Consider the following 72,089-nt stretch of genomic DNA (forward strand, 5'->3'; position numbering starts at 1 on the left):
AGGCTAGAGGTGGAGGAGGGGCAGAGAGGAAAATTGGAAACATTTACAATAGTGTTGACATTAAAAAACATATGCAATACTTTCATATGGTTTTTTTTTTAAATACCAATTGCCCTCCCCTCCTAGGTAGAGAGGCATGGTGTTTTATTATCATTTGTACAAGTAATGAACAGTCTTTTGTGAAAATTCCCACTTTTCTTTAAATTTGTAATTCTGCTGTTATCCCATTTTGTGGTAGACCTACCTTGAGTGTCCCAGTAAACTTTCCTTTTGTTCAAACTGCTAGCCCCCTTCCTTTCAGTGCTCTCATTGTTGCTTTTTAAAAAGTGTACCAATATATTCCCTCTCATAAAATACAGTTGCTATTTATATCTCTAGAACTAAAAAGAGATGATTCTGAAAACACAACAGAAAATTTATTTGAATTCTTAGAAACATTAAATCTCTGAAAGAAAGAGTTAGTAAGATAAAAGGCCAAGGATCCATAAGTGGGAAAAGAGAAATAGAAAGAGGGAACGTGAAATGAGGTATTAGCTGCAAGAGAATAAAATGATAACCCTGTGTTGATTGATAAGAGGTAAAAAGTGTGGGGGCGGGGAGGGTGGACAGACAATAAAGCCTTGTGGGCATTGAGAAATGTAGAAAAGAAGGCTTGAAAATGACAGTGAACAAAACAGTCTCATCCTATTTAGAAAGAAAAAAAAGAATTTTTTGTAAAAGGGTAAATAAGAAAGTCAAATTGTAGGGAGTCTGAACAAATATTTAACCTATTATCTCAAAGTTGATCTTTACCTACTCTTCCCAATTAAGTCTATTCCTATGTAAAATAAACTAATAGTCTAATATTTCGTTTTCTGTTCTGAAAATAACTAAAAGAAAAAATTCTGTGGTCCTCTAATGAGTCTCATACTTATTTCTGTAACTCTCTGTTCTCAGGAGGTCACAATAAATATTGAATGGGAAACTAAGAAATTAAAAGGAGAGATTTTATTATTATAGTTTTAATTCATATCAAACAATCCAATCCTTTATCCAAAGTATAGATCCCTCTATTAGTCAGGGTTTTCCCAGAGAAACAAAATCAACTATATATTGTATATAATGGATATGTTTGTGTGTATAGAGATTTATTTTAAGGAACTGGCTCACACATATGGGAGCTGGCAAATTCTAAACCTATAGTGAAGGCTGGAAGTCTTAATTAAAATCATGGCAGGACTTCAATGACTCAGTGTTGAGGCAGAGTTCCTTCACCAGGGAACCTCAGTTTTGGCTCTTAAGGCCTTCAATTGATTGGATGAGGTCCATCCATACTCTCAAGAATAACTCCTTTATTTAAAGTCAACAATTATAGATGTCAGTCACATCCACCAAACACATTCAGTGCAACATGTAGACCAGTGTTTGAATAAATAAATGGGTACCATAGCTTAGCCAAGTTTACATAAAATTAACCATCAGAAGCCCTAACCAAAAATATTCTAAAAAATACAAACAGAAGAAAGGAAGTAAGAATGAAAAAAATGTGGTCTTATAAATAAGATGAAATTAAAACTTACAGAATATAGCCTGTTAGATTTGCCAAATAGAAAATAAGAGAGCTACAAAAAGATATTCATTAAGAACTAGCATTTTTCTTCATAGTTATCTGTGTGAGATTACTTTTCTGGAGTACCTCATGCTCCTCTAATGATGACAACTGGCTTGGGGTGCTGGCTACCTCTTCTCAACTCAGCCTTAGAGGTATTGCAGACCAAAAATAAGTTGAAGGATCTATCACATTAACATAAAAGCTACGAGAAAACTCTGTAAGACAATTTTTGGGTAACAGATGGAAAGGGAAATAGTTTCCTAAATTAAATAGTCTGGGCATGAAAACAAGAGTATTTTTTAAAATATGTCATTACCTCGCCTTCACATTGCCCTGGAAACCCAATAAACACAACAATACAGAAAAGTAGTGGCCAACCCAGCCAGGACCCCCAGATTAGTATAGAGGCAGTGTCCAAACTAATCTACATAAATCTCCCAACCTCTCAGATTATTGTCCTCCCCCATTTGTATCCTGTAACTAAGTGATTTTAATTAAGAATAATAACAAAGGTAGAGAATGAAATCCCATGGACTGTCATCTAATTTAGGGGGTTATCCCTACCTCAAAATCATCACACAAGGCACAACAAGCATCTGGCTTTAGGTGCTCCTCCATGCTGCACACAATCAATTGCTATGAATATAGCTCCAAAAGAATAAAAACTCATAGGAAAATAAAATAAATATAGGGTGTCCCCCAAAATGTACACAATACACTTTGATAATTATAAAGACTGTGTTTATTAAAATACATTTCATTTTAAAAACTGAGCTATCAGCTGTTAAAGTGTGTATACATTTTTGGGGGACACCCTGTATTTGGTGTGCTGATGATAAAGAAAAACAGAAGCTAGAGCAGATGAGGCTGAATTAACATAAACAATAAAAAATAATTTAAAATAAGCATATTCAATATCTACAGAGAGATAAGGAAAGATATTGGAGCAGGAAGAAGACAAATGAATTCATAAAAAAAGAAAAAACAAGCACATGGTATTATTAATGAAGAGCAACAGTTGAGATAAAAACTCAACAGATGGGCTGAGTTCTAGAATAAACACAAGAGAGGGATGAATTATTGACCTGCAAAATTAGGCAGAGTAACTTTGAAAAATGGAACCTAAAAATTCAAAATTTCCATCTAAATAAGAGAGAGAAAAAACTAAAACTCTAAACAGCTATATTATAAAATGAGCTAGTTGAAGGCAATGACTCTAAGGCATACTGTGATGAAAATGGAAATCTTCCAGTCTCTCCCTGCTTTTATCAGAGAAAACTCATGGTTAGTTGCCTTCTCTATCCCTTTCTCTCCTTGTTCTGCAGAAGAAAAGAAACTCTCAGGTTGATTTTTTGAAGAAAGTCATTGGTGACTGGAATAAATATTAAAATATGCAGAGGAATCTTAATCCCAGAAGATTTAGGGACACATGACCTTCCAGGTGTACCCAAGCTATCCTCCACAGACCTAAATAAAAACAGAGGACAGGAGCAGAAATACTGGTAGTCACATTTTGTTGGCTGCTGAAGGAAGAATTTAAAAGGAAATTGTGAGATCATCAAGAGAAGTTCAAGATCATAATGTTGTATGCAAAGAAATGAATGGGAAAGGAAATATATAAGAAAATGTGTGAGTATTAGCCATTGCAATTAGACAAGAAGAAGAAATAAAAGGCATCCAAATTGGAAAAGAACAAGTAAAGCTGTCTTTATATGCAGACGACATGATATTGTACATAAAAAATCCGAAAGACTCCGTCAAAAAACTAATAGACTTAATAAATGAATTTGGCAATGTAGCAGGATACAAAATTAACGCCAAGAAATCTATGGCCTTTCTATACACCAATAGTGAACTTACAGACAGAGAGACTAAAAAGGCAATTCCATTTACCATCGCACCAAAAAAATTAAGATACCTAGGAATAAACTTAACTAAGGAGGTAAAAGACCTATACACGGAAAACTACAGGACACTGAAAAAAGAGATAGAGGAAGACGTAAACAGATGGAAGAACATACCATGTTCATGGATTGGTAGAATCAACATCATTAAAATGTCCATACTACCCAAAGCAATCTATAGATTCAATGCACTCCCCATTAAAATACCAATGGCATATTTCACCGACCTTGAAAGAACTCTCCAAAAATTCATCTGGAATAAAAAAAGACCCCGAATAGCCACAGCAATCCTGCGAAAGAAGAATAAAGTAGGAGGGATCTCAATACCAGATTTCAAGCTGTATTACAAAGCCACTGTTCTCAAAACAGCCTGGTACTGGCACAAGAACAGACATATAGATCAGTGGAACAGAATAGAGAATCCAGATATTGACCCAAACCACTATGCTCAATTAATATTTGACAAAGGAGGCATGAACATACAATGGAGTCAAGACAGTCTCTTCAATAAATGGTGTTGGGAAAATTGGACAGATACATGCAAAAAAATGAAGCTTGATCACCAACTTACGCCATACACAAAAATAAACTCAAAATGGATACAGGACTTAAACATAAGACGGGAAACCATAAAAATACTAGAGCAATCCACAGGCAGCAAAATCTCAGACATGTGCCAAAAGAAATTCTTCACTGACACTGCCCCTAGGGCAATGGAAGCTAAAGAGAAAATTAACAAATGGGACTACATCAAAATAAAAAGCTTTTTCACAGCAAAAGAAACCATTAACAAAACAACAAGAAGGCCTACTGCATGGGAGAACATATTTGCAAATGGCATCACTGATAAAGGTTTGATCTCCAACATCTACATGCAGCTTATACAACTTAATAAAAGGAAGATAAATGATCCAATAAAGAAATGGGCAACAGACCTAAATAGAAGCTTTTCAAAAGAAGACAGAAGGAAGGCCAAGAGACACATGAAAACATGCTCAACGTCACTAATTATCCAAGAGATGCAAATCAAAACAACAATGCGGTACCATCTCACACCTGTCAGAATGGCTATCATCAACAAATCAACAAACGACAAGTGTTGGCGAGGATGCGGAGAAAAAGGAACCCTCGTGCACTGCTGGTGGGAATGCAGACTGGTGCAGCCACTGTGGAGAACAGTATGGAGCTTCCTCAAAAAACTGAAAATGGAACTCCCATTTGACCCAGTAATCCCACTCCTGGGAATATATCCGAAGAAACTAGAAACACCAATCAGAAAGGATATATGCACCCCTATGTTCATAGCAGCACAATTCACCATAGCTAAGATTTGGAAACAGCCTAGGTGCCCGTCAGCAGATGACTGGATCAGAAAACTGTGGTACATCTACACAATGGAATACTATGCTGCCATAAAAAAGAAGGAATTCTCATCATTTGCAGCAACCTGGATGGAATTGGAAAACATTATGTTAAGTGAAATAAGTCAGTCAATGAAAGAAAAATACCACATGATCTCACTCATGTATGGGTAATAAAGAACATTATAAACTTGAACAAAAAGATAGATACAGAGACAGTAAAGCATCAAACAGACTGTCAAATTACAGGGGGAAAGTTAGGGAGAGGTGGGGGAGATATGAGATCAATCAAAGGACTTGTATGCATGCATATAAGCATAACCAATGGATGCAAAACTCTGGGGGGTGAGGGCATATATGGGAGTGGGGTGGGGGGTGGCAATGGTAAAATATGTACACATATAATACCTTAATAAAAAAAATTGGAAAAAAAGAAAATGTGTGTCATGGGAAAGGGGAGCTATGTGCCATCAGAGAGGGGCATATATATATACTTTCACTTTACTGCTTAAGGAAAACCTCTTTTCCAAATTATTTCATCAATGTATACCCTCAATGGCAGTATAAGAGAGACCACATTGTTTTACACTGTCACCAGTAAATTTATTTTCTAATAAATAATAAATAAATAAATAATTTAATAGTTTAATAAAATTCAATTTTTAAAATCAAGTGGTTTTTAATTGGTATACATTGTGATTTTATTTGTGTATTTATGATTATTTATTTGATTAGGCATATTTTCATAGGTTGATTTGCTATTTATAATCCCTCTCCTAGAGAAAGAATATTCATGTCATTTGACTACTTTTATGCAGTAGTATTTGTCTTTTTCTTATTAATGCATAAATTATATATTCAAGATGCTACTTTCTTATAGATTAAACCTGTTACAAATTTTGTCTCCATGTGTCTTAAGTTTCCATTCTTTATGGAGTCCTCTAATAAAAACAATTATTTAATTTTAATGTGGATTAATTTATTAATCTTCCACATTATGGTTTGCGGATTTGTGTGTGTTTGCCATGTTTAAGAGTATTTCTCTATTCAAGTTCATTAGACATTACTTTTATATTTCCTTCTAAATTGATGAATTTTTTTGTATATGGCTTAAAGGAATTCATTTATGATGCATAATTAATATCCATGAAACACCATTTTTCCTCTGATCTACAATACCACATCAAATTTCTATATATGTATGGGTCTCTTTATAAAATTTCTACGTGCTCAATTAATCTACTTATCTTCTCCAGTCTGTGGGGTAGATAAGTAGGTTAATACCTTAATTACTGTTTTTACAATGCAACTAGAAGTCCATTAAGGTAGTGTTACTCACTCTTGCTCTTTTTTCATAAAAGTACGTTATCTATTTATCAATCCTTATATTTCTATATTAATTGCATAATCAGCTCTATAAATTTTATGGAAATAAAACTGGGATTTAAATGAAATTACAGTGAGTCTATGTAATAATTTAAAGATAGCTCCTATATTTTCATATTGTCTTGCTAACCATAAAAATTGAAGTTCTGACAGGTTTTTTAAAAATTAATCTGGCTTCTGCTGTGGAGAATAGAGAAAAGGATGGAGTCAGTGGGGGACCAGCTTGGAACACTTGAAGGATTACAGATCAAAGTGTGTGGTGATAGAATAATGCCCTTCCCCCAAGATATCAATGCCCTAATCCCTAAAACCTATGTATATTTTACCTTACAAGGCTAAAGGACTTAGCAAAAGAGGTTAAGTATTTTGACATGGGTATATTCTACTGGATTATCCAAGTGGGCTCAATGTAATTAGAAGTGTCTTTATAAGATGAAGGCAAGAGTATCAGGGTGAGAGGAGATGTGTCAATCAAAGCAGAGGTCAAAGAGAAAGAGACTTGCAAATGATAAGATGCTGACTTTGAAGATGGAAGAAGGACCCGTAAGCCAAAGAGTACAGTAGCCTAGAAACTGGAAAGGGCAAGGAGGGGGATTTCTCCCTAAGAGCGTCTATAATGATGCAGCTCTCCTGGCACTGTGATTTTAGGTCTTTTGAACTGTAAGATGGTAAATGATTACTGTTTCAAGCTGAAAGATTTATGGTATTTGCAGAGCACAATAGGAAACTAATTCAAAGTGGGAGGCTGGGTTAGGAATTCAGCAGTGGTTTAAGAGTTGGGTGAATTAATCATAAAACTTGAATGAGAATCCAGCATTTGTTGATTGATTCCTGTGAATTATGAGAGTCAAAGACAACTCTAAAGTTTAGGACCCAAGCAACTAAAAATATAAAAGTACTGTTTTCTGATATATAATTGATCTGGAAAGAAAGACTAGGAACGAGGAAATGGCATTTAGTCACTTTAAAGTTGAAGTTCCTATTAGACATTGAAATGGAAAAGTTGCACTGGTAGATGGATTCAGGAAAGAAGGCTGTAATCAAGATATATACTGGAGATCACCAGTACCTAAAGACTCTAAGAATGAATTAGATTATCTACTGAGTGAATAAAAGTAACAGAATGAACCATGGACTGGGCACTGGATAGTTCAAAGGTGAGGAATATGAAAAGTAATCACTGTTGTAGAGAAAAGTAATCCCTGTAAAAGCAGGAGAAAAACAGTGTTGGATCCTGAAAGTAAGTGAAGAAAATGAAGGGAGTGATCCACTGTATCCAATTGTGCTAATCAGTCCAGAATGATGCAAACATTAATTAGACCAGAGCTATTTAAGCAAAGTGAATGGAGTAAAAACCTAAATAGACTGAAATTAGAAAATTTATGAGTACAGACGTCTTTGTTAAGTTTTCTGAAAGACGAAACAACGAAACGGTAGCTGAACAGAAAGGAAGTTTTTCTTTTTTTGAGACCTATTACATAATTTCATGCTGATGATTTAATAGAAAATTGTTGGAGTGATAAGCTTGGATAGTAGAAGCAGTAGGACTTCATTAGAATATCAAGAAGTCTGGCTTATTTAAAAGGAAGGAAAGAAATACGTGCTCAGATATGGTGCTAAGAGCCTGTGGATTTCCTCTACTGACAAATTTTTTTTCCAGTTTTCTTGAAACATAATTGACATACATATAACATTTTATTAGTTTAAGATGTATAGCATAATGATTTGATATATGTATATATTGCAACAAAATTACCACAATAAGTTTGGTTAACATTCATCACCTCACATAATTACAATTTTTCCCTGCTATGAGAGCTTTTAAGATTTACTCTTATGGACTTCCCAATACACAATACAACACTGTTAACTACCGTCATCATGTTGTACATTACATCCTCAGCACTTACCTTATAACTGAAAGTTTGTATTTTTTGACCACCTTCATCCAATTTCCCCACTCCCCACTCCTTACTTCTGGCAACCACCAATCTGTTCTGTTTCTATAGGTTATTTTAGTTTGATTTGATTTATTTTATTGTATGAGTGAAACAGGCAGCAAGATCAACATTTGAATCAGAATCAAATACCGAATGCCTGAGAAAAAGAGAAGGATCATAACAGTCACATATGAGAACATTATGATTACAAAACGTGGTAAGATTGTGTGGCAGGCCTGGCCTGGGTAGATCTGGATGGAAACACGGCTGGGATCCTGCCAGGTTAATATGACACAGAGAGAAAAAGCCAACAGTACTATGGGTTCATAATCTATATAGCCAACAGAACCTGATCTCAAAAATGAGGGAAATTGAGGACATGAGGAAGTGGAGATATCGTAGAACAGTTGTAGGATCAATCAATTAGAGCTTCTAGTTGAGTTAATAATTATTGGAGTTTGGTTAATAGAAGTTATGACTTAGAAAAATAGAAGGCTATTGGTAGATGCAGTTATTTAGTTATAATAATATTTAGTATGATCATGGCTAAGGTAGTGGAAGGATGCCATTTAAGGAGAAGGACTGAACAACCAATATATTAGATCATTTTGTGGATATTAAAATCCTCAATAATAATGACAGCTAAGATCTGAGGCCCAAACTTCAAAGCCTGGGATTTTTCCCAGAGGAGAATTGAAAACAGCCTGGAGTTATGAAAATGAAGTCAGAGGAGACCTACACACTTCCGGGTCTAAGGATGTGTGAGTGGGCAGAGCTTTCCAGGGAGATATGAGTGATGAAGGAAGTGTGCTGAGGAAGGGCTTGATTCAGAGTGTACAGTAAAAGCATTAGTGAGAGGTACAAAATGGTGTTCGGTTGGGGGATACACAGAACTGCAAAGTGATCAGTGTTCAATGAAATGAGGCCTGAGAGTCTTGAGCTTATTGTGCTGACTTGATACAATGGGGTAAAAGGCATAGTGGGAATCGCCTAAGCAAATGATGGTGTTAATGGTTCCCTGTGGGGTTTATTTTTCAAATTGATGCTGTAATCACATAAAAATTAAATTGTTATTATGGAGAATAAGAAAATATGTCAGTGTTGGGAGATAATTTAATTGCATTGATATTACAAATTATATTCACATGCTCGTGAATCACTAATTAATTTATCAATGAATTACCAACTGAAAAGTGGCAACCACCTAAAGGTTTCCAACTAAGAAATGAAATTTACTACATTCAATTTATCGAAGATTCAGATTAGAGCAATAACCTTAATAAAACTTTAATATGCAATCCTTAAACTCATTTAAAACCTGATTATGTTAAATCTAAGTAATCCTGCTATTAAGTGACTTCATTAATAAGCTCAATTGAATTATTCATTAACTGATATATTTCAAGCTTTGGTGATAATTTTTATTTCTTTTTAGAATCAAAGATTTTTAAATGGCCCAGCAAGTGTAGCTCAGTTGATTGAGTATCGTCCCATGCACCAAGACCAGTTCCATTCCTGGTCAGGACACATACTCAGATTACAGGCTCGATCCCCCATAATGGGGCATGCAGGAGGCAGCTGATAGATGTTTCTCTCTTATCAATGTTTCTATCTCTCTCTCTCTCTCCCTCTCCCTTCCTCTCTCTCTTTCTCAAATATCAATTAAAAACATATTTTAAAAGATTTTTAAATGTATGGGCTTTTTTTATCCAGTTACAATAATCCCAAAAAGAGGGCTCATAATGTGAACTGAGTCATCTCATACAAAAGACGGCTTAGCAGTAACAGTGAAAAATGTTAATATCTCAAAGAATGTGTTCCCTTTGGCAATCTCTCTGGAATTAACATGAAAGGAATGACATCTAATTCTTAGCATATGGTAGAAATAAGCTACTTGTGTCTTCACATCCCCAGCTATGAGCCCATTGCTTGCTCACTAATTACTAGTTCACTTTATAGTGGATTTCTAAATACACCCACCCCCCAAAAAAAAAACAATGACACCTACCACCTCCAAACTTCCAAAATGCAAGGGAATAAACCTTTAAATATAGAATTTCAAAATTGTGATGAGAACAACCTAATATGCCACTTACTAATATAATACCAAGTAAGGTCTCAACTTTCTGACCCTTTATGTCTATTTTATTATGATGAATGTGTCTAAAACATCAACTCTCACTTACGTATCACTTAAGCGATAATTGCTTTCTTTAATTCTAGGAATTTGAATCCAATATGTAGAATTGTTTATATATGTTAATTTAGCTTAGGGAATTTTCTCACCTAAAGCTCTCACTAGATGACACTGTTTTACCACCTGGAATACTTCCAATTGCATGTACAATAGAATGCCAGTGCCTTTCCTTCCTTTCTCATAAAGGAGCTGCATTTTTAAGAATTTCATTTTCATAAATTTCACATTGTGTCAACCTTAAATGAAAATTATTAGTCTTGTGTAGGGGAGGGTATAGGTATAGCGGGGGCATCTATAACACTTTCCACAATAAAGATTTAAAAATAGTAATAATAAAAGAAGAAAAATGTTAGACTTTCACAACCTTAGAGAAAGAATCTCTTTGAACTATAAAGTCTAGTGTATGTTTTTGCTTGTGAGGTATAAAGTCATGTGCCTATTCTCACATTCTTAAAATTAATATTCTAAGCAATATGCAGAAATAACAGCTGACACATGTCCATTTATTATTCACCAAGTACTGCCCTAAGTGCTTTACATGTATTAAACAATGTAATCCTCACAAGAAACGTTGAAAAAAGTAATCCAACATCATACATCTATTAAGTAACAAAGTAGTCTAATTGAGGAGCCTACATGCTGGACCAATAGTGTCTGCTATCTACTCAATAACTATTATAGATCAAGACAACTCTGATCTGACTCCAAATTGATTTTCTCCCAACACAGAGATTAAAGTTCAATAATCCATTTATCTCCTTCTTTGGTTTTAGCATAAGAAACAAATTTAAAATCAAGTTTCACATCAGTGGCCTATATGTGTTAAGGGAAGAACAGATTGCCTAGATTCAAATTCCAGCTCTGTCATTTACTAGGTGTGTGGTCTTGAATAAGTTATTTAACCTCCTAAAGCTTTAAAATTTGGGTTTTTTTATAGTACTGAAATTAAGTAGTTATTATGAGTTTTAAATGAAATAATTGATTAAGTCATGTAGCACAATTCATGGGGTATGATTATTATGATTTGAAATACAGTTCAAGCATAAAATAATTCTTTCTAGGTCCACCCCCAAGACCAACTGCAAAAGATATGAGTACAGATAGAACCAATTTGATGATAATGGTGAAATATTTAAACACCACTTAAATGTTTCTGGACATCTATCCATAATGATAAATATATCTTTAAAGGAGTTGAGTTGTGTTTCTTTATTCATTAACTAGAGACCCGGTGCATGAAATGCATGCACGGGTAGGGTCCCTAGGCCTGGCCAGCTATCAGGGCCAATCAGGGCCTTCCAGCTGCTGGCCAGGGCCTTCCTTCCCCGGCTGCCGGCTGGGGCCTTCCTTTGTTCTGCGCCACCCTCTGGAGGTCAGCACATGTCATAGCAAGTGACTGAACTTCCGGTCTCCCGGTTGAACTCTCGCAGGGACAATTTCCATATTAGCCTTTTATACATATAGACTGAACAGATTTATTGAGGTTTATTGTAAGGAAAATTAAATAACTTTATCTGTTTATAATCATTGAAGAAATAGGTACTCTTCTTCCTCCAAGACAGGGTAAGGACAACAATGTATCCATAGACTGCCAAGTTCTATAGATGTTAACTTTTTCTCTAATGCAATCCCTTACCCCTCACCTCTCCCAACAATCTCTTTTCAAGGTACCCTCTAATATTTCTAGTTAACGCACTAGAACTTTTAAACTCTTTTATAAAGTATATGTATATGTGTATAGTAAATTGCTAAGACTCCGGGTTCCTTCTGAAACTAGACTCTAGGAACACTAGCAGATCAACATTTACTCTCTAGGCAGAGATTGGGTGGGGGGGAGGGGGGGAGGGGGCAACTCAAAGAAAAAAATAACTAAAGAAAATATTGACATCCCAGTGAATTTTAAAGCCTACAATACACTTCAAAGCAGCAACTCTCCCACCCACCAAATGAAAAGAGCTTCCATTCAGCATTTTATTTACTACCTGAGCAGTCAATCAAGGAAAACCAAGCATAGATGGAAAGTCTATAGCATGGACTATAGAAACCAAGACAAACAAAAATCTGTCAAAGGTAATTTGAAGAAAACAGATTTTTTTTTCCAGGAAAAAATAAAACCTTATTGTTAACATTAATATCCTTTAGGCAGTAAGAAAAGATACTTTTGTTCAAGAAAAAAAAATCAAACAAATATTTTTAAAAAACCAAAGAACCAAAAAAGCTCCTGAAAGTTAATAAAAACTGTAAACAGAAATTTATATAATAAATCAATTTTAAAAATTGCAGCGCAATATACAGATCATGTGTCATGTAAATGTACACTTGAAACCTATGTGACTTTATTGACCAATGTCACCCCAATACATTTAATAAAAATAAATAAATAGAAAAAATGGGGAGATAAAGTAGCTCCCACAAAGCAGAATAGTAATACAGTTCTTAAAATTAGGAGGTAAGTGAAAAAAAAAATGCAGAGTACCTACTAGAGATCCAACCTTAAACAACTAAGCTCTAGAAAGAAAAGAAAATTAAAACAGAGTTGGCAAAATCATCAATGACATAATTAAAAATAAATATTCCAAGACTCCAAGCTATGAGTTTCCAGATTGAAATGTCCTGTTACTTACCCAACGCAATGGATAAAACTGCCCACATACTGATTTGTGTCATTATGAAAGTTCAGATCTTGGCAAAGGGAATATCCTATGATCTTATATACAAGATCCTATGGGCAGCAGTTATTTGTTTTGTCATTTATTCATTCATCTGTGTATGCATGCATGCATGCATGCATTTTACAAATGGAATACTTGTCTTATAAGAAGCCAGGAACTACACTAGAAGTTGAGGTTTCAGCAGTGAATAGAACAAATCCCTGATCTACTGAAGTTCGCATTCCAGTGAGAGGCAATAATAAACAAATGGACATAGCATTTATATGGCAAATGCTATGAAGACAAAATAAAGTTAGGGCTCAAGAATAACTAGGAGTGGTGAAAGGTACTAATGAAATAGGGTAGTCAGAGAAGGCATAGACATTTCAGCAGAGAGCCAAATAAAGCCAAAGGAAGCAGTTATTTGAATATTTGGGGGAAGAGTGCTCCAAGTTGAGGGAACTGAGCTTGAAAGACACGGAGGCAAAGGAGCCTATATGGCTGCATCAGAGTAGGAAGTATGTTGAGAGGCAGGAAATGCAATGGCAACCATGTCCAGGTGCATAATCAAATGGGGTTTTGTATGCAATCAAATGGAAAACAGAGGATGTGATTACAAAATGCATCCCGGTTGTTATTTGCCAGAAATTTAAGTTAATATTAAGAAGTCTCTAGAAAATATACCTCTTTTCCAAGTGATCATTTTAAAGTAAATTTTCCTATAGGCTTCATGTGAGGTCTTTCACTTTATTAATAAACAGGTATAATCTTTACAACTTGGCACATTCGTTTGGACTGATATAGTATCTAACAACCTGGTACAATTTTGTCCACAGCTGTGCTCTCCAATATTCATTCATTTGTTTATGTATGCATGCATGCACATATTTTACCCTTGAAACTGCCTGATATTTGAACAGTTCTAAATTATTTTTATTTAATAAATAATTTAATGTGTTCAATGAGAGTAAGTTGGCTATCAAAACAGGTTCAATTTTCAGAAAAGATATAATTTGGAAAAGGAATGTATTTGCATTTTAACTTGAAGATTGTCGATGTCTTATGTAGTAGTCCATATACTTCTGATGTATGGTTACATAACCTAGGAAACCAATAAAAATGTTTTAAAATTATCTGAATAAAATCTATCTAATGAATTCGTGTTTTCTAGAGTATATTCAATAACAATATTTTAAAAATCATTTATATTGTTACATATTCTAAATAGTTCCATGACCTAAATTGTTTATTTTATAAAAAATATTTAGTTCTTTAACGGTGCATACATATAAAAATATCACTTATAAAAGCATACCTTAGGTAGTATTATTAGCCACAATATAATATACTTATCTGACTAAATATCATGTCTTTCATTGCTTCTATCTAGAAACAAAGAAAAAATGTTTTCTAAAGTTATCTCTCTAAACAGTTGAAATAAGTTTAACAAAACATGCACAACATTGGTATTTTAATTTTATATTACACTAGAGGCCCGGTGCACAAAATTATTGCACGGGTAGGGTCCCTAGGCTTGGCCGGTGATCAGGATTGATCAGGTTCCCCGCCTCCCAACCTCCCTGCCTCCTCCTCCACCAACACTGATCACCCGCCATGTTCTGTGCCAACCCCTGGTGGTCAGTGCAAGTCATAGCGAGCGATCGAACTCCTGGTCTCCTTGTCAAACTCCCAAGGGGGAAATTTGCATATTAGCCTTTTATTATATAGGATATTTCCCTGAATGTTGTTTTAAGGAATATCCTATGTCCGGCTATTTCTCACTGTTAGAAAGGGTTGAGGCATCTTAACTGTAATTTAACCTAGAAAAAAAATAGATAAGAATCCAGTTGCTTAATTTTTTCAGTTTAATAAAATAAGAGTACCTACTGAGCCCTTTGACTTTAACCTTAGGACTGTTTGAACTCCGATGGCCATACTCTGGGACAGTTGAACAACTTTCATCAGTGTTGTTTATTTTATATTAATCTTTTTCTTTTTCCAAAAGGGCCTGTAGGGCACTTTTTTTTATAATTAAGTTTACCAATACAGCTTCCATAATCATTAACTTATGGTTACTTTGGCAATTTGGGTTTAAAGTAAATGGATTTGATAGAGTATGTAAAACTCTGCCCCAAAACAACATCAGTAATTAATATCCTAAAAGGTGGCTTTGATACCAGAGAGAAAGAATATGAATATGCAGTAGGCTGTGACCAAAGGTTTAAGTAAAAACAATGAAAGAAAAGGTATGGAAATGTCAAATTGCATGACACATTTGGTTTTATAGTTTAACTTTGTGTTGAATGTGCTGGAAAACTACAATGACTGAGCTATATCTACTACCTAATTAGCTAGATATTTACTTATTTATTCATTTGTGTTTTTATTTGGTGTTAGAAGGTATTTTTCAAAAGAAGGAAAATTAGTAATGGTTAGCTCTAATGTAATCCCTTGCCTTATCATTTTTCTCATTGTGAATTAGGATACTGGAGTCTCTTTAAGGCACGTTAGAAGTAGATGTATATATACATAAGACAACTAGAGAATGACAGAGAAAGAGTTTCAATGAAAAAGATGTGTTATCTCTTAGAAAGTATCTTAACATTGTTCAGGATTAAAGGATATAAAGGGAGAAGTATTAATATACTTGGGGTCGAGGAAAATGGTGAAAAAAAATCTATGATCTGTCCAAGGGTCTATGGATATCCAAGATGCTATTTACCTTTAATAGAAACAGCCCTTTAATGCAATATCAAGTCAGTGGTTTCTCAGAACCGGGAATATAAAATGCAGGGTTTCTGCTTGTGTAGCAGTGACAAAGATAAAAGAATACTGGTTTAAAATAGCCCAAGAATTTCTTCTTTGGTCCAAAATACATTAACAGGATCAGATTTACCCTCCTAGCTGAAACAAACAGACAAAATATATAAAATAACAGCTCTCAAGATATTAGGTGTCAGACAACAACAGAAGGCAGCAATCTCTGAGAATTGGGAAACAAACAAGGTAATCCCTATGATGATCACAGCCTTCTGCCTGGATAAAGTTTCCAGTCTGCAGTACAAGAAAAAGAGCCAAACGCTCTTCCCGTGTTAGAGATTGATCTGGAGGTCCAGGGAAGGTAAGTAGGCTAGAGTTTTCAGGGCACCACACTGGAGAAGAGATTGCTGCATATAGGGAAGGTCTCCCTGAAGTATCTAGTTGAGAACTTATTAGCATATGTGTGAAAAAACTACGCAAAGCCTGGGAAAGAACCCATCACAGAATTAAATAGTGGCCAAAGTTCACATAGGCCAGATTGGAAAACCACATGATTGAGAGGCATCAGTTAGACTACTAAAAGGGCATTACCTCACTGGTACGTAAGATTAATCTTAGACTAACTGCTGCTCAGGTCTTGCTTAACAGATATTAAAAATGAGACACAAAAGGATCCAACTGTTTTGAAGTAACTTAACCATCTCCTGCAACAAAGTCCAAAAATGTTAAAATTATAAAAATATTCAGCACCCAACAAGGCAAATGTACAATGTCAGGCATCCAATCAAAAGTAACTAAGTATGGCTCTTCCGGGGATGGTGACTTCAGGTATGCACCATGGTCCAGTGTTTGACAAACCATCGGAGGCTGTCCTACAATATAGCCTCTAACAAAACTAGGCTTCCCAAACCCCTGGTAATAGAATTGTTTACCTTTATACCAAGAAGGTTGGGAAAGCACCAAAATCTGCATGTGGTGTGTGCCCAGGCCAACTTTGCAGAGTTCATACTGTGAGACCTTAAGTTCTAATGAGGTTGTCTAAAACGAAAAAACACGTCAGCAGGGCCTATGGTGGATCCATGTGTGCTAAATGTGTCTGTGACAGGATCAAGCGTGCTTTCCTTATTGAGGAGCAGAAAATCATTGTGAAAGTGTTGAAGGCACAAGCACAGAGTCAGAAAGCTAAATAAATTTTTAAAATGACGCTTTTTTTTTAGTAATATAAACAAATAAAAGTCTCAAAAAAAAAAAAGTAACTAAGTATGTAAAGAAGCAGGAAATTACTACCCAGAATGAGAGAAATTAGTCAACCAAAGGTTTACCCAGAAATTACATAAATGATAAAATTAGTAATCAAAAGATTGAAAGTTGTTATATTTTCAAGAAGCTAGATCTGACATATTAAAGATAGACATGGAAGATACTAAAAGGTCTAAATAAATATTTAGGCTATGAAAAATAACAATGTCTGAGATTAGAATACACGGCATGAAATAATGAGTAGATCCTGCACCAGAAAATGTTAGTAAGCTCCAAGACAGCAATTAACACTATCCAAACTGAAACAGAGAGAAAAAATACACAAGCAGAGGCTTTGATTGCTGGGACAAATTTAAGTTGCCCAATATATGGTAATTTGAAACACAAAGGGAGGCAAGCAAAGGGAAACTATTTGAATAAATAATGGCCAAAATTTCTGAAAAATAGAAACCCGTATAACCAAGATATTCAACTCTCCCAAGCACAAGTAATTGGATGAAAGTTACACAAAGGTACAGTTTAAACAAATTGCTTAACACAGTGATAAAATTAATATATTAAATAAATACACATAAAATGAAAAGGAAAAAAAGCTAGTGATGAGAGCAAATCCAGTGGAGCAATATTTTTAAAGTACTAAAAGAAAAAATGAAACTGCCAACTTAGAATTCATTACCAGAATAAATTTTTCATAAACGAAGGTGAAACACTTTTTCAGACATGCAAAAGCTGAAAGAATATATCCACAGCAGACCCACACAAGAAATTTCAAGAAAAATATTTTGTGCAGAAGAAAAAAGATATCAGATAAAGATACGATCTACAAAAAGAATGAAAAGGTTACTCATTTATATTATTTCTATAAAATAATGTCACTATGGTTACCAAACTCAAGGGCTTTGCCATTTGGAGTTCTCTTTTCAAAAACAAGATGAGGTTGTCACAAGGTAGTTTTATTTACTTGAATCAAGTAAGGGATTCGTATCAAAAGCTCTGTCTCTGAAGGAAGGCTTAGCCATTGCTTGTACACACAGTGTGCTCAATTAGATGTTGATTTCTTCTTTTGCAGTTGGCCAAACTTATCAGGTTGACTTCCTGTCAAGCTTATCCTGTTTAAATGTAATCTGTAAAATACTGTGCTACATTTTAATATTTAGCAAGAATAACATTTGGTAAGAATGGCCCAGACATTGAGACCCTTGTCCTATCTAACACTATGGCTTATAGCTTTTTGGATACTACCTAGCAAATATATTTCTTGAAAATGGGAAACTACTTGTCTTAAAACAGTCAAGAAAGTATAACTATTTCTCAAAGTTTCTCAGGATCTCCTCTCCAGCAAACCACCTACAATTAGATAATGAGAGGGTAGATGAGATGGTATAGAGTGCCATCCCTGGAATCTGAACACCTCAGGGTATACAAATGCTACATGTTCTCCAGCATTTAATATATTTTTATCCACTACAGAAGTTAAGGAAATTCTTCACTGCTCTGAACCTCTCGTTTGGTGATGGTCCAACATTCTTCTGAATCTTCTGAAGAAATATTGTTCAAATCCTCATCCTGTCCCTCTACCCTACCTACTGCCAAATAATATTCTTTCATTTTTAAGAACCTAAGCTTCACTCACAATGATTTCAAAATAGTCTGAGCCTGAAAACACATTCATATCTACAATGCTGAGTGGCAAAAGCACAACTGAATATCAAAATATAGTTGTATTTAAAACTTAATTAAAAATAGTTTATATTTAATTAATTAATGATTGTCCAAAAACCATTAAGACATAGGCAAGATTATATATAGAAATATGTATACTCTAAATTGCAATAAATTCACTTTTGTTTCTAACTCTTCCCTCAAGACTCCAGCCAGTCCCAATTCCAGTTGTGTCTGTACATCAACATAAGAGTTACAAGCAAAAGCAAACCATTTTTAAAAATTATATAATGAACTATTAATCCAAATATCTTTGGTGGATATAAATTGCTATTTTGCCAGGAATAGGCCTAAAAAATTATTCTAGACATTTCATATATTTCTCATTCTCTAAAGAAAATTTAAGTATGTGTCTTGTGGGGGAGTAAAAATCAGGGGAGGACATAGAACTCAGGTTGGGTATGTTATACTTATTCTCCAGGGAGTTCAACTAAAAAGCAGAATCTAAAAAATGTGTTAATTGAATCCTGTTAAAGGCTATTATTTAGGGAAACACTTCTAAATTTGTTTTAAAGAATATATTTTTATTGATTTCAGAGAGGAAGGCAGAGGAAGAAAGAGATGGAAACATCCATGATGATAGAGAATCATCAATTGGCTGCCTCCTGCACACCCCACACAGGGGTTCAAGCCCACAACCTAGGCATGTATCCTGATCAGGAATCGAACCGTGACCTCCTAGTGCATAGAACAATGCTCAACCACTGAGCCACACTATCTTAGCTCAAATTTTAATGTGCATACAGATCACCAAAAGATCTTGTTAAAATACAGATTCAGATGCAGTTTATCCAGAGATTCTGCATTTCTACCTAGCTCTCAAGTGTTATGGCTGCTGCTAATCCTCAGACCACACATGAAGCAGCAGGTATCTAGAAGTGATGTCCATAAAACTACTGGTGAGGTCTTAAGAGTAGTCTGGTTTGCTACCTAGCCAGAACTTGGATTATCCATTTTTTTTCTTTGTTGAATAAAATACTCAGTCTTAAGCCAAATAGTTATAGAAGATTATCTGTATGATCTTTCAAAGACTTTTTTTTATAAAAGTCAGCTTTAGGTTCACATCAAAATTGAGAGGAAGGTACAGAGATTGCCCATATACTACTTCCTGTTCTCCCAACACAGCGCACCTATTATCAACATCTCCCACCACAGTGGAACATTTGCTACAATTGGTGAACCTACATTGACACATCATTATCACCCAAAGTCCACACATTACATTAGGGTTCAGTCATGGTGCTACTGTACATCCCATGGGTTTGGACAAATATATAATAACAAGAGGCCTAATGCACAAAGATTCATGCAAGAATGGGCCTTCCTTCCCCTGGCTGCTAGCACCGCCTTCACTTCAGCTGGAGCCACCTTTTCGCTCTGGCCCGGAGCCGCCTTTTCACCTTCCCATGCTGCCCACAGGCCCATGGCGAGGATGCAAGTGTCCCGCTCTGCCCCCTGCCGCTTGGCGCCTGTGTATGCAAATTAACCCACCATCTTTGTTGGGTTGATTTGCATACTCACTCCTGATTGGCTGGTGGGCATTGCAAAAGTATGGACAATTTGCATCTTACTCTTTTATTAGTATAGAGATGAGTCCACCATTATAGTACCACACAGAATATTTTAACTTCTCTAAAACTCCTCTATGTTTCATTCAGCCTTCCCTCTCACCACTCCTAAAAACCACTGATCTTTTTACTGACTCCATAGTTTTAGCTCTCTCAAAATGTCATATAGTTGGAATCATACAGTATCTAGCCCTGCAAATTAGTGTTTTTTTCATTAATAAATGCAATTTATATGATTTTAACTTCTACAACATCTTGAAAAATGTTATTGCTTGGTAAAATCAACTTTTATTGATTCATTATAGATAGGAAAAATATAAAAAGGCAAATCTCAAGGATGTTATATAAATTTGCCCAAATTATTTCCAAGCAATCAATTGTACTTGTTAAATTTTAATAATAGTAGAGCCTCTAACTGAAAGAATCTATATTCTTGGCAAAGACAAATAGCCCTAAAATTTATTGCTTTAATGTGTGCCAGATATTTCTTTAAATTTGAACTATCGAAAGTAATATGAGGTGTTTGACCCCAAAATGTGGAGAACTTATAATACCATATGCAGCATTTTTCAAGACATATTTCCAATGCTAGAGTTAAAGAAGCTCTCATTTTTTAATTAATTGCTTCTATTTTCATTGTAAATATATAGCCAAGGCAGTCTAGTCCCAGGGCAATTGTCAAGGGTAGCAGTCGAAAGAGTTCAAATGACAACTCTCATTCTGTCCTTCTTATACGTATAAAACAGATGCCATTTCTGGAAAACAATGAATTGATACATATATTAAAATGTACTCAGGATTTGTTTTAATCATGTGTGGTAAAGCGACCGATATGGAGACAATTACCTTTGCAAGAATAGTGTATTACTTAAAATTCCCAAGAGAAAGGGGCATGCCACACAATGCATGGCTACCAGAATTTTAGAGTTGGCAGAAGGAATGCAGGGAAAAGCATAGCCCAGAGCATTTATTGTGCTTTCTGCACAAAGAACACTGCAAGGCAGAGTAGGCAAGTTTGAGCAAACTTAAAGTTGAATAGCTTAAAACTTTTGATATACTCTGGGCTATTGGGGTGGTCTCTAGTTGTCAAGTATCTAGCCCTGGCATAATTTAGGTTAGAGGAAATATTGCTTTGATATGTGAGAGTTAGGTAAAGAAGATGTTGGGTGCATAGCTTGGTTTAGGTATGAAAGAATGCTAGTAGACAGGTTGTTTACTATCTCTAGGAATTAGCTAACACTGGGAGGGGCTGGCCAGGCTCACCCAGGCTGGCCAACAGGGCCCCGAGAAGTCAAAGAATCATAAAATATAGAATATTTAAAAACTCAATTCAATATACTAACAACAAAGAACAAATCTTTCCTAACCTCAACCGTTTGTGGTTTTTTTTCTGAATACCAGCGAAACCGACTGGGACCCTGCTATCATCCTAATTAGCTAGCTAATTTTAAAATAGAAAGAGAGCAAAGGGGAAGCCAAACATTATCAGCATGGTCATCTGGAAACTACAACTTCACACTCCCCAGGGAACACCAGTTCATTCCTTGCAGACCTGGGGGTTAAAGGGGGAGATGGATGCATGCACAGTGAAGTCGGGATGATGATGACCTAGGGAAAATGCTTGCCTATCAGTCTAACCTGGGAAATAAATCATTGGGGTGGACCCCAAATAAATTTTCATTTACAAGCCCATGAAAATTTGGGAATATATAATCCCCAGACAAAGAGTTCTCTCTCTTGTTCTGCTCTTACTCTCTTTCTCTGTGACCCACATGCTCACCTGTTTTCTTTCCATAGCTATAGGGCCCTAGAAGATGGGCCATGCAGACTCCACATATAGGATGCTGGGCTGGACTGTGCTTTAATACAGAGCAGAGGCTCTAGGCAGTGGCCTTAATTCTTACCCTGCTGAAGATAAGATTGGGCTTTTTCCATGGCGGGATGGAGGGATATGCAACATTGGAAACCCAGAGTTTTAATTTCACAGAAAGAAAGATCACTCATCCTCCCGTGCAAGTCTCAGGAAATTCCTTTCTTTGCAACATGGAAGAACTCCACTTCCACCCATAATAGATGGGGACTCAGAAGTTGTGCCACTTATAACAACCTCAGAAACAATCTTAATCCACAGGTGATTTTGCAGCTGTCAGGGCCAACACCAACCTTCCCTGAATTAGGTTTTATTACTCTATATCCCAGGCAAATAATTATTTTATTTAATAAAGCTGAATCACTCACTATTAATTTCCCATGCCTTTGTCTTCATGTCTCTACAGGAAGAATAATAGTAACCCACACTCTTCTGCTCACAGGACTATATCCTAAAATAAACTTATGTTCAAAAGATAGGAAGGAGAAGAAAAATAATATTTTTGCTCTATCATATGGAGAAGATTATTTCATATGAAACAAATCCTTTTTGAGCAGCACTAAAAGAAAAGATCATGAAAGATTTCTCTTTGTCCCTATTTGAGCTGTGAGAAAGACAGAAAAGATACTGATTACACTGATAAGATAATGATGTTGAAAATGGATAAAATAAAATTGGTAATAATAAGTTAATTCAAATGGTACATTACGTTTCCTGACCAATATTCTTCCTGAGTAATATATAATTTCATATTTTAAAATATCAACCATAAAGTTTCATTTTATCTTTATTAAAGTAAAATAAATACATATATAAACTTATGAACCTCTCAGAATTAAACTAAAAAAATACATAAACTTATGAACCTCTCAGAATTTGTTTTCCCTAATATTCTTCTGCTTTCCAAATATAGTTCATTTATAACCTCTACAAATATTTAAAGCCCACATATTTTTCTTATATTCTTGTTTCAACATGTTTCTGTAACTATATTAGACATTTATGATCACTTAAAAACTCCAATTAATGTAATTTCAATTATTTCACTTTTGTACTCTCTCTCATCCACCTACAAATTCTGGGTTTTATTCTGCCTTCATCATTTCTCACAAGTATGCTGCCTCTTCTTATTCTTCTCATCCACTTCTGTGTCCCTTTCCTATACCCTCATGCCTCTGTGTTACTATGTAATTTTGAAATGCTCTATTCTGCCTCAATCGGCCTATAAATTTAGAACACATCAAACTTGCCCTTTTAACTAAGATCTCAATTTAGGCCAAACTAATCCAGAAACAGTATACAAAGAATGAAGAAAATCTATGTACTGACACAGAAAATTCCCACAACATACTAGATTTATAAAACAAGCTACAACACATTATAGAAAATATAATCTGATACATATGTTAAAAAGTTTATAGCAATAGAAAAAATGTAAAAATATATGCATTTGCATTTGCACAGAAAATATGAAAGTACATACACAAAGCAATTAAATTGTCTTCCAATAGTAAAAACACTAATGAAGAATAAAGGGATGTATATATAATCAAATAAGTTAATCAATCACTGATCATTTCTGATTATGTGTGTATGTAGTTTTTAAAATAATGGGAGTTGATTAATTTTAAGTAATTTATAGAAGATCTTGAGGCTACATTTTCTAAAACCAAATGAAGAGCATCTTCGTAGAAACTGATTATCCTGATTATTACTATAGCTATAAATAACTAAAGGTAAATCTCAAAATAATGGCTCAATACCTTTCAATAACATCATTATTTTGTTTGCTCTGCTTACTAATGACATGAGTGGTTTTACATTTGCATTTATAATAAGCATGCTTAATAAAAACCACATTTATTAATGATGCATCTCTCTGCTTCTGTAAAGATTTTCAGAATATACTAAAGTGTCTTGCGAAGCTTTTAACTCATTTTTGGCATATCTAGTTCCATTAAATTCAAAATTATAAACCATGATCTCTTAAAAATTTGCTTGACATTTTTTTTATATATTATTAAACTAAAATGTATTTATCTATTCAGGTATTATTAAAGTTCCTACCGTTACCAGAGGTAGGTAGATACTAATAAAGTAAGGGATCAATGGGAATCAGACACTATTAAGCATAATAGTCTAGCAGGGGTCCTCAAACTTTTTAAACAGGGGGCCAGTTCACTGTCCCTCAGACCGTTGGAGGGCTGGACTATAGTTTAAAAAAAAACTATGAACAAATTCCTATGCACACTGCACATATCTTATTTTGAAGTAAAAAAACAAAACGGCAAAAACACCCACATGTGGCCTGTGGGCCGTAGTTTGAGGGCGCCTGGAGGGAGCTGAATAGGACAATAATCCTGCTTCATTAGTAAGCAACAGCTCCACACACTCCCCTGGTGACTGCTGTATCCCCCACCCTCAGGACCCAGTCCCTGACATGGGCAGGAAGGACTGTTACCAGAAAGGAAAATTCCTCTGCTGGGCACATGCCCTGTAGAAGCCAAGATGGCACAGGGGGGAGGTGCTTCTACTGTGAGGCATGCACAGGAGCCAAAAGGCTACCATAAAGAGGAGGAGACTAGCCTGGTAAAGAGTCAGATTGGATAAGGGGCACAAAACTGCGAAGATCTAGGAAATGAATTGTTTAGGGAAAAGACCCAACCGAAGCCTGCAAAGGATTGGAAAATTGACTGGTTATTTTGGAAGACTGCCTTGTCCTTCCCAAGCCTGAGATAATATATAATTCAAGCTTAACAAAGGTTTATCCCACCCTCCATCCCTTACTAGCGCGGTTTCATGCCCTTGCCTGGCTTATTCGTGCTTCTCTCTCTCCATTACAGCCATGTGGCCCTAGCAGCCACCTGCAGCGTGGTGGCCATGTGGACTCCAAGCTCAGGCTCCAAGCACAAGCATAGGTGCAGTAACATAGTGACAGCACAGCCAGGGACAAAAGCTAAGCTAGCCCAGATGGGGACAGAGACTAACCAAATGGCACAGGATTTTTTAACCCTGGCCTTTCTTCTGGCTTTGTTGAAGACTTTCCCCACAGCAGAATGGAGCTGAACCTGGGACAGTCCTTTGTGTTTGATCCTGCTTCAGTAAACCTTAACAACACTTCAACCTCCCATGTGAGGAACTCTGTGAAAGGACCCATTTCCACTAGTAACACTACTAGGTCCTAAGAATAGTTCCAATTTTCTTTAAAAGTATATAGCACTATGTCCCTGATCTTTAGGATCTTACATTTTTATCTTAGACAAAAAATAAACAAGTGACTAAATGTAAACAAGATAAAATTAAGTAGTGACAGTATCGTGAAGAAAATAAAGTCTCAGCAAGTGTGACAGAGGAAACCTAGGATAGTAGGTGCAAATGTAGAATCTGTAGATGGGAAGTCTCAGTGGAGTGATGTATCACAGGGAGCAAATGGGCTAAATCATCTAGTGATTGCTGATGGTGATCAGAATTTTGGAAATAAAGAATCTAGAAAGTCTTTGAACTATTTTTTAAAAGCATAGTGATGTTATATGTCTCTTTAAAATATCATTTAATTATTGTTTGGCGAATAAATTTTACACAGCAAGAATGAAAATATAACCACAATTGGTAAAAATATTAAATGTATAGATCACAAATGGGAAGACTAACAAATTATTAATAACGTTGGTTTCTCCTATCCAGGAACCTGATATATTTTTGCAGTTCTTTAAGTCATTTTTAAATACCTGTTAGAATTTCAATTTTTATTGCACATATTTTGCTTACTTTATACTTTATATTACTAATGTAAATAGGGTCTGTTTGGTCAGATTACAATGGAGCTATTTGTTTCATTGTTAATATAGAGGCGAGAAATTTTACATATAAAATTTAACTCTACTACCTTTCTGGAATCTGTTATTATTTCAATACTTTTAAAGTTATTATTGGATATTTACAGTTAAAAAAAAATAATAGCATATTGAAAGGGATCAGGATATGCCAGACAAAAATATACCAAATATACTTTGGTATAAGAATTATTTAAAGTTGAAAGCATTTGAGGTCCTGAAATTCCTATCTGCCTAGAAGCAGAGCCTCCCATAAAACTTCAATTTTCATAAATCTCTTTCCTAAAGCAATTCTAATCTTCTCCTCTCAGAGAGAAATCAGCATCACATCCAAAGAGGCATTGTCACAAAGTATCATATCCCCATTTACTCTTCTAAAGGACAATTTCTTTCCAAAAAGTCATTTGCTTTTCTATAAGTGCCCCATTTCTCCCCTTCCTTCCTCTCCTTTTAGACATAAAGAGACCAAATTTTAACCATCCCTTTGAATTATTATTCACTGAGTTTCTTCTATGTGTATGCACAATATACCTGTTAATACAATTTGTATGCTTTTATCTTCTGTCTGTGAAATCTATAGGGCATCAGTTGTTATCTATATAATAGCGCTGCTGGTGCATTTATTCAATAAAGAATGCAACAGTAAGTTGCATTTATTCAATGAAATCTTTTAAAAGCAGTATTAGCAGCAAATCTCAGCAAACTATTTTCTACATCATTTGAGGTTTACTTTCTATAATTCTCCAGGAGTGAAAAATGGAATAAGCTCTAAGGATGAAGAAGCTTGATTCTGTCTCTTGACAGATATTCCTTAAAAATGAGACTACTTTCCCCCGTACTATTATGAGAGTTCTGTAAGAAATAGTTTGTAGTTATCAAACAGGTTTTAAGCTTATTTATTAAAAATGTCGTGTTTCTGGAGCGTATCTATCATACACCAGGATGCAGTTTTTGCTGGAGAGTATGAATGTGTATATATGTGTGAGTATCTGGTAAAGGCAGTATTTTACAAAAACTCTCAACAAACTGAAACATGTAATTATGTAATAAAAGTAAAGTAGAAATCACAATTAATGTTCCTAATCACTAACAAGTAAAACACTGATATGTTTTTCATAGCACTTTCTTACATTAATTCAATTCCGTGTCACACACTTTCATTCTAGCCCTCACATTCATTTTTCTTTCATACCCGGACACTCTGAATAGTCACTAATACTGCTTTTGCAGGAATGAGACAGTAATCTGTTTTCATCTCTTCACCAGGCATTCTTCTCATACGGAGACCCCAAATGAAAGCTTATATTTTAGGCATCTATTAGACTTCTACCTATAATATTCCCTTTTCCCATGTTTTCTTCCCCATTGGAGAACATAAGCTATGTTTATCCAAAGGCTGGATTAGGGTTACCTAAAGAAAATTTCAATATTGAAAAGAAAGTTTACAATTTACACAGCTTACTGAATTAAGAATGTACTGCCTCCAAATAACTATATATTTACTTGTATAGACCAGATGTATTCACATATTTACATCTATTTTCTTAAATGCCTGCATGCCCAAAGACAATATGAGATGATGAATGGAGAGTTTGATTCACTGGCAGCCTGCTGATCTTATTTTAGAATTTCTTCTTAGAGGTAAGAAAGAAAAATCCATATTAGAACATCTTGGGTCTCAAAATTTAGAGTATTGGTTCAAAGGGTATTCTTAAAGTTATCTACAAGTTCATTGTTCTTTCTTTTCACATACCTTTAAAATACTTCAGATAATATCCAAGTTATATTGTAAATTGGATAAAAGTGTCTCCAAGATCTGTCGTTATTGGCACATTGTTGATGTTCAAGAATATTGTGCTAGTGATTAATTCACCACATAGATACAGAAATAATTATCCATCATTACAATGCAACTGACTGATCAGTTCTTTATTTTTAACTATTTCTAGAATATAATTGTTAAATTTGAAATAATTTAAAACTTTGTCAATAACTGGACATTATATATTGTTTATGCTTTCTTTCTACTTGGGAGACAGGAAGAGAGGAAAGTAGGAAGTTGGCCAGGGCTTTGCTGGAACAGATCTTCAATACAAAATAAATATGAAGAGGCCTATTTCACTACAGAAGATCCAGGCATGTTCCATTTACAAAACTTCCTACAATTTAGGACAGCACCATGGTTATTTGGTCAGTTATCGGGAAATACTGGAAACCTGTGGACTTCACTTTGAGACATCAAAAATCTTCCTATTTCCCTGACTTGTTTGGCTCAGTGGATAGAGCATGGGGCAGTGGACTGAAAGGTCCTGGGTTCGATTGCAGGCTCGATCCCCAGTAGGGGTCGTGCAGGAGGCTGCTAATCAATGTTTCTCTCTCATCGATGTTTCTAACTCTCTAACCCTCTCCCTCTCTGTAAAAAATCAATAAAAAATACATTTTTAAAAAATCTTCCTATTTGGTAGCTGTACTCCTGAGGTTCTACTGGATCAGCATCCTTCTATGTGAGATCACTGTTTGCAAACAGGTCCTAATCCACAATAAGTACAAAAAAAAAAAAGAGTAAGCATTTGAAACAGGTGTGTGTACACTAAAACTCATGGATCGCTGCCTGTTTCAATAACTAAAGTTCTACTGGAACACAGCCATACTCATTTAAGTATTGAATTAGCTAATTTTGAGATACAATGGCAGAGTTGGTAGCTGTGACAGAAACCATATGGCCCACAAAGCCTAAAATGTTTACTATCAAGCCCTTTACAGAAAAAGTATGGGAAAATTCTGTCAAACACCCATCTCATTCCCAGTCCAAAGGGAAAAGCATTCAGCTTCTCAACATTAAATATGATGTTAGCTGAAGGCATTTGCACATGCTCTTTATCAAACTGAGAAAATAACTCTATTTTTACTTTATTGAGAGCTTTTATAAGTAAACTAGAGGCCCAGTGCATGAAATTCGTGCACGGGAAGGGGGTGTCCCTCAGTCCAGCCTGCACCCTCTCCAATCTAGGACCCCTCGAGGGATGTCCGACTGCCTGTTTAGGCCCGATCCTAGGGATCGGGCCTAAACGGGCAGTCGGACATCCCTCTCACAATCCAGGACTGCTGGCTCCCAACTGCTTGCCTGCCTGCCTTCCTGATTGCCCCTAACCGCTTCTGCCTGCCAGCCTGATTACCCCCTAACCACTCCCCTGCCAGCCTGTTTGCCCCCAACTTCCCTCCTCTGCCGGCCTGGTCACCCCTAACTGCCCTCCCCTGCAGGCTTAATTGCCCCCAACTGCCCTCCCCTGCTGGCCTGATCACCCACAACTGCCCTCCCTTGCAGGCCTGGTCCCTCCCAACTGCCCTCTCCTGCTGACCATCTTGTGGTGACTATCTTGTGTCCACCTGGGGGCAGGATCTTTGACCACATAGGGGCAGACATTTTGTGTGTTGGAGTGATGGTCAATCTGCATATTACTCTTTTATTAGATAGGATAGAGGCCTGGTGCATGGGTGGGGGCCAGATGGTTTGCCCTGAAGGGTGTCTCGGATCAGGATGGGGGTTCCCTTGGGGCATGGGGCGGCCTCGGCAGGGACCTGTGGTGGTTTGCAGGCCAGCCATGCCTCCCGGTGACCCAAGCAGAGGCCCTGGTATCTGGGTTTTATTTATCTTCTACAATTGAAACTTTGTAGCCTGAAGCAGAGCCAAGCCTTCTGCTCACTCCGTGGTGGCAGCCATTTCTGTTGGAATTTATTTATCTTCTATAATTGAAACTTTGTAGCCTTAAGCGGAGGCCAAGCCAGGCCAGGGTGTGTGGAAAGCTTGGCTTCCTCTATTGCCAGGGAAACCCAAGCCTCCCTCCTGCTCTCTCCATGGCCACAGCCATCTTGGTTGGGGTTAATTTGCATACTCGCTCCTGATTGGCTGATGGGCGTGGCTTGTGGGTGTAGCGAAGTGGTGGGTTAATTTGCATGTTACTCTTTTATTAGATAGGATGAATATTCAATTATGTCAAATATTTTATCTGTTGTTTTTTAATCTGTATTGTTGAAAATATTACAAATGTCCCCTTTTTCCCCACACTAACCGCCTCCACCTCTCACCTGCCCCACCCCAGGCCTTCACTGCACTATCCTCTATGCCCATGGGCTATACATACATGCACATAAATTCTATGGTTAATCTCTTCCCACCCACACCCCGCAACTTCCCTCTAATATTCGTCAGTCTGTTCCATGCTTCTATGTCTCTGGATCTATTTTGTTCACCAGTTTATTGTATTCATTAGATTCCACATATGCGTGAGATCATGTAATACTTGTTTTTCTCTGACTGGCTTATTTCACTTGGCATAATACTCTCCAGGTCCCTTCATGCTCTCTCAAAGGGTAAGAGATCCTTCCTTTTTTTTTTACTGCTGCATAGTAATGCATGGTATAAATGTACCACATCTTTTTTATCCACTCATCTATTGGTGTGCATTTGGGCTGTTTCCAGATATTAACTATTGTAAATAGTGCTGCTGTGAACATAGGGGTGCATATATTTTTTCTGATTGGTATTTGGGGATTCTTAGGATATATTCCTGGAAGTGGGATCACTGGGTCAAATGGCAGTTCCATTTTTAATTTTGTGAGGAAACTCCATACTGTTTTCCATAATGGCTGCACCAGTCTGCATTCCCGACAGCAGTACACTAGGGTTCCCTTTACTCCACATCCTTGCCAGCACTTGTCATTTGTTGATTTGTTAATGGTAGCTATTCTGACAGGTATGAGGTGATAACTCATTTTTTAATTTGCATCTCTCTGATGATTTATGACTTTGAACATTTTTTATATGTCTCTAGGCCATCTATATGTCCTCTTTGGGAAATCAAAATAAAGAGCGTCTGCATATTCCGGCCAGTGTGGCTCAGTGGTTGAGCGGTGACCTACGAACCAGGAGGTCACGGTTCGATTCCAGATCAGGGCACAGGAGGCAGCCTATCAATGATTCTCTCTCATAACTGATGTTTGTATCTCTCTCTCCTTCTTCCTTCCTCTCTGAAATCAATAAAAACTATTTTTTTGAAAAAAAAAAAAAAAAAAAGCTTCTGCACAACAAAATAAACCATCAACAAAATGAAAAGGGAGCCCACTACATGAGAGACATACTTGCCAATGATACATCTGATAAGGGGTTAATTTCCAAAATATATAGAGAACTCATCCATCTTAACAAAGGAAGACAAAGAATCCAATTTAAAAATGGGCAAAGGACCTAAATAGACACTTTTCCAAAGAAGGTCATACAGATGGCCAAGAGATGTGTTTTATCTGTCTTAACTGATATGCTTAAATATTTTGACTGTTTTAAGTAATATGCTTATTCTTCTTTAAAATTTTTATATGAGGGTTACCTTAATTGATTTTTTAATGTTTAACCAGCCTTGAATATCTGTACTAATTCCTATGTGGTTGAGCTGTATAACTTGTATATTTGACTTGCTAATTTTGGTTAAGGATATTTGCATATATGTTCATAAGAGAGACTGATCACTACTCTTCCTTTCTTATAACATACTAGAAGCCCATTGCAAGAAGATTCATGCCAGAATGGGCCTTCCTTTCCCTGGCTGCCGGCACCGCCTTCGCTCTGGCCACTCGACGCCTGTGTATGCAAATTAACCCGCCATCTTTGTTGGGTTAATTTGCATGCTCACTCCTGATTGGCTGGTGGGTGTCACAAAGGTATGGTCAATTAGCATGTTGCTCTTTTATTAGGTAGATTTTCCCAATTTTGGTATTATGTTAATGCTGGTCTCATGGAATAAGTTAGGAAGTACTCGCTCTGCTTCTATTTTCTGAAACGGATTTTGGAGATTTGGTATTATTTCTTCCTTAAAAGTTTGACAGAATTCACCATTAAAACCCTCTGTCCTTAGGATTTCTTTTTTGGAAGTTTATTAATTATTTATTCAAATTCTTTAATTGAATATTAGGCTACTCAGGTTATCTATTACTCCTTATGTGAATTCAGTACTTTGTGTCTTCTAAAGAATTGTTCCATCTCATCTAAGTTATTGAGGTTATGAGCATGGAAATATTTATAACATTCCTTTATTATCATTTTAATGTCCACTAAATCAATAATGATGACTCCTGGTAGTTATGCTGTTGATAATTCATAATTCTTTCCTCTCTTTTTTTTCTTTGTTAGACTGGCTAGGATTTTATTGACCTGATCAAAGAACCAGCTTTTGGTTTCATTTATTTTCTCTGCTGTTTTCCTTTTTTCAGTTTACAAATTTCTGTTCTAATTATTATTTCTTTATTGTGCTTGCTTTCTGATTAATTTGACCTTTCTCTAGTTTTAAGGTGAAAACTTAGGTTATTTATTTAACATATGTTTTTAATATATGAATTTGTTTCATTTATAATGTTTTTATTGATTTTAGAGAGAGAAAGGGAGAGGGAGAGAGAGAGAGAGAAACATCGATGAGAGGGAAACATCAATAAGGATTTACTACCTCCAGCACTCCCCATACTGGGGATTGAGCCTGCAACGTGGGCATGTGCCTTGACCAGGAATCAAACTAGCGACCTCTTAGTGCAAGGGATGATGCTCAACCACTGAGCCACACCAACCAGGCATTTAATATATAAATTTGCTGCTACAATGTCTCTCAAAGCACTGCTGTCACTGCATTCCACAAATTTGAATAAGTTATATTTATCCAAATTTTGAAAATAATTTAAAAATCTTTGAGACTTCATTAATTTATGAAGACTATTTAGAAATTTCCAAATATTTGGAGATCTTGCTTCTATATTTTATTGATCTCTAATTTATTCTGTTGTGTTCCAAGAACATACTTTAGTGATTTATATTACTTTAAACTTATTAGTGAGCATTTTGTGGCCCAGAATATGGTCTATCTTGGTGACTATCCCTTGTAAGCTTAAGAAGAATCTCTGTTTATTTTATTGGGAATATTTGTTAATAAGTAAGAAATCAAAAGAAAATAGAATATCTCCATGCAATTTTGAGCACCTGAAGGAAAATATATCCATTAATAAGCCTAATCAATGCACAGTGTTGTGGAAGGTCACAATGCCAATAGAAGTATGAGGTGTCTCAAAGACTACCCTGAAAAGAAAAAAAGAAAAAAGAAAAGAAAATCCCATTTTTAAAGAACATCTTCAAAATAACAGTCTTTTTCCCATTTATTTATTTCTCTATCAATGTTACTTTTATTGCCTATTTTCTTATTATGGTCTAGAATATAAAGTTAATGGTATTATTCTTATTATAATTTAAGGTTGTAGATAAAAAATATTCACTTCAAATACCAATATTTTCCCAGCACAGGTTTTCTGTACTGGTAGGATCATCAGTGTCTAGAAGATGCCCTTTTAATTTATCACTATTCCAGCACAATCCAATTGGAATTTTCTTAACCAATACTCTGTTTAAAACAGGGTGACTGGGAAAATAAATGAGGTAGTTATATTTCTTTCAGTCTTTTATATTTTCCCAAAGATTTTCCTCTTTCTTTCTGTGAAAACAAGGTTTATCAAGTCATTATATTCATTCTGCTAATTATATGAAGGCTTTTGTCACACGAGCTATGCTTTTTGCATTTTGAAATGCTTAATAGCATTTGATGAATGTCTAACAGATAAAAGTAATTCTTCAGGGAGTAATATATTATTTAATGTCATTGCTCAGTCTTTTGTGTCAGGATACAAAAAGAAAAAATTTTGAAAGGAAAATAAATTCATAAAATAAAATAAAAAATTTAGCACTAACTTTATATTTTCCAAGTGACATGTCTCTAAGACATTTGCCTAAGAAGACAACAACACCTTTAGGACAAAGGATCAAAAATATGTTTTAAATTAAAGTAAGTAATGAATTCTAGGCAGTGTCCTTAAGAAAGCTTATTAAAATTAAAGTATATAATTAGTCTTCATTTCATCAAGTTTAATTTTTTAAAGTGTTCCAGGAGCTAAGAAATGCTTGACATATATTTGATTGTTCAGAATGAGCCACACTGACTTAGCATCAGAGAGTACTTACTAAAGATTATGATGATTTCCTTAACTGAAGAGCTTAAGCAATTGAGTGACTTTCTCAGGTGTGTTTTAGAAAAACTGTTTTCTCCTTTATAATTTTTAGATGAATTTCTCCAAAATGAAGAAAGAAAACTGAGAGAGTTGAAGAGGGAGATGGAGAGAGAGAAAGTGAGACAGATGGCAGGAGAGAGAAAGAAAAGGAAAGGACAGGGGAGGACGAGGGGAGGGGAGAGGAGGCGAGAGGAAGAATATATGAAAGCAAAGTCAATGATTTTTGCTTTATTTAACAGTGGTTAATTTGTACTAATTAGATAAATTAACTAGTTCTTTATTCTCTCCCTCTTCTAATTTCAACCTAAAACAAGATATTCTTCTTGTCATTTGAATTTCTCAGCCTTCCTCTGCCCCCACAATTTACATTATAAATTATGCTGTCAGTAGACACAGTATTAATAATGTTTTGTGTACTATTACTTTACTGCTTTGGGGTTTTTGGCATATATTAAAAATCAAGTCACTTAATGCCATTTCAATCCCCATGATGATCTTTACTGCATCCTAAAAGTCTGAAGAACCAAATACTACATATTCAAATGCTCTAAATATATGGTTTGATATGTTTACATAATTTTAACTAGAAGACACACCCATACCAACATGAGATTTGGGAATAAGAGAGTAAAGCCTTGGAAGTGGAGATTTCCATTTCAGGTGAAAAGTATGGAAATGGACACATTTTCCACTATGGAAGCTGAAGCACAGGGCCCAGTGTCTGATTCCTAGTGCTCATGATAAGAGGTAAATAAATGTAGGCTATAAATCATGTGGCTGCATGTAGCAGGCAGAGATAAACTTTTGAAAAACCATGCACAAGTTTGAAATTGCATCTAGTCTTAACACACCTATACATGGCAATCTCTGAAAACTAACACACTTAATGAACTTGGCCAATTTAACAAAAAAGATTGAGACTACTTGCTTATTTGAGCATGGAGTGGGGGAAGAAACCTGTAATTTCTATCTATAAAATATCAAATAATTTAAATATAAAAATTGACAAACAAATGATTTACTTAAAATAATCAATTTGGACAATTGTTATGCTTTCTCAATTCACTAATTTTTAAATGGCAATCTATTTATTTTTAATGTCATTTGCAGGACTTCTCAAGAGTTTGAAAAAATAAGTTTATGAATACCATATAGATCTTGCAAAAAGATGCTTAGAATTTCATTAAAATCACAAAATAAACAGATTGCAAAAATTTTATATATTTTGAAAATAAAGTGTAAAAGGCTCTTTTTAAATCTGCCATGCCATTTAGGTAGTATAGGTGTTAGTTTGTTTTACTTTCCTATTATATAATTTAATGAGCTGGTGACTAGATGGCAATAAGCATAAGTCTTTGAGTTAGTTTCAGTTTGGTATCCTGGAAAACACACAAAGCATGTGTTACAATTTTTTAAAACTCCTTGAGATGAGAAAACTTATGATACTAGTATTATTTTATTCACTACAGTTAATTGAACAATTGGTTTGAACAGTTTCTATGACTTCAAGTAGATGGCCTTTATCTTTCATGCAATTGTAAAATTAGTAAAATGAAATTGTTAATCCTTTGAAAGCCACAGAAGCCTCATAAAACATTTTTTTAAACCAAGCACATATACTTCAAATGTCCTCAAGTTTCAGGAGAGTTCATTCCTATAAAATTTTCCCTCACACTGTGATGTCCTTAATTCTATACAATACAAACATAAAAACAGAAACCAAAGGGAAAAAAAGACAAATTGGTCAAGCAAAATGAAGAACTCAGTACATTAAAGGACACTGTCATGAATGTGAAAATACAACCCATAGAATGGCTGAAAATACTCTTAAATCACATATCTGATAAAGGATTGTATTTAGAGTATATAAAGGACCCTGACAACTCGATAACAAGAACACAACTAAACTTGAAATTGGATAAATGACCAATTGACATTAATTCAAAGAAGATATAAAAGTCACAATAAGCACATGAAAAGAAGCCTAGCATCTTTTTTTAAAAAAAATGAAAGTGATAATCAACAGCAACAATAAAAAGTAAACTACAATTGAGAATATATGTGTTCTTATCAGGCATCTCAGAAAAAAAGAAAAAGAAAAGAAGCCCAGCATCATTAATCATTAGGAAAATACAAATCAAAATGACAAGATACCACTTCTCATTGAAAAGAAATGACAGATAGTATCAAGTGTTGACAAGGATATGGAGACTTTAGAACCCTTATCCATCTGCTATAGGAATTTAAAATGATACAGTCACCCTGAATAACACTTTGGCAGTTCCCCAAACAAACATATAGTTACTGTAAGACCAAGCAATCTATAGATACATACCCAAAAGAATTGAAAGCACACATCTACACAGACTTGTACACAATTGCACACAAATATTCCCAACAGCATTTCAAAATAGCCAAAAGTGAAAACAAGCCAAATACCCACCAGCTGATGGAAACACAAAGTGTGATATATCCACATAATGGCATTAAAAATGAAGTATCGATGCATGCTACAACATGGATCAGCATTAAAAACATTGTGTTCAGGAGAATAAGCTAGTCATAAAGGACATATACTGTTTATTTCCATTTATACAAAAGATCCAATAGGAAAATTGTGAAGAAAAAAATTATTTTAATGGTTGTCTAAGAAATGGAGGGTTGTGGGGGACAGGAAAAGGAGAGCAATGGCTAAAAGGTTGAGGATTTCTTTTGGGGGTGATAGAATTGTTGCAAAATTTATTTTGCTCATGACTCTACAACTCTCTGAATATACTGAAAACCAATTAATTGTGCACTTGTAGTGAAATATATTTCAATGTACATCAATCATTCTAATCTACCACATTAATAGGAATAAAAGGAGAAATATCAAATGCTCATATAGAAAAAGCTTTGATAAAATTCAACCACCATTTATTAGAAAAAAAACTCATCAAATTAAAAATGGAAATATTAACTATAAAAATCCTACAGTAAACATCACACTTAATTAGGAAATACAAAATCTCATCTTGATTTTGGAAATGATATAAAGATATCTCCTTACATATTTGAGTTTGTAATATATTCAATGAGGTCAGAAATGGAAATAAACAGCCAACAGATTGGTAAAGAAGTAATAAAATTGTCACAGTTTGCATATGATATCATTGTATCTTTAGAAAATCCAAAGGAATCTATGGGAAAACTATTAGGATTACTCAATTAAGGAAAATCTCTGGATATAAAGTTATCATATCAAAGTAAATATATATATAAACAAAAGAATTTGTATATTTCAGCAACAAACAAATACAACAGGAAATTCATAAAACTATCATTTCAGTAGCATTAAAAACATCAAATACATAGGAATAAAGATAATGTCAAGGCTTCTACATTGAAAACAGCAAAGCATTGTTGAAAAAATTTAAATAATCTAAATAAGTGGAGGGATTATATCATGCACTTGAATTGTTAGGCTTAATATTATGAATAACTGTTCCCAAATTTTGTGGATTCAATGCAAAATATGTAAAGAACTCATCTGAACCAATAGGAAAAAGCCAGAAAATCTATTAGGAAAATGAACAATAGATTTGAAAAAGATCTCTATAATAATGTATGTTCAAATGGACAATAAACAAAATTTGCTCACTTTTATTACAATTCAGAAACATAAAACATAAAACCCCAATGAAATGCCACTATATAACCCACTCCCTCAACCAATGCTTAAAGTTTTAAAAAATATCATGGAATATTGTTTGGAAATATCTAATAAAGTTTAAAATGGATACTTATTATCCAGCAGTAATTCTATTTCTAGGTGTATGGTCAACTGAAATGCCTACACACTCAGTAGATAGACAGTGCTAGATTAGAATTTTTATAGCAGAACTACACAGAATAGTGCCAAATTTTAAACTTCCCAAATGTCCAACAGCCAAAGAATATGTAAATGGTGATATATTCAAATATTGGAATGTGATATGGCAAGAAAAAAATTAAAACTACAACTTCCTACATCAATATGGATGAACCTCATAACTTAAATGCTGAATAATAAGTGCCAGACACAAAAGAGACCATATTGCATTTATATAAAATTCAAGAATAGCTGAAACTACTCTTTGGTTTCATAAGTTGTCACAGTGCTGACGCTTTGAAGAGAAAAGAAACTGGCCATAGGTGCTTCCAAGGAGATGAGAACATTGTTTACTGTTCATGTTTACATGACTAAGGAGAGCTTTCAAAATAGATCAAGCTATACAATTTATTTGTATATTTTTATGCAAGTTATTCCTTCATAAATAAGTTATAAAAAAAAGTATGGAAATGTAAATGAACACACATTTGATTTTAAGAAATAAAAATAGCCCGGCCAGTGTGGCTCAGTGGTTGAGTGTCAACCTATGAACCAGGAGGTCAAGGTTCAATTCCCAATTGGGCATATGTCTGGGTTGCAAGCTCAACCTCTAGTGTGGGGGGGAGCAGAAGGCACTTGATCAATGAGTCTCTGTCATCATTGATGTTTCTATCTTTCCCTCTCCCTTCTTCTCTGAAATCAATATATACATAAAAGAAATAAAAACATTGTTCTGTGCCTGGAATAAAGGAAAAATATTCTGAAGAAAATACATAAACCTGACATGCTGCATAATCCAAACTAGAAGAATCTTACAATTAAAAAAAAGGAAAGAGTTTACATCAGGTTCATTTGTCGAGGGAATATATCGAAGTATTGGCAAGGATAAGAGCTATTTAAATGCTCACACATTTTAGTAAGTGTACAACTACTATGCTTTCAGAAATACAACCCATTTTACTATTTAAAAATCAAGGTAAATGAATACTCCATGTATTTGAAGCTCTTTTCCTTTTCATTTCTCAAGGATATTCAACATTAATGGGTAATATCTATAAATTATTCTAATATCATGAATATAAATTGAACAAGCCTAGAAGGTAAATTAATTTTTAAAAGAAATTGGGGTCTTTCCGAATGACTCTTCACCTTTCAGAGAGCAGTTCTCTCTTTGAATTCTTTGTACTGTATTTCCAGGATCCAAGGCAAATTCTCTTGTATTTAGAGGATAGAAACAAAATAGTTGCATTTTAGAAGGATTATTATTGCCTATCATATTAACAGCAGAATAAATTGATTCTCAAATATAATATTTGCCATCTAACCAAATTAAAAAGCCTGAGGTGTCAAAATTAGTTTAGTAATTTATATTGATTTCACTAAAATAGCTTCAAATGATATATCTAGAGACTTTCTTAATTTCATCCTTTGAAGTCAGAATAAGTATTCATTCTTTAAAGAAAATACATCAATTATGGATTGTGCTTTATCTTCTTTTAAAATAAATGAGCACATTTTGTCTTAACCACTCTCTATTTGACATCTATCATCTTATCAAGTATACTGTCATTACTTCTCATTGTTTTTGCGATTTCTCCATCACACTTTTTTTCTTCATTGGAACACAGTATCCAGGTGTTACTCTGACACGGTTTTTTGGTCTTGAACACAATAGTATTCCTCATATCAGTTGCTTTTCCAATCAATTCATCTCCTTTTTCCACAAACAAATAACATTCTGGGTCCATAAATAGTGAACATTAAGATACCAATAGTAGGTTGTGGTTTTGTCTGTTTGTTTGATTTTACTTGTAGCAAGCGGTTTGATAGATCTAACTGCAGAGTTTCACATGGTTTCTCTTGTGACAAATGTATTTGGAAGCCAGGAGTTGGCTAAGTCTCCAATTGTGAATTAGACCAATGCAATTAGCCTTTATTTGGCTGCTTATTTTGTTATTTCATTCTCATGACAAACACCTAATAGGTATTACATGAAGCTGAGTATGTTGCAGTAATTTTCTCCTCTCACATACTTATTCCAGAAATTAAATTGTCTCCTGTGCATGTAAAATTGGAATGTGATATAAAAAGTGAAATTATCAGGCAGTAAGGTATTACATATACTCCAGTATTATAATAAATCATCCCCTCTTATTCTAAAAGGTAAGCAAATGTACCTTCAAACCACCTAATTTAAAGGTACCTTTGCTAATAAGAAAGGGGACTTTGAATCATGTTGTGATTGTTGTAACAGTACTGCCATATATTTTCCCTAGAAGCAGCACTAACATATGTTCATTCAAATAAATTAATATGTATTTTTCTTTTTAATTGGGACAGCAAATTCACAATGAGAATGAATGGAATACTCTACATAAAGTGAACCAATGTACATTTGGGGACAAATAGTCACTGAGAAGAATTTCATTTCAGAAAATAAATGCAAAAAAACTAATAAACTTAGAATATAATTAATTTGTAACCCCTAATGACATAATGTGGAGAGGCAATGATCTTCAATGGCTGCCAATACCTTTATGTGAATGACTGCTGGGAAAATTTATATTGTAAGAAAAAGACTGACAACATCCAGATCACTGATGAATCTAAACAGTACTGAGATACGAAGAATCACATACCATAGGATATTCTAACAAATACATAGTTCCACATATAAATATGCAGTATCCTTTAAAGAAATGAACCTGAATTTGACCTATTTAAAAGTGTATAATAAATATAGGATATAGGAAATAGGTACTTAAAAAAAGCAATTGGTAAAATCTGTAATACAGGAAATTTTACAAAACAAAATACCCAGTTTTTTCAATAAACAGTTGTTTTTTTAATAGTGTTTTTTGTTTTCAGAGAGAGTATACCTACAGATTAAATAGATATAATAAGCATTTTAACTACATGGCAAGTGTAGAGCTTGTTTTTATCCTGAATGGAATAAATATACTATAAAAATATAATACAATCTGAGAAATTTGAACAGTGATTGAACATTTGGTAATGTTAGGTGCTTATTGATAACTTTTATAGATGTAATGTATTATTTTTATTGTTAAAGAACAAAATCCTTATCTTTTAGAAATATGTACTAAAGTATTCATATATTAGAAGGTATGATGCATAGCTTTTGCTTTAAAATAACCTAAATACATCACATTATGAGAAGGAAATGTTTGGGCATATAAAGAATAAAATATAGGGTGGGGCAAAAGTAAGTTTATAGTTGTGGGTACACAAAACACAGAGTTTATTCTTATATTATTTATTAATTATTGCCTTATTTTCCATACAAACAACTGTACACCTACTTTTGTCCCATCCTGTATTATTGGGCATGAATTATTAATTGGTTAAATTTACTAATGGGTACATAGGTATTCACTATTTCTTTCCTTACTATATATTTGAAACATTCCTTAATGAAAATTAAAACTCAAAAAAAGAGAAAAAAGCTGAAAGTGTATCTGTTTAACATTTTTAAATCCTATTTTAAAAATAATTCATGAGTTGAGTATTTATAACTAAGTTAAAAGGAAACTATTAATGTAAATTATGTGGACTATTATTACATTTAGGGAATTTGATAGCTTACTTACGTAGTAGAGAAATAAACTCAAGTAGTGTGGAAATAATGAGGCTAAATACAAAAACATCAATTACGGGAATGGAAAACAATGATGCAATGGATATAAACAGCATAAAAATATAAGTATCTCAGTAGATGATTACGATTTCTTGGCAAATTGGGAATAGAAGGACATTTCTTTAATTTGATAAAGTGAATATGCCAAAAACCTATAGCATGCATTAATCTTAATAAGGATCATCATAAGTGGTCCCTTTAAAACCAGGACCTAGGTGAGCATACTTATTATCACTGTTTCCAGACAATATTGATCTGGAAATTTATCACTATGCCTATAGCAAAGACAAATAAATAGTAGGGGGTGTGTAGGAGGCAGCCAATTGATATTTCTCTCTCACTGATGTTTATCTCTTTCTCCCTCTCCATTCCCCTCTCTGAAATCAATAAAAACATACTTTAAAAAAAAGAATAAGTATTTGAAAGGAAAAAACTAATTCATTATTGGCAGATAACATGCTTATGTAACAAAAAAACCCAAATTATATACAGAAAATATTCTTTATATGCCCAGACATTTTTCTCTAAAGAGTATCATTTCTCATTGACTATTAGGTAGGTTATTATGATAGTCAATGAGAAATGATACTCATTTCTAAATGATTGATGCTTTCCCTTTGTTTAGCAGTTTTCAGAATAACTAATTGGTTTGCAGCAAACCCAAATATGTATAGAATTTTATTATGATTATTTTATTTACTACTAGAGGCCCGGTGCATGAAATTCGTGCATGGGGGGGGGTCCCCTCAGCCCAGCCTGCACCCTCTCCAATCCAGGACCCCTCGGGGGATGTCCAACTGCCAGTTTAGGCGGGGATCAGTCCTAAACCGGCAGTTGGACATCCCTCTCACAATCCGGGACCGCTGGATCCCAATTGCTCATCTGCCTGCCTTCCTGATCTCCCCTAATTGCCCCCCTTGCCAACCTCATCACCCCCTAACCTCCTTTGCCTGCCTGCCTGATTGCCCCTAACTGATCCCCCCCCCCACCAGTCTGATCACCCCTAACTGCCTCTGCTTGACAGCCTGATCACCACTAACTATCCACCCTGCTGGCCTAGTCACCCCCAACTGCCGCCCCCCTGCCAGCCTGGTCTCCCCCAACTTCCCCCCCCTGCCAGCCTGGTCTTCCCAAACTGCCCCCCTGCCAGCCTGATCGCCCCCAACTGCCCCTCTACCAGCCTGGTCACCCCAAACTGCCCCCCTGCCAGCCTGGTTGCCCCATGCAGCCTGCTGTTCAGTTGTTTGGTCATCCCTCACTAACCCCCTGCCAGCCTTGTCGCCCCATGCAGCCTGGGTTGTCTGTCCAGTTGTTTCAGTCATGACAGCCCCTAGCTTTTTATATATTAGAACTATTAAGAATCAATAGATTTTTTTAAAGATATTTTCTACCTTTGATTCTATTATAGTCTTTATCCTTTTTAATGTTTACATTAGCCTATATTTTAGTAGTGGGAGCCCTTTCAATATGGCTCATGTGTACTTTTAATATAATCCCGTAGTCTTTGATTTTTGCCTTTATATTCATAAAATATTCCAAGCCCATCTTGCATACTTCCTATCCCAGATCTAACATTATATATCTCTGCTGTCTACCTCCCTTTAGTGGAAAATAGCATTTACAGTACACAATCTAAGCACTTAAGGATGCTCATTATTATTGGTCACTTTTTCTAGGCCTATTTAGAAAAAGATACATGTGAGGTTATTAGTAATGTCAATTCAATTTTAAGATTACAGTGCTTTGTTCTGGCCAGTGTGGCTCAGTTGGTTGGAGCACTGTCCCAGGCATGCAAAGGTGGTGGGTTTGATTCCTGACCAGAGCATACAGCCAGGTTGTGGGGTTCCATCCCTGGCAGGGGCATGTATGGGAGGCAACCAATCAATGTTACTCCCTCCCATTGATGTTTTTCTCTCTCTTAAAGAAAATAATGAAAAACATATCCTCTAGAGAGGACTAAAAAAGAGAGAGAGATTATAGTGCTTTTACTAAGTTATTTGATTTTGTTCCTCTTGACCCTACATTTATGGTCCCAATAACTTTAATATAAATACTCACTAGATTTATCCACATGCATTTTACATTGTATCATCTTATTCTTAAAAACTACATTTTTAGGGAGGATGGACAGGGGTGGTAATAGAGGGGTTGAGAAAAAGAAAGAACGAGAGAAAGAACTTTGCAAAAAAAACCTACATTTTTATATATAGTTTTGTATATAAATATGTAAAATTTGAAAATATTACTACTAATATTGAAAACAGCTCAATGTACATATGCATTTTTAACATTAAGATATATTCTAATGTTTATATTGAATAACTGCTGTGTCTTAAAGGCATTTGAAATAATTCCTTTCTATAAAATTAAACGATATTAATCATAGTTATGTTAAAGTCTCTGATAGTACCATCTCTGGATCAAATCTGTGCCTAATTCTATTGATTGCTTTTTCTCTTGACAATGGGTAATTTTTTCATGTGTTTTGGTGTGTCTCATAATTTTTTCCTCCTCTAGCTATGGCAGCTCTCTTTTATCAGTGCAAAATTGGTAGGAGAAGGGTTTTTTCCCTTCCCACACAACCAGATGGATTTTTCCAAGTTCATAGTTTTATTTTAAACATGTGGTCAGATGTTAGTCACACAGCTACTTCCAGTTGCAATTACACCTGAGAAGTGTAGTATTTTCTCTAAGCAGCTAAAAAGTAAGATTTTATTATTAACAAAAAAGGGAGAAATTAATATTGGAGTAGTCAGTTACCAGTCCCTGCAAGCACCTGTAAACATAACACAAAATAATTTTATTTCATTTTAATTTTGATAAAATCTTTTGACTAATTGTTACTTAATTTTTAACAACATGTGGAGGAGAAAGATAAACCTCTACCCTTAATTTTATTTGGGATAAACCTCAGGCTTAAAAGTTCTATGAGATGCCTAAGACAATACCATTTTTAAAGGTAGAATTACATAATCTTTATTTAGAGATATATGTAAAGAGAGCTAAATCAGGGTTTATAAAAGCTGAAATTTCTTCAGATTTTTCCTTAATGACCTCATGCCTCTCTGAGCCTCAATACTTGCATCTAAAAATAAGTATTATTAAGTCTTTTTTTTTTTAAAGAGGAGCCTGTTTCTTTTCTTTTTTAAAAAATATATTTTATTGATTTTTTACAGAGAGGAAGAGAGAGGGATAGAGAGTTAGAAACATCGATGAGAGAGAAACATCGATCAGCTGCCTCCTGCACACCCCCTACTGGGGATGTGCCCGCAACCAAGGTACATGCCCTTGACCGGAATCGAACCTGGGACCCTTGAGTCCGCAGGCCAACGCTCTATCCACTGAGCCAAACCGGTTTCGGCAGTATTATAAGTCTTGAAATGTTGAATTACAGATGAGAAAATGCAAGAAAAAATGCTATGACAAGTAGGGAGTTCTGAAAAACAGTAAGCAATAAAATGGTAGGATGTAAGTTATTAAAATAAACAATATATGTGAAATACTGTGCAGATACTGGCAAGAGTGCTGTTGGCAATTGGAAAACATTTGTTAAAAGATCAAAAGTATGAATATTTGTAATAGGAACAGTATTTTGTTTTTATTAATGTGCTTTTCCCTGCATTTTCATGTGCATGAACTGTTAAATCTCTGGTATCCACTTGGCCCAGGGTTGTGGGTAGGTGCTCTTAAATTAATTAAACAGGAGACCATTAGACTGAGGTGGCTCTAATGCTTTACCAGCCTGTGGATGCACACTGAAATTTAAGCCAGAGTTGATTTCCATAAATTCCTCAACATTAAAAAATTAAAACTTAAGAACAACCAATCACAAACTAGGCTCCTCAAATATGGTAACTGCTTAAGTTGTTAACTAATCAACTAATTTCCTTGCTATGCTTCTGTCTGCCCTACAAAAAGCCTTTTATTTATCTCTTCCTGGCAGAGAATTCCTAACCATTTTTGGTTTGGTGCTGCTCAGTTTAAATCAATGTTTATTCAAAATTTCAATGTACTCCAGTTTATCTTTTAACAGTATATGAATTCAGTTTTTAAGATAAACTGGAAAGGAAATAAAAAGAAACTTAAAATTCAGTTTCTAAACTAAAAATAATAATAAACAATAAATGAAATAAATGCCAGTATTTCTCTAGAAGAATAAGTTTTTAAATTTCTTTACCTTCCATTTTACATATTGACAGCTAGTGTAGGCCACTAGTCCACAGCGTTTCTCCCATGGAATGGTTAGGATATCACTTCCTCTGATGACTGTTAGCCTGTGAAACTCATTATGCTAAGAGGGAAGGGATTTGCAGAGAGAAAGCAGAAAACCTGAAACTCTCACCTTCCAGCTGAGAAGGAGTGTGGGGAAATGTGCCCAGATGTTTGCGCTGATCTTCTTCTCTTACCCAGGTGCCAGATGGCAAAATATGCTAGTTAAGCCTAGAACAGTGGATCTCAAAGTATGGTCCCTACTCTCACAGCATTTTATTATGCATGGCATTTAAGAAATAGGCAGAGCTCTAGCCGGCTTGGCTCAGTGTATAGAGAATTAGCCTGCAGACTGAAGGGTCCCAGGTTCGATTCTGCCCAAGGGCACATGCCTGGGTTGCAGGTTCCATCCCCAGTGGGGGATGTGCAGGAGGCAACCAATCAATGATTCTCTCTCATTGTTGATGTTTCTATCTCTCTCTCCTTCTTCCTTACTCTCTGAAATCAATAAAAGAAATAAACTTTTTTAAAAAAGAAATAGGCAGAATATCCTGCATTTCTAATGAAGAGGGATGCAAAGAGCTGAAACCTCTCAGAGGAGTATATCAGAAGTGGTTACTTCTCCAAGGAAAAGCAGCCTGTGGCTGAGGGCTGCAAGATGGGCCTCCTGCACCAGGGCTGGGTTCTGCAATCGGATTTCAGGAATTAAGTACAGCTGACAAAAATCACACTGAGGCTCCTACTAGGTTAAATAGTGTCCTCCAAAAATTCATGTCCACTCAGAACCTCAGAATGTGGCCTTGTTTAAAAATTGGGTGTTTGTGTTGTAATGGTTAAGATAAAATCATAGTGAATTAAGGTGGGCCCCAACTCCAATGACTGGTGTTTTTATAAGAAGGCAATATGAAGAGACAGAGACATATAGAGAATTCAGTTACCCCAGGTAGAAAGTACTCTCAAAACCTGACAGACCTGGATTTTCAAGACAGACAGGAATGAATACCTAAGCATTTATTGTCAGAAGCAGTCATGTTCCACTAAATTAAAAAGAGAAACTAAGTGTCAAATAGTATGGATAGCCTGGCTTGTGTGGCTCAGTGATTGGGCAATGCACCAAGAGGTCACAGGTTCAATTCCGAGTCAGGGCACATGCTCAGGTTGTGAGCTCAATCCTCAGTAGGGGGCGTGCAGGAGGCAGCCGATCAATGACTTTCTCATCATTGATGTTTCTAACTTTCCCTTTCCCTTCCTCTCTGAAATCAATAAAAATATTTTTAAATATGTTAATATATCCCAAATGTATGAAGCTTTCATCTATTGCCACTTGAAAAAATCTGCATTGAGAACATATTCTTCATGATCACTTTTCTTTGCATGCACTGAGCTCTTATCAGGCCATGCATAGGAATTTTATAAGAGCAACTTCACAGGCATTCTCATATTTGCGAAATAAGTATTTCTTGACAATGTTTCAGTATCAAAATTCTTTGCGTAAGAAAATATATCTTGGGCTATTGTCAAGCATTTGACTAGAGCAGCTTATGAAATTTGCAATCTCTTTTTTTTTTTTTTTTAATGAGAGGAAGATAGCAGACTCATTAATTCTATGCTATGACTTCTCCCAGAAAATAACTTCCAGTTCCCTACAGAATCAGTCTAGTTCTAGAAAGAAAAAAAAATACACATAATTACTCTGAGACCTTATTAAGTTAGAATTTGCCACTGCATGAACATAAAAAATGGTTTCTTCAGAAAACTACATTAATTAAACAGACTTCTAAATGGCCTTTAAGAGATTATAAAGCTGTTTGATAAATATCAGTATTTGATAAATTCAGCACTTTACATTTCTCATTTGGCCAAATATATCAAATTGATAGGAATTTGATGGATATGAAACCATCAATTGGTGGATAGGTAACCATCCTCCTTAAATTATTTATAGACTCTCTCCTCCCTTTTGTTTCTGGAGTATTCATAATGCAGTAAATATTTTGGAGATTATTGGAAGTAATGGAAGGACCAAATATACTATAGACAGATAAACAGGAGCTCAAAAAAGAGAGAGCGCACATTAGTCTATAAAAAAAAAAAAACTTAGGAAAGCCTTGATTGTCTGATGTTGAGAGAATCTCAAATAACTATATAAGACAATAATCAACTTTCACAATTTTGTATGGATTTAGTTTTTAATATTGAATGTTATTTCTGTGTACATTAATTATGTTTCTTTCCTGTCTGACGAGTTAATTGCTGCATTCTGCCGCAGAATTCCTCTGCAGCCTCATGTTTTTCTCTTTCCCATAAATTCAGTAATCGGAGCCACCCTTCTCCATCTGGACACACCATAAGCAACTCTCCATTTGTGTGCATGTCGTCTCTTTGCCTAGAAGGTACCATCACCTTCATCAAATCAGCTGGATAAACTTATTTTATTCTTCTAAAAATTCTCAAATACTGCCTAATCCATCATTCCTTCCCTTACTTCTGGCTCTACTTGATAAAATAGTTAATTCCCAACCCTTGTTTTCCATAACCATATTGTATGTGTGTTTGTTTGCATTTATTTGTGACACATTTGTCTTCCTTACCCTAATTGAACAGTAATTGTGTTTTTTATTCCACTTGTACTGTCCTGTTTATTGTCTGACATAAATGTTGCTGAACTAAAATGAAGAGTGTCCAAAAGACATATTTAGTTCATTAATGGTGGATAGGACACCATCCTTCTTAAATTACTGAGCGAGAGGGAGAGTGCTATACTAGCTCTCTTACAGGATGTGCTTCTGCATGAGTGTCCCTGGCTCCTTCCACCCCCACAAGGCTTCAGGGAAGAGAGAGGAAACCACTAGGCAGAGGGCCTTGCTCCCTCGCCTTCCACCTTCTTCACAGATAATTTTATTAATTTTCTCTCTGGAATGCATAATCTCTCACAGGTTTTCATCCTCTAAGAGCTTGACTAAAGTACTCGACACTTTGTCAATCAGATCACTTGTTGAAAGTTACAACAATGACTCATCTAGGAAAGATATGATAGAGCCATACTTAACTCGCAGTTGACATTGTAAAGTGAAATTACCATTGCTTTGTCTGCAGTCATTCTGCCATCCTAGCCAACAACAAACTGCAATCCTCTGGTTTCCTTTGAAAATGTCATGTTGATCTTCATCAGATGACACTCTTAATTCATGTAGCCAGTGCTTGTTTTTTCTTAAAGAATATGTTGACCTTTTACAAACTTTTGAAAAAAGATTTTGGAAGTGATCTTGGAAAGGTATTGCTTTTTATTATTTTGCCTTTTATGTGTAAAGTACAGATTGTTTCATTTATCATAAAACAATTGCCAGTATTTCCTAATTCCATTAAATTTCAGAAACAATCATCATGCTCTAGATATGGTCTTAATTATCATTCACTATACACGTATAGAGTCATTCATTTATTAATACTAGACCCCAAAAATGACCAAGTGACTGATATAATGTAATAGTGTGACTACTTTAAATATTATGCAGTCTAACCCAGTCAGAAGGACACACAAACAGTTCTCATATTTACTTACATTATTTCTTCTACCCTAGATCTTTGACTGACCTTGTCCTAAGTAAGCTTTTGAGAGAAAACTGTGATTGATGGTGATGATGATGACGATAAGAACTCAAAGGGAGAAAGGGAGGATGATGAACCACACACAACACTTTGCCTTTTACAAAGTAATTTCACATATGTGCCCCCTTAACCTTACAAATTGAGAGGTAGATGTTATTCTTCTCACTTCCTAATTAAAACATCATTTCAGCAAGTTCGTGACACCTTTCAGAGCCCAAAGTGCTAGATGCAAAATTTGAATCTAAGTGTTATTGTGTGTGTGAGCTTTTTTTCTCTACTTCATGGTTCTTATTGCTTCAGAGTCAAAAAATAAGTGAGTATCACTCTATTTTGAATGTTCTTACTGGCAGCCCTCATGATACTTCACCACTAAATATTTCACCATGCATCTTCTAAGAATAACCAAATACCTAACACACAGTCCAAGTTAAAGTTCTTCTAATTGTACAAGTGATATTCTTTATAACTTTACTTTCTAAAATCAAGAACCTAAAAATAAACACATATGGGTCAAAAAATGTGAAGACATAAGGCAAAGCCACAGAACTGCCTCCCAACACAATTTATTTTGGAAGTAAAGCTCATCTGACTTCAATTTAAAAAATTAAGCCATGTTCTGTAGAACAGTTTTTTGTTCTTTTTTACTTACAATGTTAATATTTAATATCTATGATACCTATGTTTATTTCTCAATTGTATCAAAAATTAGAGAAAGTAAAATAATATTACTGTTCAAATCAGATGAAAGCAATGTGTAAGTTTGATTTTCAAGTTACTGGTAAGTGTTATGGATTTTAAAATAAAAACAGTTGTGGTAGGGCAAATTCTGTTTTTAAAAAATGCTATTGGTTAAATCTTATGATTATCTACTAATTTCCTTTTACTGAGAGACCAAATTTTTTCAGTGAGAGTCAGTGGGAAAATCTGAGGTGCCTAAAACCAAGTATTTTTGCTTCTAAGCCACTAGCTCATTAAGACAGAAAGTAAGAGCTGGTATGTAAGTCTCTCCTTTCAATACAGCCGTAAATAAGTTTTCTCAGCACATGGAAAAGTAGAACCAGGCCTAGACCCTGACATCTTGGAAAAAACTATCCAGTGCTCAGGAGATTAGAGAAGCCAGCACCACTCTCCTTGCCATTGGCATACAGGCAAACTGGCCATGGGGCTATATGATAACTTCTTATAATAAAGTGTAGCCTCTGGCCTTCTGCAAACATGTTATATGGGCTTTATGTTTCCTTTACATCTTTGACCTCAGTGTTTCTTGTTCTTTGCAACATCCATGAACTGATCTCTCAAATGGCTGCCCAGTAATTGGATTCTCCATTCCTATCCCTCCTCAAAAATTGCTGGCATACATATCTATCAACAAGTGAATCTAAAAATCAAGTGAATAAAAAATCTGATAAACAGAATAAACTGGTGAATATAATAGAATCAGGGGCATAGAAAGGGAGTGGACTGACAATTCTCAGGGGGAAGAGGGTGTGGGGGGTGCGGGAAGAGACTGGACAAAAATCGTACACCTATGGATGAGGATAGTGGGGGTGGGGGGTAAGAGCAGAGGGTGGGGTGGAAACCGGGTGGAGGGGAGCTATAGGGGAAAAAAGAGGAACAATTATAATAATCTGAACAATAAAGATTTATTAAATTAAAAAAAATTACTGGCAGGAAACATTTAAATTAGTATATGCATAAAAGTGTAAAATGACTGACAAGTTTTAGATGCCAAGCCTTACTTTGGTGCATTTGCATTTCAATTAATTGGAAATTGAAACCAAAGATTAGTCAACCCATAGCAAAGGTTTATTGGAGAAGTAATTGTTATGACTTGCTGAGATCTTCATAGGACTTGTACAATTCTAAATACTTCCCATGTTACTGTGTTAACTCCTGTCATCCTCACAACACTCTTGTGGGGTAGGTACTATTGGAAATCACATTTTCAAGAAGATAAGAATAACATATTTAAAAACAAAGGCAGAGCAAGGTTAAGTAATTGGCTGAAGATTCTTTCCAGAGCTAGCTAATGGCTGATCCAGAATTCCAACCCATTTTCTTCAGCATCTGTTTACTCAATAACTACAACATACTGACTTTGGAAAGGCAAGAAGAAGAAAAAATATTTTTTTTTCTTGCTTCTCCAGAAATCATATCATTTAAGCATTGTATTGTCTACTTCTAATGCCACCCCAGCTTTGCATGGGTATGTGTTTCTGTGTTCATATTAGGAAATTCAGTAAGTCTTCTTCACATTCCTTGCTTATATTGACAATCACCCACAGAACAGACAAGCACCAGGGTTTCTCTATGTGTCCTGGAATAAAATTTTCCTACAATATTAATGTGTACTAGCTTTAACTGGAGAATAACTGGATACAGTCATGAATTATGAAAGGCATTTATAGATTGAAAGTCATTATTTTAGTACTCAGTGGCAGTAATCCCCTCCTGGATTTGTTCTCCCACTTTCTCAAAAAAAATTTTCTCATTTATCTGCACTTGATATAGAATGCAAGATTGTTCTGAAAATAAAAAGTTCCAAAAAGAACACACAGCTGTTGTATTACCCATATCATTACTACCACATTTATTTTCTAAAAATGTCACAATACATATTTCTAAAATAAAATATGTACTTATCAAATGAGCATATTTTAAAATATATCAGTATTGGGAATTTTTTAAGAAAAATAGTATTAAAATAATTTAAGAGTATATAAAGTATGTAAGCTATCTTTAAAATTTTGACACTTGAAGCTTATATAATCTTTCACTGTTCCTCAACTAGAAGTGAAGACATCAGAAAAATAATTATTATGTAAATATAGAAAAAGTTAATATTATGTAACTAGAAACCAATTTTAATACTTTTCCACAGAAATAAGTAGGTCTGGAGAATATTAGCTCATTCACTAAGATAACTGGAGGACATGGGATGATTATTCAACGTAACCATTTTAGCATTTCCATATTTTATCTTTGTATTCTTATGAAAATGTCACTAACATAAATATATGATCAAATTGTATGTGTAAGTAACACAACTCTGGTTGACAATCAGAATCACTTTCAAAATGTTTTAAAATGCAGAACCTCAGGATCTCTTCTATTCATACAGGATCAGAACTCTAGCACTAGGCCAGAAAAATGTATAAGAAACCCTCATAGATGACTAATGATCAGCAGAACTGGAAGGCACTCTGTAACTAGGCTAATACACTTCAGAGGAATTTTATTAGGTTGTTTAACTCAATTCATGTTTAATATTTCAGTGATAAGAAATATACATTTACCAATTCATTGTTGTTCACTAAAAACTACTGGCAGGAAAAGACTTTCAAAGTTTGCCACCATACTAAATATAAGAGACCTTGAAATGCACTCGTTTTTATTAATTTTAAACACATCCAAATTTACTGATAGGCAGGCAGAATTAGGGGGATGCCATTTTTAACTAATACTGTACATACTTTCAATGGTGTACACATAGATCACACCTAATAGATATACTGGCAGGCCTTTGGTATCTTCCCATTATTTGCCCATATCTAGCCTTTAGCTCTTGCATACATGGGGGGAGGGGGGAGTGTTGGAGAGTGGGAATTTTTGAGCACTCCGGAGAGGCCGTGGACTATACCCCAGATAGAGTTGCCAGTGTTGACACCAGGCCAGGCCTTGAGATATGGCTTCATGGCCCCTTCCCCCTGCACCTCACAAAATAGCCTTGCTAGATAGAACACTGTCAGCTTTCTGAAGAACAGGATGACCCTGTGAGTAACATGGTCGTCATTGGCATAATCTTGATGTTACTTGGGAAAAACTGTTTTGTCTTAGGATTACTTGTTCTGCAAAAACAGGATGTGGTTAATGTGCTTAAAAGTGGTCCTACACAAAGGGTCGCTGCTGCTCTCTGACCTACCTATCTGGAAGGCAGATCAGCCGCTGGCCGGCAATAAAGGTTCCCTAAATTTTAATTTGGTTTGGACTCCAGTGGTCTTTACTCGCGTTCACTCCACAACAGGAGGAGTTTATCTGATTTTTTGCAGGAATATATATTCATAGAAATTGGAACTTAAAAATAAAAATGTGACAGGCCATGGAAGCAGACATCACTAAAACTAGTTAACAGAATATTGTATGTTTAATGAAACTGGCATAATAGAAACAATTTTTATAATTTATTAAATGAACGTTTGTGGATAGACATACTGTAAGAAATAAAGTAGACAATGGAAAATGTATGTGAAATCTGATGAAAGATATAAAACTATCTCATTATAAATGCTATTTATACAGATGTAAACCTCATATGGCTATAAGGTCATAAGACCACATCTATCAAAAACTACATTCATCAGGCCCATCTTACCTAATAAAACAGTAATATGCAAATTGACCGCACCTTCGCTACACCCATAAGCCACGCCCACCAGCCACGCCCACTAGCCACGCCCACCAGCTAATCAGAAGCAAATATACACGTTAAACAAGCAAAGATGGCGGGGGAGAGGGCAGCACCCATGCCAGTGAGATCCAAGCCATAATGGTGGACTGGGGCAGGCGGCGTGGGTTAAGGCCTGCAGCCGTCTGCCCAGGTCCACGATCAGGGATCACGGACCAGGGCAGCTGCCTAACCAGGTGCATCACCAATGCGGACCCGGGCAGGTGGTGTGGGTTAACGCCCCCAGCCGCCTGCCCAGGTCCGCCATAACCGATCGCGGACCCGGGCAGGCGGCGTGGGTTAATGCCCGCAGCCGCCTGCCCAGGTCCGCCATCACCGATCGCAGACTGGGGCAGGCAGCGTGGGTTAAGGCCCGCCGCCGGCTGCCCAGGTCCGCCATCACTGATCGCGGACCGGGGCAGGTGGCGTGGGTTAATGCCCGCAGCCGCCTGCCCAGGCCCGCCATCACCCATCGCAGACCGGGGCCCGCAGCCGGCTGCCCAGGTCCGCCATCACCGATCGCGGACCGGGGCAGGCGGCGTGGGTTAAGGCCTGCAGCCGCCTGCCCAGGTCCACGATCAGGGATCACGGACCAGGGCAGCTGCCTAACCAGGTCCATCACCGATCATGGACCGGGGCAGGCGGCTTGGGTTAATGCCCGCAGCCGGCTGACCAGGTCCGCCATCACCGATCGCAGACCGGGGCAGGCGGCGTGGGCTAATGCCCGCAGCCGGCTGCCCAGGTCCCGGATAAGGGCTTCAAGTCAGCCATCGCCAGTGGCAGCTGACTCAAAGCCCCTATCAGGGATCATGGACCAGGGCAGGCAGCGTGGGTTAATGCCTGCAGCAGGCTGCCCAGGTCCCCGATCACGGATCCAGGTGGCGTGGGTTAGCACCCGCAGCCGCCTGCCCAGGTCCCCGATCGCGGATCCAGGTGGCGTGGGTTAGCACCCACAGCCATCTGACCAGGTCCCCGATAGGGACTTGGAGTCTAGCATAACGAAAAGAATAGTCAGCAAAAGCAGGAGACAAGGTTTCATAAGTTCTCCCCCAGGTCACCACTGTTCTCTTATACATTTTAATTATCCCAGACTTTGCATGATGGGATTTGATTTGAATTATGCCTGATAGAGATTACATGGCATGAATTGTAGGCTCATTCTTTCTTTTTGTGGTTGCCTGACTGAGAAAGGCCTTGGAATGAGAGAAGGCACTTTTATTTTCCTTTTTCATTCTTTAGAGGCTGAGGAATTACAGTTATATGAAGAACTTAGTGAGAGAATGAAAGTCTCATGCTGTATTTTTTTGTAAGTTTTATCATGTGGACTATCAAAAACTTGGTGGGATCCTTTTCAAGAGGTGTTACAAAAATTATGTTGGAATTAACATTCAAGAGTAAAAGGAGAGAAGTGAGTGGTGGGTAAAGGAAAGAACTTTGTCCTAGAAACCAAATAGAAGCCACATAAACCTTCAGATTCTTACTCATTGTGCTTTGGAGGTATTAAAGGATAATTTTTTAAAAAGTTAAAATCATGACTTATAATCTGTATAGATAAAAGGCTAAGTGACCGACACTTGTCCATCCGTCCGACCAACTGGTACATATGACGCACTGGAAATATAAAAATAAACTTTGACTCGCACACGTGCCATACATATAAAGCTCTCGCTGGCGCTAATTTGAATGTTGCATTTGGTGGGAAAGTTCTTTTCAGAGGGGATTTTTGTGTTGCCATGCTATACGATTGGCCATAGTACAAATAAGTTTTAAAGTACTGTAGTGTTTGGGGATGTTTCAGACAGTTGTCTCTTAAAACAAATATGAGATCAGAGGATTCTGCTTATAGTGAATGGTTAGTAAAACTTGGAGATGGCAAACTTGATAGCAGTTTTCATTTAGGAATGGATATTATTGAAATTCCCCATGAAATGATTTTTAATGGATCTATTATTTAAGCCATCTTTGGAAATAGTATATCTATAGATAATATTAAAAATATATCTAAACATGCAATTCTTTGTTCAAAAAATGAGCACATTCAAAAATTAAATGAAATTTTGGATATACTTGATGGAGATTTTCACGCCTATTTGAGTGATGATTCCATTGACTCAACAGATGATGCTGAAAAGAAAAATTTTCCTATTGAATTTCTTAATAGTATTACTCCTTCTGGAATGCCGTGTCATAAATTAAAATTGAAAGTGGGTGCAATCATCATGCTATTGAGAAATCTTAATAGTAAATGGGGTCTTTGTAATGGTACCAGATTTATTATCAAAAGATTGCAACCTAATATTATCAAAGCTGAAATATTAACAGGATCTGCAGAGGGAGAGATTGTTCTGATTCCAAGAATTGATTTGTCCCCATTTGACACTGGCCACCCATTTAAATTAATTCGAAGATATTTTCCTGTTATGCCAGCATTTGTGATGACTATTAATAAATCACAAGGACAAACTCTAGACAGAGTAGGGATATTCCTACCTGAACCCATTTTTGGACATGGTCAGTTATATGTTGCTTTCTCTCTCACTTTTTTTTAAAGTATTTTTAAAAAATATTTTATTGATTTTTTTTACAGAGAAGAAGGGAGAGGGATAGATAGTTAGGAACATCGATGAGAGAGAAATATCGATCAGCTGCCTCCTGCACACCTCCTACGGGGGATGTGCCCGCAACCAAGGTACATGCTCTTAACCGGAATCGAATCTGGAATCTTTCAGTCCACAGGGCGACGCTCTATCCACTGAGCCAAACCAGTTACGGCTGTTGCTTTCTCTTGACTTCAAAGAGCATGTTACGTTAAAGTTAAAGCTGTAAATACTTTATCTCAAGGGAAATTAGTCAAGCACTCTGAAAGTGTTTTTACTCTTAATGTGGTATACAGGAAGATATTAGAATAAGTTTAATCACTTTATCAATCATTATTTGCATCAATGTTGTTTTTATATTACGAGTTTGTTATTGTTAAATCAGTTTGTTATTGTTATATCATTTTGTTATTGTTAATTTATTAATAAATTTATGTATTATTTTCATATACATTGTACTCATTTCCTTTTATCTCTCACACTTTTATTATAGAGAAAGGGCAAATAGCAATATTAAAATATTTCATCTAATTAATTCCCTTTCAATGTGCACGAATTTCGTGCACCGGGCTACTAGTCCTATATAATAAACAGCTAATATGCAAATTGTCTCCTCGACCAGGAGTTTGACCAGGGGGTGGGGTTGGCCAGCCAACCACCCACAGCCCCTCCCCCTGGCTGGCCTCAACCCCAATCAGCCCCTCCCACCCCAATCAGGGGTGGGGCCAGTCAGCCAACCTCCAGGGTCCCCTCCCCCTGGCCAACCCGGCCCAATCAGCCCCGACTGGGGTGGGCTGGCTGGACCCCACCCGTGCACGAATTCATACACTGGGCCTCTAGTTTTTTAATAATCACATTTGTTTGTATTTAGGTATGTTGGCCTAACTCAAAAACAGTTGATACAAAATACTACTTTCTCTTATTTGTTCATTCTATCAGTCAAAAAGAAGAAAACTATACCGAATACTGATATGTAACAAGAAATGTGCTAATGCAGCACATAAAACAAGCAGGGTGCCTACCTTTGATAACTAAATACCAAGTTTGAGAGGTAAAAGTAAAACCAATAATTACCAAGCAATTATAAGTGTGACAAGTGCTACAAAGGAAAAGAATAGAAGAATAGTTGCTATGAAGGTGTCAAGAGAGGATAGAAAGAGCTACAAGAAGTTCAAGAACTTCTCCATGGTAAATGGCATTCAAACTAATAAATTGAGATTGTGAAGAGGCACAGGAGTTAGTCAACCAGGGGATAGGAGGGGAGAAAGCACTGCAGACAGAGGAAACAACACGTGTAAAGAATGAGAAGTGGGAAGTTAGATGGAGACTGAAAACAATTATGCTGGCTTACACTTGATTTGAACATCACTTGCCAATAGTGATGTCAAAATCAATCACGTATGTTCTTAATGGCCTTCCTATTTTTCCCTTCACTCTCGCCTCCCTCATTTCTGCTCCCTTTAATTCCTTCTCATATAAACTTTTGTCTCAGGCTCTGCTTTTAGGGGAAGACAGATTTTAAAGCTATATTATCAAAGCCTCAGGGGATAAATTGGAAAGTATTTACATATGCACAAGCATTTAGCATACAGCATGTCAGAACATTCATATTAGAAAATTATTATAACTATTTCCTTTCTATCATATGAATTAATTTTTACAGTATGTTAGCCAGTAGGGACAAAAATCACCAGAATAATAAAATGCATGAAGAATTTAAATTCTATTGTTATTGAGATACACTTGGAGTAATTATAAAAGATTAAAGTGTTACTCTAACCATCTGCAATAAATATGTAACTCAGACAATGTTGCAATATGTATGCCACTCATATAGGAGCTAAACCAGTATTTCTAATGAAGAAAATCCAAATCAGACCAACCATCACCTGCTGTTCTAGCCAAGAGTGCTTAGATGCTTTCAGAGAGTCCTATTATATAATGCCCTAACATTACTAAACTAAATTATATTTATATCCTTTTAGTAATGTCTTTTATTGTTTAAAGTAAAATAGAGACAATCCATTACCAGAAATAAAATCTTCTTAATTATATGATTAAGTATATTTAAACCCTAGAGAAAATAATGCAAAATTGTTTCTTGTTTATTGCCCTTTGACACCTATAAATCTCTCTTCAATGGTGTTAGGGAGGCCCTTTTCTGGCACGGTCTTTTTCTCCTCCATCTCTCCCCATACTGTTTCCCTGGATTTTATGTCCCATTGTTCTACAACCAAAAGACTCTTTTGTTGTCTTGCTTTCAGCCACAGGTTAGGGATTCAACTCAAAGATTGCAGCAGATTTTTATTTTTTTTTTTTTTGGATGAAGATTGTTGGTGTGAAGACAGGTCTTTCCAGGCCCTGTACATAGATAGTACATGAGGAAAATAGCCTGCCTCATCCAGCTTAGGAAAGACATCCACCATGCTCAGTAATATACTTTATATCATTTTCCATGTTTTAATTCCAGAATATCTCCTAGTGATTAACTGTCAAACACTGAAACCTCAAATTAAATTCTGGGTAAGTGGCTCTCCCATTTGAATGAAAGACATTTAAAAGACAAAGATAAATTTCTTACTAACATTGTTTGCCTTATAACAAAACTCTTTCTATCAGTCTATCAAGCAATGACCATTTTATTACAGCACTAGAGGCCCAGTGCATGAAAATTCATGCACTGGAGGGCGGGTCCCTCAGCCTGGCCTGCCCCCTCTCAAATCCAGGAGCCCTCAGGGGTGGGAGGCAACCCAGCAATCAGGGGAAGGCGACACCCTCTAGCAGCACAAGCCTCGGCCGGCCCTGGTTAACTGAGCTTCGGGCAGCCTTGGGTGGCTGGGCAGCCTCCATCTGAGGCTTGACTGCACTTCGTGCCAGCCCTGGGTGGCTGGGCAGCTGCCATCTGAGGCTTGCCTGCGCCTCGGGCCAGCCCTGGGCAATTGTGGGGCTGAGGGGACTGGGGGACTCTGGAGGCAGGTGCACGGCAAGGTCGGGCCCACCTCAGGGCAGGTCTGGCCTTGCTGCACGCCTGCCACCCCAGCGGGGCTGAGGGGACTGGGCACCACCATCTTTGAGGGCGGGGCAGTCAATTAGCATATTCCCTCCTTATTGGCTGTGGGCATCACCATCTTTGCAATGGCGTGAGGGTCAATTAGCATATTCCCTCTTTATTAGATAGGATCAGTAAATCATTTCCCAGCTCCTGGAAAAGAAAGAGGGAAAATAAAATCCCACCCTAATATAACTTTCCCCAAGTGGACCAACCCTTTGGATGATTACAAAATGCATTGATTTCTTTAAATAATCTTTTTAAATATTAGAGAGGCTCTGGAGATAACCCCTAATGCATCTAGATTGTCTTCTCAGGGAACATCTGCTCATTACAGATCAATGAGATATTGGATTGGTCTCCTGGTGGCCTCAGTTTGGAACTGATACTTGTTCCTTTATTTTATTCTCCAAAATTTACCTCCATCCTCAGTAATACACTGTATCCATAAAAATTTCCATGTCCTAATTCCAGAATATCACCTAGGGCTTAAGTGTCTAACATTGAAATCTGAGGAAGGGGGCTTGCCTGTATGAAGTCAGGTTTGTCACACAGCCTAAGGTCTGAGAACACAAGGTTTCTGCCTCAAATAATTCTCTCAACCTCTTATTTACTACCCAGCTTAGGGAAGACATTCACCGTGTTCTCTTCTAGAAGGGATCATTAGCTCTTTTTTATGTCCTTGCTTGAGCAATAAGGGCTAATATATAGAGTGTCCCAAAAAATGTATACACACACTTGGAATAACTATAAAGGCTGTGTTTATTAAAATACATTTCATTTTCAAAATTGAACTATCAGCTGTTTAAGTGTGTATACATTTTTTGGAACACCTTGTAGTTAAGACGGAGCAAGGCAGATGGAAGTCCCAATGTCAACCAGATATCCTGGTGTAAAGTTCCTGAGAATTTTGCATAAACTTAAAAAAAAAAAAAACATTTAAGAAAGGGTCTTACTCTCCAAATCTATTTATCTTCGTAAAGTTGGTGGGACAAGGCCCGAGGGTAAGAAAATCTTTCTGGACCTGTGTTTAATATATCTCCTCAATAGTAGTAGAGGAGATTAGAGGGAGATCATTCTTTTAGAGACACAGACAGTTGGAACCTATGTGTACAGGTAGAAGAAAGATGACTTGCTCTGAAGAACACCAGAGATTTTAGGATGTGGAGACTGCCACTATGTAGAGAACGGTTAGTGACAGTATGAAAAATGGAAGGAAGTGGAGGCTGAAGGTCCATAGTGAATTAGTTGACCTTTTGTTCTACTCAGTTCACAGGTGCCCAATCTCATCCCCTCTCCACCCTCGCCCCTCCCCCATCCCACAGGCAAGAAAGAGTTGTCTAGGGATAGAGAATCTAAGAAAGAGTAATACCGATTCTCAGAACTTACAGCCATCAGAAGTGAAGAGGATAAATGTGGAATAGGGTATTAAAATGGAAATAATGGTATTTGCATAAAGAAAGAATATTCAAATATTAAACCCTCTATCACTATGCTAACCAGAAAACATCTAAAAGCAGCCATCTTGGAGAACCAGGCTCTACTTCAATTGATGGATTCTAAGTAAAAAGACAAACAAACAAACAAAAACACAGTAATAAATAAAGTTGGAAGGAAGTGGAAGGAAGGCAGGCAGGCTCAGGTTCACAAACAGGGCAAAGGAACTGTGACTTTGGTTTTAATTAGAGAGGCTGTCCTCAACAACTTGATGATCCTTTCTTAATTTTGATTGTACAGATTAAGCGATATGCTTGTTAGTTGCTTGAGGGATGCCATGCACTATTAACCATCTCCCTATATCTCCATAATTCTTTGTAGGTCAAACATCCTTGGCTGCCGCTTTGACCTTGTCATGTATTGCAATGATTTCCTCCACAGTTAAATGCTGTTACCAGCCTCTGTTTAGGGCGTATCTAACCACCTCCTACTTGTTAAGTCTAGGCTTTCAATTGCTTCTAGTGTCAGCCCTGCCCTAGAAAGCAGAGCCACTACTGAACTTAGTGATGCTGGTGTCCTCAGCACTAACTCATCATTGCTTTGGAAAATGATTCAGAGTGAAACATAGTCTTCTGGGATTTTCCAACTTTCCATATTATATGCACTCCTAATACATACAGGCCTATGTACACCTCCTTTCTTCTATAGTCTGTCACACCAAATCTGCTACTTTTATCTTGATTTCCCTGTACTTCTAGTGGGAACTCCTAGCCGTATGTTTGCACAGTTTTTCATAGCTCTTACTGGGGTATTAAATCCAACATCCAAATGGGTCTTCACATCAATAAGCTACCTTTTACCAAAAATTAACTAAATATCTTATTTATACAGCTCCTGCTAGTACATGCTGCCTACATTCTGCAGTTTCTAAGGGCTATAGTCCCTTTCTTCCTTCAGCAGATCTAGCACATCCCAGCCAGGTTACACTGTGACTTAACCCAACTATTGACCATGTGTGGCACATTTTGCCAAAGTGCATGTTATCTTATAAGTGGGAGGCACCTTCATCATCTTCAAGCAATGGCAGAGCTCCAGCCCTTAGTGCAGAGAAGTGAGCCATTTCTGTAGGCTCACAGAGTTCAGAAAAAAACTAAAGGTTCAAGAATTTTGACTCATCAACACATGTATCAGCACCTCAGTCTTTCATAAACAGGGCCCTGACCTTCACATGGAAGATCTACCTTGATTGAGAGTTAAACCTTCTTTGGAGCTTTCTGTACTCCTTTGATGCAGAAAAGGAGTGCCCCTTTATATACTAAGGAGGCCTTTAACTTTTACAGTTAGCTTATAATTGACAATTATTCACTATTTTTTTTATTGATTTCAGATAGGAAGGGAAAGAGATAGAGAGATAGAAACATCAGTGATGAGAGAGAATCATTGATTGGCTGTCTCCTGCACACCCCCAATTGGGGGGGGGGCGCGCAACTAGTCCACAACCCAGGCATGGCTCCCAGCCAAAATCGAACCTGGGACCCCCCCAGTCCCCAGGCCAATGCTCTATCCACTGAGCCAATCAGCCAGAACTCATTCACTATTTTTATTTACCTTGATATAAGAGCATCAATTGAGCAGAGTAATAACTACCCAATTTAATTGTCTTTATAGTTACTAGTTCCTCCATTTCTCTAATCTCTGATACAAAAGTTATACAGAGTCCAGTTAGTTTGCAAAAGGAAGTTTATTCAGAGCACATAGCCATTATGCTGAGGAAAGCATAGGTATAGCCACCACTCTCCTCTTTACTTGGATCACTCCAACTTATCCTTTAGCTCTTCCCACAAATGCCAATTACTCAAGGAAATGTGTTAGATAGCGTTCAGTTCTTCTTCCACAGAATTATATATATCCAGTACTGTAGTGCCCAAAAGCAACTTGAGGTTAGGCTCCATGTCTGCCTTATACATTGTTAGTTATAGTTCTATAAGATAGCACAGTGCCAGAGACCTAATAAATAATAAAGATTTGTTTACAGAATTAGTTAATACAGTTTGACACTATGACTTTTTATTGTCTAGTAGCCCTGTGCATGAATCCATGTGCCAATAGGTTGCTGCTGCCCTCCTGTAGCTATCTGCCCGCTGCCCCGCCCCCCTCCTGTAGCTCTCCGCCGCCCACTTGTAGTTCACTGCCCCACCCTTCTGCAGACTCGTGATCTGGTTGTTATGCCGTAGGTTGTTACACCTCATGGTGTAACGGATAATTAGCATATTCCTCTCTTATTATATAGGCTATCCCTTGATACAATGTGATAGCCTTATCAGAAAACAAATAAAACAGGAGGTAACTTAAAAATATATTCAGTAGATTTAGTGACAAATCTTCATGCATCTGTAGTGTGACTAGACACTACAACATCCTCTAACACTACTTTTGAAAACTAGCTATATATATCATATAAACGTCATCTGTTATTTTATTTATTAAGTTTACAGACTTTTAATTTAGGATCTGACGGCATTGTCACCATTGTTTAAAATGCACAACTCCTCACATTATCTAAAACGACACTGTGATGAACTGGCTGTCTTACTAATTTTCTCTGACTGTCCAATGAGTCATAATATTTCCTGTCAAAAATCTTTTGTCTCATTTTTACTAACTAAATGCTTAAACAGCTGATTTTTTATGGAAATGGAAACATGTTGAAAGTCTGTGTAAACCTAGTCTATTTGATAAGGTACAATTATTTAGGATGAATTTTCCACAGTATTAAGTCAATAGAACAAATTATTTCATCTTATTTAATATAGTTATACTCTCTCTAAATATGTGCTCATATATACATACTTATGCATGTTATATATAAACATACCACTATGTATACATATACACACATACAGTTGTAATTATTTATTCAAAATAAAAATATTTTCTTTCTTTTAGCATCCCACTGAAAATCCTATGTAAACACTGAATCTATCCTTCAATTTGTGGAGAGAGTATCCATTCTGGTGTTTCTCTTTGAAACTATTAACTGTAAATCTGGTGCCCACCCTTTTTTCACTTATCTTAGGTCAATTCAACCTATAATAAAAGGATGGCTTCTGGAATTGTCCTTCTTTTGTTTTGTATATATGTCCTATGGAGAATCTCCAAGTTTACTGCATTTGAAATATAATCATAATTATTTTCCAGGACTTTATAATTACAAATACAGGCAAACCATGTACAGCTGCATACAAATTATGGCTTAGATTTGCTGGTAATAAAACTGCACAAGAAACTAGAATTGGATATAATGTCAAAAGCAGTTTTAAATTTATAAAATATGTAAAATTCATTGTAGATCATTGATTTGTTCCAGCATCAGCCATATCATCACATTTTGCCATTATCCCAAAGGGCATGCTGACCTATCTGATTTCATTTTCTATTCTGCAAGTTAAAGGGCTTTTTAGCCAATATTTAACAAAATTTTCAATTAGGAGTGAAAAGATAAGTTTTAGTATTTATTTCTTCATGAATGTAACTATACAATCTAGTTTTAGTTTAGTTTGTTTTTCTTTAGGAATATCAATGATCCAGTTATAAATCCATAAAAAAAGTAATCTGTTGGAAGGTTGATTCTCCTGTGTGAAATTTGACTGTCATGGTTATTTAGTAGGTCATCCGTGCTTATCTAAAAGAACTCTGAAGATAAAATTGGCTGTGTTATTTAAAATTGTTCCCAAAGATCAAGAATAATATTTTCAACTGAGTATTTAAGTCTCTCATTTTAAAAGCATTAATTACTCATTTGAATTAATAATACACTTATAAAGATAGATACATATGTAATATCTATCGTTGACACAAAGTAGAGGTGTCATAGATTGTTGTGTGTTTCCTAACTATTTCTGACACCTCTGGAAACTACTTAGGATGATAGCAGTCAGAGTAGGTAATGGAACTCTCTGAATTTTAAAGTCAAAGGCTATATTATTTAAAAAGAGAAAATAAATTTTTAGAGGATATATTAAGATAAAATTATCAGTGAAGTTACACACAGTGATAAGTAAATTAACAAAGGCCTGTTCTTCCATATGTTGATTGACCTGAATCTTCCTAAAATTTCCCATGTAAAACAGACATAGTCTTATATATCATAATGAAAATTATTGATCTAAAATCTCTATTTTAAAATAATTCCCATTAGAGACTCCGTTCCTGGGACTTCTATTGAGGGCTGGTCATGTAGGTGCTCACTGTCTAGCATGTACCAAAATTCCAGACTCTCAAAGGAAAGCAGGCGCTCAATGTAAAACTCATTGCTTGGTTTATCAAAATATCAAATTGTATACCTTAAATATACATTTTTTACTTGTCAACTGTACTTCAATAAATCTTGCGGGAATGCATTTTGCTAAAAGTACAGACACATTGAGCGTCTTAGCAGTTCTAAGGAATCAGAACCTTCCCGAAATCCAAATTTCCAGATGCCAGCTAAGAGCCAATCTTAGCAAGCAGGCCTTATTAGGGAGCAGCCTCAGTCCTGCGAGTTAACTGTCTTCTGCATACACAACAACTAAGTGCATGGCCACTTGTTCTTCCCAGATCTGGTTCTCAGTATGCACTTTATCCCATAATCCTCCAGTGAAAATTGAGTAACTGGTGATTTTATTCACATGCTAGGAATTACTTGTCTTTGATTTTTCCCCTGACAAGGGAGTTATCCATGTATTCCTAAAGTAAATGACACACAAAAAATCCCAGAATCCCATTTTAAGCACCTTTTTGTTGGAGCCACTTTCAGTAGCAGTCACTATATCAATCAGGGGCCCACCAGGGAATAAATGGAATAATAAAAATTGAGATATATCCAAGGGTTGATATTCACAAAGAGCATAACTACAAAGGTTAGAAGAGAGAGAACACGGCAGATTGTACAGAAACACAGGATTTCCAACAGCAGAGATGTCAACAGCTTAGGGACTAGGGAACAACAAAGCAGGATTTTCTGAGCCCAGAAAGAGAAAGCATTATGTTAGACAGGCAACCTTAAGAGGAGCACTGGCCTCTGCTGAGGTCAGCCAGCCACAGACAATAAGGAAAATAAACACCCTGACTCCCTCTGCTTTCATTTACATCTCCTGCAGTAACGCTCATGACCCAAGCCAATTAGAAGTCAGAGAGCCTGGGATCTCACTGATAAAATCAATATCAGGTCAGTCTTCTAGAACATGGGACAATTTGAAAAAGTTTAGAGAGGTTGACTTGGAAGGGCAAACAGAAAATATTCATCACAATGTATAACACTTGTCAAGAATTCTGCCTCCTTTGATTCAAATATTTTTCTGATATCTCACTTCTTCAAAGAATAACTCTAGAATGAATTACAAATAATGAGTTTCCTTTCCTTTTTCTGTCTAAATCTTCAAGTCTTATCACTTATCACCCATCGGTTTTCCCAAAATATACCATTAGAATGTCCTTTTGTATATTTTTAATTTAGCAGTTTTTCTTTCACTGTTACCTTTTCCCACTTTTTTAGTGGTTTAGCTTGTCTTAATGGCCTTAATGACTATTCATGTCCTGCTATATAAAATACATCATGGTTTTTAAAAGCTCCTAATTAGGAAGTACTCTATGTATTTTGCTAAATTAATACAATATATTGCTCAACATTCTGTGCATGTAAAGATGGCATTGATGTATTTTCTTTCCTCCCTGAAACCTAGCACAGTAAAATGTTTAATAGAGAAAATGAAGCATTAGTTTCAATGGGCTGGAATTTTAGTCAGTTCTGCTGCATGCTAGAAGCACATCTTGATCAAGGAAACTTCTCTCAATTTCAGCAATGTGAAGAGCTTGGAGGTGGTGACGTCTAGTACCTCTTCCAGGTTTAAGAGTCTGTTCAGTGACTTCACTTCAAATTGATATTAGACATTTTCCCTATCCCTCTCCTTGGTTGAGCATATAAAGTACTTTCAAAAGGATGTAAGATTTCTGTCAGTTATTCAACAGATTTGAAGTGTCTAAAAGTCAGCTTGTCCAAAATCTGCTTATGTTATACAATACTACTGTTCAATTTTAAGTGTTAGGGTTATAAAACAAACATGTCCCAAAATTGGCATTTCTTCATGATTCCACTATGATAACTTTATTGGGCTACAGTTTAATGGTGAAACTGTTCCCTTGTCTGAACCTTACTATGCCCATTTTCATTCATATATACATACATACTCTTTATTGCACCTAAGACATGCATTTAATATTTTAGACTATATATATGTGACAAATTTCAGAGTTTTTTAGTTTATCTTTGTGTCTTTTTTTTTTATTTATTTATTTTTTGCTACATGCAACTAGCTAATACTTCCAATTGAAATGTAAGTAGGCATTACTTTTTGTCTACTTATATACATTTTTAAAATTTTTAACACATGAAGAGTAGGTTAAGCTATGTAATACATCAGAGCCCAGGAATGCTTTTATATGAGGAACAAAATGGGAGTAGAAAGACAAATTTATTAGAGCTCAAATTAAAAGTGAAAAACACCATGAAAGAAAGCATTATTCATGCTACTTATCCTCTGGTAGGAGAGAAGAATAAAAATTAGGAATGTCAATCTTTATTCTTAATATAAGAAGCACCACTCTTTCCCTGACTGGGTGGCTTAGTTGGTTGGGAGTGTTTTCCTGTACACTGCAAGGTCATGGGTTTGATTCCCAGTCAGCGCACGTACCCAGGTTGCAGGTTAGCAAACAGGAGGCAACCTATCCTATCTATGTTTCTCTCTCTATCCCCCTTCCTCTCTCTCTAAAAATTAATAAAAACATATCCTTGGGAGAGGGTTAAAAAAATAAGCACCACTCTTTTTTACAATTATGAAAAACTAAAGTAGTTAATTCTCCTGACATTCCCGTTCATTACAATACAGCGCGCATGCAAGCACAAACATACACACCCCAAATCAAAAATATATTTTTGGTAAGAATTTAAGTATAAAATAGTCTGAAGTTATCAGCTGCTATCAAATTCGTGTGTGTGTGTGTGTGTGTGTGTGTGCGTGTGTGTGTGTGTGTGGTAAAGCCAGAGCGAAAGGGAAGTGCGAGTAAGTGGAGGTGAACATAGGGGGAGCAACAGGGATGGAAGAGACTTTGCTTTGGTTGATGGGCACATGATGCAGTGTGCAGATGAAGTTTTGTTGAGTTGTACAATTGAAACCTGCATGGTTTTGTGAACCACTGTCACCCAAAAAAATTCAATTTAAAAAAGTAACAAATGTCATCAGGAATAAAACAAGGATGCCCATTCTTGATACTTCTATTCAACAGAATATTAGAAATCCTAGCACAGCAATTAAACAAAAAATAAATCCAAATCAGAAAGAAAGTAGTGAAACCGTCACTATTTGCAAATGACACAATACTATAGACATCCCTAAGACTTCAGCAAAAATGTGCTAGAACTAATAAATGAATTCAGTAAAGTTTCAGGTTATAACATCAATATATATATAGATCTGTGGCATTATTATACACTAATAAACCATCAGAAATGGAAATTAAGAAAACAATTGCATCAAAGAGAATAAAATGCCTAAGAATAAATTTAACCAAGGATTTGAAAGACCTGTACACTAAACAATATGAGATACTGATGAAAGAAACTGAAGAAGATACAAATAACTGAAAAGGTATTCTGTGCTCATGGATTGGAAGTTTATATTATAAAAAAAGTCCATACTTCCCAAAGCAATCTTCTGAATCAATGCAATTTCCATAAAAGTTTCAATGGCATATTTCATAGAACTAGACCAAATAAACCACAAGATATCAGGAAAAGCCAAAGCAATCTTGAGAAAGAACAAAGCTAGTATCATGCTCCATGAATTCAAACTATAGTAGAAAATTATTGTAATCAAAATAGTATAGTACAAAACCAGACACACAGATCGATGGATTAGAATTGAGAGCCCAGAAATAAACCCCATATTTACAGATAATCAATTTGTGAAAAAGGAGCCAAGAGCATGCAGTGGAGAAAGGAAATAATGTTAGAAAAACTGGACAGCTACATGCAAAGAATGAAACTAGACCATTGTCTTACACCATACACAAAAAATAACTCAAGATGGATTAAAGACTTGAACATAACCTGAAACCTTAAAATTTATAGAAGCAAACACGGGCAGTAAGCTCCTTGGCATCAGTTTTAGTGATGTTTTTGTTGATCGTCTCTCTGCCAATCCTTAGTAATTTAATTTTCTTTTTTATTTGTTCATCTTCTACAAATCTATACACTCAAGGTCTTGCCTTCTAAGCCAAGCACCTTATAAACATGTTTTTCTAAACAAAAAACAATTCGGTGCTACCTATAGAGATACATTTTTTTGTGAGTGTTCAGATTAAGTAGGATTCTTAAGATAGAACTTGTTTCTGCCTTTCATGCATGTCTTTATTTCCTTTCTTTTCCTTTTCCTATGAAAACTGCTAGAAATAAATGTCACCTTATAAAATTCTTTACCTGTGGTTTGATTGCAAATTCAATGATAAGAGCTATTAATTATCATGTATTTTTTAAAAAGGAGAAAGAATATAGTCAGGAGTTTTGAACTGGAATGACATATCTAAGTAATTGGCAGTTTGGGCCTAAATCATTATATTGAGTAGAATTCTTGGGACAAGTCTGATTTAGTGGCAAAATGTGTTAAGATCTATTAGCGGTGTTGTAGAAATGAAAATGCCCTTAAGCCAGGCATTTTGCTCTTATCGACATAAAAGGGCTGTAAAAAGTATGTGTTTGATTATATCTTGTCCACTTACTATGTGGTTAGGGTAAATTGCTTATCTTCATTGAACCTCACTATCTTCATTTGTAAAACCAAAACAATATCTACTTCAGAAGTAAGATTCAATCATCTAATGTATATAAATGGTGCCTGGTAGAATTTTTACTATATACCTGAATCCAATTAAAGTTAACTGAACCTAACTTTTTTTTTTTTTCCTCCTCAGGGGCAAATAACCCAGGGAAATGCTATGATAGTGCATGGTCCCAATTTTAACAACTCAAAAGTTATGCCATAAAGCATATATTAGTCACCTGCTATGGACAAATAATTGCACTAAACAATATAGGCCAGTGGTCGGCAAACTCATTAGTCAACAGAGCCAAATATCAACAGTACAACGATTGAAATTTCTTTTGAGAGCCAAGTTTTTTAAACTTAAACTTCTTCTAACGCCACTTCTTCAAAATAGACTCGCCCAGGCCGTGGTATTTTGTGGAAGAGCCACACTCAAGGGGCCAAAGAGCCGCATGTGGCTCGCGAGCCGCAGTTTGCCAACCACGGATATAGGCAATCACAGAGAAATCAGTCATTGACTTATTTAATTTAAAAAATTATTTTCTAAGGTAAACCTTTTCTACTTTGAAATGGTTGCACTCCTATTCAAATATATCTTCAAACAACTTGTATTTTGAATCATTTTTTTTATTGTACAATTAAGCTCTTGTGTTTTTACTGCAGGGTCAATGATATACAAACTATTTCTACTTTAATTTCAACTTCAGAAACACTTTTCAAGTAACAGGAGATACATTTAGTTACTTTTTAGGACAATATAATGCTTATCATATTGTAACACAGTAAACTGAATGTTTTGTTCTATAATATTATATAAGTTTAGTATTGCTATGCTTCTACTCTTTAAAATTATCACCACTACTTTTTATTTTTCTTTGCCTAAATGCTGTATTTCATTGTTAATAGCACTCTTGCTATACAAATATGTAAGATGCTAACAAATTTTTACCTTGGATATTTTTGTATACTAGTATTTAAACTTTTGAATTGTTAATGAGGGGCCACAAATTTTAAGAAAAGATCATTTAAAATATTTTATTAATTATCAAACATAGTCCTTTCCTCCAAAGATCCAATCTAGTAAAACATCTAGGCATTTAAAAGCCAGGAGACCTGATATGGGACTTAAAAATTAAGTGCAACCATATGCCAAATTACCCAGATTATTTAGTGTGTTATCCTTCATCTGACTTTTGGCTCTGAGACCCACAATCTAGTATGTACTCTCACGACCTCTGCATCAATCCTTATACTTTCAGTGTAGTATACAAAACTCACTGATTATCTGGGCTTCAATGTCTTCCAAACCATGGTTAGAGGTCTAGACTTTATTCTGGCCAAATCACTCCCTTCCTGCTAAGCAATTACCCTTTTAAGAATTGAAGTGCTGCCCTGGCTGGTTTGGCTCAGTGGACAGAGCATCGGCCTGCAGACTGAAGGGTCCCAGGTTCGATTCCGGTCAAGGGCATGTACCTTGGTTGCGGGCACATCCCCAGTAGGGGGTGTGCAGGAGGCAGCTGATCAATGTTTCTCTCTCATCAATGTTTCTAACTCTCTATCCCTCTCCCTTCTCTCTGTAAAAAAAATCAATAAAATATATTAAAAAAAAAAAAGAATTGGAAGTGCCAATCAAATTTCTACTCTCAGCTCACTGCTTCTTACTTTCTAGTCTTCAGTGTTAGCACTGATCCCACACCCACCCCCTCATCCCTTATCTCACCCCCCCCCCTCATATCCCACCATTCCACATGGGCTTTTGACTTTAAAATGTGTTGTTTGTAAAAATATGGATTTTAAAAAAAGATACTTATTTGATTTTGAAATTAAAGGTTTAATCTTTAACAGAGCCACATGCTCCTGATTATCTTGGCACACATACTATTATATCTAGGACTAGGGGCCCAGTGCACAAATTTGTGCACCTTGAAAGGAACTGTGACTTCAAGGCTGCAATGAACACAGGGGTGGGTCTCGGCCCATCCTCCATGCTCATGCCCATCCCCTCCTGCTGCAGGTGCAAGCAGGGCCAGCGCCGTCATTGGGTATGAGCTGCATCTGCTACCCCAATCACCCCTCAGGAGCAGGGGGAGGTGGAGAAGCCCTCAGAGGTGATCAAGGCCGGCAGCCACCACTCACACCCACTGATGGTGCCAAGTGATCGGGACTGGTGCTGGGCACCAGCAGCGGGTGCGAGTGGTGGCTCCAGTACCAGTAGCAGGTGTGAGCGGGGCCAGCACCGGCAAC

General features: G+C 36.1%; 1 pseudogene; it reads left to right on the top strand.

Annotated features, from left to right (window-relative positions):
- The first annotated feature begins 16,627 nt into the window (after positions 1 to 16,627).
- On the top strand, positions 16,628 to 16,980 carry LOC103288649 (60S ribosomal protein L34-like; annotated as a pseudogene).
- The last annotated feature ends 55,109 nt before the right edge of the window (positions 16,981 to 72,089 follow it).

The sequence above is a fragment of the Eptesicus fuscus genome, chromosome 6 (genome assembly GCF_027574615.1).
Source record: "Eptesicus fuscus isolate TK198812 chromosome 6, DD_ASM_mEF_20220401, whole genome shotgun sequence".
NCBI classification, from domain to species: Eukaryota; Metazoa; Chordata; class Mammalia; order Chiroptera; family Vespertilionidae; genus Eptesicus; species Eptesicus fuscus.